This window comes from Ranitomeya variabilis, chromosome 1, assembly GCF_051348905.1.
Source record: "Ranitomeya variabilis isolate aRanVar5 chromosome 1, aRanVar5.hap1, whole genome shotgun sequence".
Classification (NCBI taxonomy): Eukaryota; Metazoa; Chordata; class Amphibia; order Anura; family Dendrobatidae; genus Ranitomeya; species Ranitomeya variabilis.
Window position 1 is genome coordinate 731,334,226 of NC_135232.1, and position 72,089 is coordinate 731,406,314.

General features: G+C 45.0%; 1 protein-coding gene across 3 annotated transcripts; it reads right to left on the bottom strand.

Annotated features, from left to right (window-relative positions):
• Positions 1–2,645: 2,645 nt before the first annotated feature.
• On the bottom strand, positions 2,646–39,075 carry LOC143764541 (tyrosinase-like). 3 transcript variants are annotated; one of them, XM_077250318.1, is made up of 5 exons: positions 38,718–39,075; positions 29,686–30,504; positions 16,387–16,600; positions 5,999–6,140; positions 2,646–4,789 (listed from the first exon to the last, which is right to left on the bottom strand). In XM_077250318.1, the coding sequence occupies exons 2-5, from the start codon at positions 30,478–30,480 to the stop codon at positions 4,609–4,611; spliced, it is 1,332 nt and encodes a 443-aa protein (XP_077106433.1). In that variant the 5' UTR covers positions 30,481–30,504; positions 38,718–39,075; the 3' UTR covers positions 2,646–4,608. The 3 variants fall into 3 exon arrangements, with proteins under 3 accessions (XP_077106433.1, XP_077106523.1, XP_077106351.1); XM_077250408.1 differs by lacking the exon at positions 38,718–39,075 and adding an exon at positions 32,093–32,122 and having other exon boundaries at positions 29,686–30,501; XM_077250236.1 differs by lacking the exon at positions 38,718–39,075 and adding an exon at positions 32,093–32,181 and having other exon boundaries at positions 2,647–4,789.
• Between the last annotated feature and the right edge of the window lie 33,014 nt (positions 39,076–72,089).

Here is a 72,089-nt window from a genome sequence, read left to right on the forward strand (position 1 = left end):
GTGCCAACTTCCGTGGCTTTGTCCGGAGCTAATGTCCGGAGATAATGTCTGGAGCTAATGTCCGGAGCTAATGTCCGGAGATAAGTGACGTCACCAGTGTCCTACACCCAGGCAGAGCACAGGGGCCCCAGGCAGCATATGGGGCCCCAGGCAGAGCACAGTGGCCCCAGGCAGAGCACAGGGGCCCCAGGCAGCATATGGGGCCCCAGGCAGCATATGGGGCCCCAGGCAGAGCACAGTGGTCCCAGGCAGAGCACAGGGGCCCCAGGCAGCCTATGGGGCCCCAGGCAGAGCACAGTGGCCCCAGGCAGAGCACAGGGGCCCCAGGCAGCATATGGGGCCCCAGGCAGAGCACAGGGGCCCCAGGCAGCATATGGGGCCCCAGGCAGAGCACAGTGGCCCCAGGCAGAGCACAGGGGCCCCAGGCAGAACATGGGGCCCCAGGCAGAGCACAGTGGTCCCAGGCAGAGCACAGGGGCCCCAGGCAGCTTATGGGGCCCCAGGCAGAGCACAGTGGCCCCAGGCAGAACATGGGGCCCCAGGCAGAGCACAGTGGCCCCAGGCAGAGCACAGGGGCCCCAGGCAGAACATGGGGCCCCAGGCAGAGCACAGGGGCCCCAGGCAGAGCACAGGGGCCCCAGGCAGCATATGGGGCCCCAGGCAGAGCACAGGGGCCCCAGGCAGCATATGGGGCCCCAGGCAGAGCACAGTGGCCCCAGGCAGAGCACACACCAAATCGGAGGCCGAGGGGCCCCGCCAACCAAATCGGAGGCCGAGGAGCCCTGCCCACCAAATCGAAGGCCGAGGGGCCCCGACCACCACATCGGAGGCCGAGGGTCCCCGCCCACCAAATCGGAGGCCGAGGGTCCCCGCCCACCAAATCGGAGGCCGAGGGGCCCCGCCCACCAAATCGGAGGCCGAGGGGCCCCGCCCACCAAATCGGAGGCCGAGGGGCCCCGCCCACCAAATCGGAGGCCGAGGGGCCCCGCCCACCAAATCGGAGGCCGAGGGTCCCCGCCCACCAAATCGGAGGCCGAGGGTCCCCGCCCACCAAATCGGAGGCCGAGGGTCCCCGCCCACCAAATCGGAGGCCGAGGGGCCCCACCAACCAAATTGGAGGCCGAGGGGTCCCGCCCACCAAATCGGAGGCCGAGGGTCCCCGCCCACCAAATCGGAGGATAAGGGGCCCCGCCTACCAAATCGGAGGCCGAGGGGCCCCACCAACCAAATCGGAGGCCGAGGAGCCCCGCCCACCAAATCGAAGGCCGAGCGGCCCCGCCCACCAAAGCGGAGGCAGAGGGACCCCGCCCACCAAATCGGAGGCCGTGGGGCCCCGCCAACCAAATCGGAGGCCGAGGGTCCCCGCCCACCAAATTATTCTTACATTTGAATAAATAAAGTATATATGGATTCTAGACTCCCGATTCTTTAGAATCGGGCTGCCATCTAGTAGTAGTTATATTCTTGTACATAGGGTCAGTATTATAGTAGTTATATTCTTGTACATAGGGGGCAGTATTATTCTAGTTATATTCTTATACATAGTAGCAGTATTATAGTAGTTATATTATTGTACATAGGGGCAGTATTATAGTAGTTATATTCTTGTACATGGGGCAGTATTATAGTAGTTATATTACTGTACATAGGAGCAGTATTATAGTAGTTATAGTCTTGTACATAGGGGACAGTATTATAGTAGTTATATTCTTGTGAATAGGAGCAGTATTAGCATAGTTATATTCTTGTACATAGGGGCAGTATTATAGTTGCTATACTCTTGTACTTATGGGCATTATTATAGTAGGCATATTGTACATAGGGAGCAGAATTATAGTAGTTATATTCTTGCAAATAGAGGTAGTATTATAGTTATACTCTTGTACATGGGAGCAGTATTATAGTAGTTATATTTTTGTACATAGGGACAGTATTATAGTAGTTATATTCTTATACATAGAGAGCAGTATTATAGTAGTTATTTTCTTGTACATGGGAGCAGTATTATAATACATATATTCTTGTACATAGGAGCAGTATTATAGTAGTTATATTCTTATATGTCGGGGCAGTATTATAGTAGCTATATTCTTATACATCGGGGCAGTATTATAGTTGATTGTACATAGGAGCAGTATTATGAGTTATAGTCTTGTCTTTAGGAGCCATATTATATTCCTATCCCCTAAGCCCTTATAGTGATGTAATATTTAATTCGTCCTGCACAGATTGCAGGTGATATTAGTTCAGGACTCGGTATAACATGAAGACATTAGAATGAAAAATGTATTTAATATAAAACTTGCTATGCAGATAGACATTGCAGTTAGCTGAGAACTAAACCTTTGTTACATTTGTTTTATTGGTAGTTTTAGATTTGTATTTGCACCATTATGACTTCTGTATGAACAGATTTATAACAGAGACATTTATGGACAGGTCACAATCTCACTAAACTTTGACCTTTCCCATTTATGTTTACCTTAGGAGTCTCTAATATGAAGGACACAAACTAACAAGGATCAATTAATAAATTACTCGTTGCTTTACTTGTTGGTGTAATTGCATCCATAGTGTGTTCTAGAGCATTTCAGGAGCAGAGTCGTCTGTCGGGTGGAGGGAGACAGTGACCAGTCCATTATTTGTCATGAACCGATGAAGACCGGTAGGACGTCACAGCGCAGGGTTTCTCCAGCAGCACAAAGTATTCCAGCAGACGAATGTACTGATATTGTGTGACAGCATTCACATTACACATCTTTAATTTTTTTTTAATATATTTTCTTTATTGGTGTTTTATTTACAGCACAATCCTTATAGCAAGATACCGTTTATTATAATTTACTTTAAATAATTGCATTAGTCCATTAATGACCAGATAAAGCTGTACACGAACCTGACAACACCGTGCCATGTGACTACCATTGAGAATTGTTACTTTGTTTGGGTTAGTTAGCCTAGGACTATAGGGCAGAATTAGTGAATGGATTATGCATACAAAGTTGGTAATGTGAATATATTGTTGATCAGGGTGCTCTGAGATATGAGCAATTGCAGACTCAATCAACATGAGCACCCCCTGCTTGTTCTGATTCTTCCTAATGAACCCACAATTATAGGTTTGTTAAATATGCTTATTTTGCACATTTATTTAATCAAGACTATTCACCAGGTGCATTACTCTTAAAGAAAAATGTCATGATATTCTCATGAAAAAGGTAGTGGTTTATTGAATTGTCCACAGAATAACCACATTGCAGTAAGACATAAAAATAGACGAAACAGTTACGAACAGATTGTCCATGTGTAGATATCAGCATTTGATACTCATCTTTCCCAAAGTTTGAATGGTAAAAGTCGTCTGTCTGTGTGAAGTCTGAAGGTTATCATGGCTGCCAGCTAACAGCTGGTCTTTCCTTGTCAAACATCCAAGGAGAATGAAGGTGAAGACGGGAGATGGCAGTCCCATGTGACAAAAGACCCCCACCCTCCTAAGAGCTGTGTTTATATATGTGTCCTCAGATCACGTGTTGCCCTTTATATGGAGTTGACTTATACTCTGAGATACATACACAAAAATAGTACTTTGGTAATGTCAGCAAGAAGCGATGTGCTTGGTGCTGAATTGAGATTAAGAATCATTCAATTAATTAATATTTAACAAGGTTTGGCGGATTGGATGCGTGTTTGATGCCTTTTTCCATTTCTTGAAGAAGGGACAATTATCTTTGTCAACGGCTCTTTCCCTTTCTTTAAGCAAAATCTCCAACAGGGTCCCACCTAGTTTTGATAGTATTGGTCTTCCCATATGGATCAAAGGCATCTCTAGGATCCAGGACCAGGCAGCGACTGCAACCCTTGCACCCCCTTTTTACACCCCCTGAATTTCACGTCCCTCTTCGGAGGAGTGATGGAACCATGGTCACATAGGGCACGCATTCTCCATAGCAGGGGCCAGAGACAATGTAACCATAGATAATTAGAATACATAGAGCCACAATGAAGATGATCATAGTGAGCGGAGAGGAGCGCTCCTCTATTATTTTTGGTAATGACAACCATTAATACTGCACAACCCTCCATGCACTTAATTCAAATGAGAAGGTAATGTCCATTATCAAAGCCATCTGTGAGCCAGTGGTAAGTGGCTCTAATAGGGCAGCTCGGCCTCATTAACCCTGGTGCATTCTTGTTATTTCAGAGATCTAGGCAACAACTAGAACTCTCATCAGACTGGGGGGGGGGATTTTGATGCAAGAGGACAACTTTTGGCATTGTAAACAGAAAATCAAGCGTTCGGCACATAACAGTGCACATAGAATGTGGTGTTCATGCTGGATACATTTTATTTATAATTATTGTTATATGATATTTACTAACAGTGACATTGCTCTTAAGTTCTTGATTTCTGGCTTTCCCAGGATCAGAATGTAAATTAATCTACAGATGAAAGAAGGATATGGGAACATTTGCAAGAAAACTGCAACAAGCTAAGGACTTGACTGATCTGAACTGTTAATCATCAGGAGCGCACCGCCCCCCACAAGAAGGAAGAAGCGAGGCGGAGAAGCAGTGTGCTCCTGAAGATTGATCTTCATGGGAAATCTTTCACATCCCTTGGTACTTGGAGAATTTATATCCCAGTATAGATGAGCTGATGAGAAAATCCTTGTTCCTGTAACAGGGAAAGTAGGGGGTGGAGCATTCATTGGGACCTTGTCCAAGGTGATCATTGTCGGGGTAGTGGTCGGGGGTCCCATTATACCTTTGCAGCCATTCTTCAAATATCCTGCAAGACAATTTTATTCAATTGATACAAATTTTATATGTGTGCGACCATTTCCCCTTAAGTGGCTCCTCAGTATCCTCACTACCTCTGCTTACTGTCCTTAGCTTAGTCCTGAATATCCCTGGCTTTGTCCTGATAGCCCACTTGCATTTTCTTACAGTGGGTAGGTGTAATTTCCAAGATAGGAGAAAAGATTTCTGCCGCTGCTGAGTTTAGCATTGACTGCAATTCTAATGAACTGTAACATTGGAACGAACTACAGCTGTGATAGCAGGACTAGTCACCAAAAATGGATTTTTTTTCTTTGCATCTACAATAGCCAAACAAATAGTGAACATTAAGGCTGCCTATGCAGCATCAATAGTAAAAGACAGAATGTTAAAAATAATAAAAAAATAAAAAATATTGTTATTCTCACCTTCAGACGGCCCCCGATCTCCTCAGCGGCGCTCCCAGTATGTTCCATTCCCAGGGATGCTTTGCGCGAAGGACCTTTGTGACGTCACGGTTGCGTGACCGAGACATCATCCCAGGTCCTTCGCGCAATGCATCCCTGGGAACGGAAGCCGCCGCGTGCACCGCTGAGAGGCGGGAGGACTCTGGGGGCCATCAGAAGGTAAGTATATCACTATTTTTTATTTTAATTCTATTTTTTTACAGGGATAGTGTACCCAGGACCTGGAGGAGAGTCTCCTCTCCTCCAGACCTGGGTACCCTCCGCACATGAAGCGCTCACTTTACATATGGTGGGCGTACCCACATGCGTAAAGTGAGCATTTCAATGCAATCCTATGGCGGCGGAATCGCCGCGATTCTGCAGAAATAATGAACATGCTGCGGATTTTACCACTATGCGATTCCACAGCGGGAAAATCCGCAGCATGGGCACAGCAACTGCGGAATCCCATAGAATTGCATGGGAATGCGGTTTTTAAGCGTTTTCATGCGTTTCCGCTGCGGCAAAAAACGCGGCAGAAACGCATAAAAAATGCAACGTGGGCACACAGCCTTACAGTATCCAAAAATGTAAGATGTTATCTCGTGAAAATAAATCATTGTTTTAATCCCCATCGCTGTATCTGATTCTGGGAAACCTGGGTGACAGCTGATATGTCTCGCCCAAAACAAGCTTTCAGTAGGATTTTTTTTCATTTCTTTGCGTCATAATTTAATAATTATCAATAGAATCTATAACAATAGAGAACTTACTTGTCAACAAAGCAGTGATGCAGCATGAAGATGGGGTCATTGCTGGAGATGGGGACTTGAGACATGGTTCCCCCCAGATAAACGTGAACCAAGTTGTGCATACTACGCCCCAGTGTGGTCCCATCTGAGGGTCTCAGGAAACCTAAAAAACAGATCAAACACAGAATCAGAAATGACATGTGATATCATTGGGCTAGAATGTGATGCAGAGTGCAGACCAGTGACTGAGCCATGGCTGCAGGGAAAGCCGTCACACATGGGCCCTATGGGTCAAGGTTGCCCTTGGCGGATCAGGTCTGCAAAAAAGTATCCAGGACCTTAAGGGTATGTGCACACGTTGCAGATTTGCCTGCGGATTTTTCTGCACTAAATCCGCAGCTCTTGGCAGAAAACGCAGGTGCATTTTTGATGCATTTTTTATGTGTTTTTGAAAGCTAAATAAAGATGTATTATTGAGCAAAAAAAAAATAAAAAATTGTGATGTAATTTCTAGTGTTGAGCATTCCGATACCGCAAGTATCGGGTATCGGCCGATATTTGCTGTATCGGAATTCCGATACCGAGATCCGATACTTTTGTGGTATCGGGAATCGGTATCGGGATCGATATTAATGTGTAAAATAAAGAATAAAAATAAAAAATATTGATATACTCACCCTCTGACGCGCCCTGGTTGTAACCGCCAGCCTCCGTTCATAAGAATGAGCGCTTGAAAGTCCTTAGATGACGTCGCAGCCTGTGATTGGTCGCGGAGCGGTCACGTGATATGGGATCCATGTTAATGTGTAAAATAAAGAATTAAAATAAAAAATATTGATATACTCACCCGTCCGGAGGCCCCTGGACATCACCGCTGGTAACCGGCAGCCTTCTTTGCTTAAAATTAGCGCGTTCAGGGCCTTCCATTACGTCACGGCTTCTGATTGGTCGCGTGCCGCTCATGTGACCGCCACGCGACCAATCACAAGCCATGACGTAATTCTCAGGTCCAAAATTCCTAATTCTAGGAATTTAGGACCTGAGAATTACATCACGGCTTGTGATTGGTCGCGTGGCGGTCACATGGGCGGCCGCGACCAATCACAAGCCGCAATATCATCTAAGGCCCTGAACGCGCTCATTCTTAGGAAGGAAGGCTGCCGGAAAGAAGCCGAGGGTGAGTATATTCCTATTAGGTATATACTCACCCTCGGACGCGCCCTGCTTCTTTCCGGCAGCCTTCCTTCTTAAGAATGAGCGCGTGAAGGGCCTTAGATGACGTCACGGCTTGTGATTGGTTGCGGCCGCCCATGTGACCGCTCACGCGACCAATCACAAGCCGTGACGTAATTCTCAGGTCCTAAATTCCTAGAATGAGGAATTTAGGACCTGAGAATTACGTCACGGCTTGTGATTGGTCGCGTGGCGGTCACATGAGCGGCACACGACCAATCAGAAGCCGTGACGTCATGGAAGGCCGTAAACGCGCTCATTTTAAGCAAAGAAGGCTGCCGGTTACCAGCGGAGATGTCCAGGGGCCTCCGGAGAGGTGAGTATATCAATATTTTTTATTTTAATTCTTTATTTTACACTTAAATGTGATTTCCGATATCGCAAACATATCGGAACTCGGTATCGGAATTCCGATACCAGATTCAGAAGATCGCCGACCTCATGGCCGACCCCACACAGGGGTCGGGTCGGGTTTCATGAAACCCGACTTTGCCAAAAGTCGGCGACTTCTGAAAATGGCCGACCCGTTTCGCTCAACCCTAGTGATCACGCTTCAAAAGTTTGGCAATTTCAAGACTGCTGCATCCCTCTGCCAGACATCTCACAATTTTGGACTTTTCAGAGCCCGTCAAATCTCTCTTCTGACCCATTTTGCCAAAGGAAAGGAAGTTGTCTAATAATTAAGCACACCTTATATAGGGTTTTGATGTCATTAGACAACACCCCTCCTCATTATAGAGATGCACATCACCTGATTTACTTAATTTGTAGTTGGCTCTCAAGCCTGAACAGCTTGGAGTAGGACAACATGTATAAAAAGTATCATGTGATCCAAAAACAACTTGCCTAATAATTCTGCACGCAGTGTATGTATAGATATATCTATAAATATATCTATAGATAGATATAGCTATAGTTATATCTATAGATATATCTCTAGATATATCCATAGATATCCATCTATAGATATACAGATTTATCCATAGATATATGCTAGCAAGGCCGATGTTGATTAATGAACATGTTTAATTAAAAAGGAAAAAAAGGTGTGGGCTCCCGTACAATTTTCTGCACCAGAGGGGGAAAGCCGACGGCCGGGGGCCAATATCTGTGGCCTGGGAAGGGGGTAATACCCATGGCCCCTTCCCAAGCTATGAATATCAGCCCGCAGCTGTCTGCGTAGCCTTTACTGGCTATTAAAATAGGGGGGCCCCCAAAAAAATGACGTGGGGTCCCCCTATATTTTATAGCCAGAAAGGCTATGCAGACAGCTGTGGGCTGATATTCATAGCCTAGAGAGGGGCCATGGATATTTGCCCCCCTGTCATGATTCTCAATGGCGAGAGAACATAGCCCAGCATATATGAGAACTAGCTCTTGGAAGATGGAAACTATACTGACCATGAACTAAACCTGCCGCACAACTAGAAGTGGCCGGGTAGCATGCCTACGTTTTTTAACCCTAGATGCCCAGCACCAGCCGGAGAACTACCTAATCCTAGCAGAGGAAAAGACAGTCCTGGCTCACCTCTAGAGAAATTTTCCCAAAAGGCAGACAGAGGCCCCCACATATATTGGCGGTGATTTAAGATGAAATGACAAACGTAGTATGAAAATAGGTTTAGCAAAATCGAGGTCCGCTTTCTAGATAGCAGGAAGACAGAAAGGACACTTTCATGGTCAGCAGAAAACCCTATCAAAACACCATCCAGAAATTCCTTTAAGACTCTAGCATTAACTCATAACACCAGAGTGGCAATTTCCGATCACAAGAGCTTTCCAGACACAGTAACGAAACAGCAGCTGTGAACAGGAACAAAATGCAAAAACACACAAGGACAAAAGTCCAACTTAGCTGGGAGTTGTCTAGTAGCAGGAACAAGCACAGAAGGCTTCTGATTACATTGTTGACCGGCAAGAAACTGACAGAGGAGCAAGGTTATATAGCGACTCCCACATCCTGATAGGAGCAGGTGAACAGAGGGGATGATGCACACAAGTTCAATTCCACAAGTGGCCACCGGGGGAGCCCAGAATCCAATTTCACAACAGTACCCCCCCCTCAAGGAGGGGGCACCGAACCCTCACCAGAACCACCAGGGCGATCAGGATGAGCCCTATGAAAGGCACGGACAAGATCGGAGGCATGAACATCAGAGGCAGTGACCCAAGAATTATCCTCCTGACCGTATCCCTTCCATTTGACCAGATACTGGAGTCTCCGTCTGGAAACACGAGAGTCTAAGATCTTTTCCACAACGTACTCCAACTCACCCTCAACCAACACCGGAGCAGGAGGCTCAACGGAAGGCACAACCGGTACCTCATACCTGCGCAACAATGACCGATGAAAAACATTATGAATCGAAAAGGATGCAGGGAGGTCCAAACGGAAGGACACAGGGTTAAGAATCTCCAATATCTTGTACGGGCCGATGAACCGAGGCTTAAACTTAGGAGAAGAAACCCTCATAGGGACAAAACGAGAAGACAACCACACCAAGTCCCCAACACAAAGCCGAGGACCAACACGACGACGGTGGTTGGCAAAAAGCTGAGTCTTCTCCTGGGACAACTTCAAATTGTCCACCACCTGCCCCCAAATCTGATGCAACCTCTCCACCACAGCATCCACTCCAGGACAGTCCGAAGATTCCACTTGACCGGAGGAAAATCGAGGATGAAACCCCAAATTACAGAAAAACGGGGACACCAAGGTGGCAGAGCTGGCCCGATTATTGAGGGCGAACTCCGCCAAAGGCAAAAAAGCAACCCAATCATCCTGATCCGCAGACACAAAACACCTCAAATATGTCTCCAAGGTCTGATTAGTCCGCTCGGTCTGGCCATTAGTCTGAGGATGGAAAGCAGACGAAAAAGACAAATCTATGCCCATCCTAGCACAGAATGCCCGCCAAAATCTAGACACGAATTGAGTCCCTCTGTCAGAAACGATATTCTCAGGAATACCATGCAAACGAACAACATTTTGAAAAAACAGAGGAACCAACTCGGAAGAAGAAGGCAACTTAGGCAAGGGAACCAGATGGACCATCTTAGAGAAACGGTCACACACCACCCAGATGACAGACATCTTCTGAGAAACAGGCAGATCCGAAATAAAATCCATCGAGATGTGCGTCCAAGGCCTCTTCGGGATAGGCAAGGGCAACAACAATCCACTAGCCCGAGAACAACAAGGCTTGGCCCGAGCACAAACGTCACAAGACTGCACAAAGCCTCGCACATCTCGTGACAGGGAAGGCCACCAGAAGGACCTTGCCACCAAATCCCTGGTACCAAAGATTCCAGGATGACCTGCCAACGCAGAAGAATGAACCTCAGAGATGACTCTACTGGTCCAATCATCAGGAACAAACAGTCTACCAGGTGGGCAACGAACAGGTCTATCCGCCTGAAACTCCTGCAAGGCCCGCCGCAGGTCTGGAGAAACGGCAGACAATATCACTCCATCTTTAAGGATACCTGTGGGCTCAGAATTACCAGGGGAGTCAGGCTCAAAACTCCTAGAAAGGGCATCCGCCTTAACATTCTTAGAACCCGGTAGGTACGACACCACAAAATTAAACCGAGAGAAAAACAACGACCAGCGCGCCTGTCTAGGATTCAGGCGCCTGGCAGACTCAAGGTAAATTAAATTTTTGTGGTCAGTCAATACCACCACCTGATGTCTGGCCCCCTCAAGCCAGTGACGCCACTCCTCAAAAGCCCACTTCATGGCCAAAAGCTCCCGATTCCCAATATCATAATTCCGCTCGGCGGGCGAAAATTTACGGGAAAAAAAAGCACAAGGTCTCATCACGGAGCAGTCGGAACTTCTCTGCGACAACACCGCCCCAGCTCCGATTTCAGAAGCGTCGACCTCAACCTGAAAAGGAAGAGCAACATCAGGCTGACGCAACACTGGGGCGGAAGAAAAGCGGCGCTTGAGCTCCCGAAAGGCCTCCACAGCATCAGGGGACCAATCAGCAACATCAGCACCCTTCTTAGTCAAATCAGTCAATGGTTTTACAACATCAGAAAAACTAGCAATAAATCGACGATAAAAGTTAGCAAAGCCCAAAAATTTCTGAAGACTCTTAAGAGAAGAGGGTTGCGTCCAATCACCAATAGCCTGAACCTTGACAGGATCCATCTCGATGGAAGAGGGGGAAAAAATGTATCCCAAGAAAGAAATCTTTTGAACCCCAAAAACACACTTAGAACCCTTCACACACAAGGAATTAGACCGCAAAACCTGAAAAACCCTCCTGACCTGCTGGACATGAGAGTCCCAGTCATCCGAAAAAATCAGAATATCATCCAGATACACAATCATAAATTTATCCAAATAATCGCGGAAAATGTCATGCATAAAGGACTGGAAGACTGAAGGGGCATTTGAAAGACCAAAAGGCATCACCAAATACTCAAAATGGCCCTCGGGCGTATTAAATGCGGTTTTCCACTCATCCCCCTGCTTGATTCGCACCAAATTATACGCCCCACGGAGATCAATCTTAGAGAACCACTTGGCCCCCTTTATACGAGCAAACAAATCAGTAAGCAGTGGTAACGGATATTGATATTTAACCGTGATTTTATTCAAAAGTCGATAATCAATACACGGCCTCAAAGAGCCGTCTTTCTTAGACACAAAGAAAAAACCGGCTCCTAAGGGAGATGACGAAGGACGAATATGTCCCTTTTCCAAGGACTCCTTTATATATTCTCGCATAGCAGCGTGTTCAGGCACAGACAGATTAAATAAACGACCCTTAGGGTATTTACTACCCGGAATCAAGTCTATGGCACAATCGCACTCCCGGTGCGGAGGTAGTGAACCAACCTTGGGTTCTTCAAAAACTTCACGAAAGTCAGACAAGAATTCAGGAATCTCAGAGGGAATAGATGATGAAATGGAAACCAAAGGTACGTCCCCATGAGTTCCTTTACATCCCCAGCTTAACACAGACATAGCTCTCCAGTCGAGGACTGGGTTATGAGATTGCAGCCATGGCAATCCCAGCACCAAAACATCATGTAGATTATACAGCACCAGAAAGCGAATAACCTCCTGGTGATCCGGATTAACACGCATAGTCACTTGTGTCCAGTATTGTGGTTTATTACTAGCCAATGGGGTGGAGTCAATCCCTTTCAGAGGTATCGGAGCCTCCAGTGGCTCCAAATCATACCCACAGCGTTTGGCAAAGGACCAATCCATAAGACTCAAAGCAGCGCCAGAGTCGACATAGGCGTCCGCGGTAATAGATGACAAAGAACAAATCAGGGTCACAGATAGAATAAACTTAGACTGTAAAATGCTAATTGAAACAGACTTGTCAGGCTTCTTAGTACGCTTAAAGCATGCTGATATAACATGAGTTGAATCACCACAATAGAAGCACAACCCATTTTTTCGTCTAAAATTCTGCCGCTCGCTTCTGGACAGAATTCTATCACATTGCATATTTTCTGGCGTTTTCTCAGTAGACACCGCCAAATGGTGCACAGGTTTGCGCTCCCGCAGACGCCTATCGATCTGAATAGCCATCGTCATGGACTCATTCAGACTCGCAGGCACAGGGAACCCCACCATAACATCCTTAATGGCATCAGAGAGACCTTCTCTGAAAATCGCCGCCAGGGCGCACTCATTCCACTGAGTAAGCACAGACCATTTGCGGAATTTTTGGCAGTATATTTCAGCTTCATCTTGCCCCTGAGACAAGGACATCAAGGCCTTTTCCGCCTGAAGCTCTAAATGAGGTTCCTCATAAAGCAACCCCAAGGCCAGAAAAAACGCATCCACATTGAGCAACGCAGGATCCCCTGGTGCCAATGCAAAAGCCCAGTCTTGAGGGTCGCCCCGGAGCAAGGAAATTACAATCCTGACCTGCTGTGCAGGGTCTCCGGCAGAGCGAGACTTCAGGGACAAAAACAATTTGCAATTATTTTTAAAATTTTGAAAGTGAGATCTATTCCCCGAGAAGAATTCAGGCAAAGGAATTCTAGGCTCAGACATAGGTGCATGAACAACAAAATCTTGCAAATTTTGTACCTTTGTGGCGAGATTATTCAAACCTGTAGCTACACTCTGAAGATCCATTTGAAACAGGTGAACACAGAGCCATTCAAGGATTAGAAGGAGAGAAAGAGAGGAAGGCTGCAGTATAGGCAGACTAGCAAGTGATTCAATTAAGAGCACACTCAGAACTAGAGGAAAAAAAAAAAAAAAAAAATTGTAGCAGACTTCTTTTTTCTCTCCTTTCTCAGCCAGTAATTTAACCCTTTTTTGGGCCGGTCAAACTGTCATGATTCTCAATGGCGAGAGAACATAGCCCAGCATATATGAGAACTAGCTCTTGGAAGATGGAAACTATACTGACCATGAACTAAACCTGCCGCACAACTAGAAGTGGCCGGGTAGCATGCCTACGTTTTTTAACCCTAGATGCCCAGCGCCAGCCGGAGAACTACCTAATCCTAGCAGAGGAAAAGACAGTCCTGGCTCACCTCTAGAGAAATTTTCCCAAAAGGCAGACAGAGGCCCCCACATATATTGGCGGTGATTTAAGATGAAATGACAAACGTAGTATGAAAATAGGTTTAGCAAAATCGAGGTCCTCTTTCTAGATAGCAGGAAGACAGAAAGGACACTTTCATGGTCAGCAGAAAACCCTATCAAAACACCATCCAGAAATTCCTTTAAGACTCTAGCATTAACTCATAACACCAGAGTGGCAATTTCCGATCACAAGAGCTTTCCAGACACAGTAACGAAACAGCAGCTGTGAACAGGAACAAAATGCAAAAACACACAAGGACAAAAGTCCAACTTAGCTGGGAGTTGTCTAGTAGCAGGAACAAGCACAGAAGGCTTCTGATTACATTGTTGACCGGCAAGAAACTGACAGAGGAGCAAGGTTATATAGCGACTCCCACATCCTGATAGGAGCAGGTGAACAGAGGGGATGATGCACACAAGTTCAATTCCACAAGTGGCCACCGGGGGAGCCCAGAATCCAATTTCACAACACCCCCCCCCCCCCCCCCGGCTACAAATACCAGCCCCCAGCCGCCCCAGAAATGGCGCAGATGAAAGTGCCAGAAAGATGCGCCAATTCTGGCACTTAGCCCCTCTCTTCCCACTCCCAAGTAGCAGTGTGATATGGGGTAATAAGGGGTTAATGTCACCTTGCAAATGTAAGGTGACATTAAGCCCGGTTAATAATGGAGAGGCGTCAATAAGACGCCTATCCATTATTAATCCTATAGTAGTGAAAGAGTTAAATAAAAGAAAAGACACAGCCAGAAAAAAGTATTTTAATATTCTTAATTTCACCATACTTACCATTCTCGATCGCCTGCAAAAAATTAAAAATAACAAACCAATCGTATACTCCCTTTCCGCCGTAGTCCAATTAATAATGAGTGTCCCACGATGATCTCCCCTATAGATCAGTGACATCGGGTGATGTCACCGCTCTATAGGCCTCCAGTGATACACTGACAGGGGACCATGGCTCCTGCAGTGCATCACTGGAGAGGTTACCTGAGTTCATTGATCTCACTTTATGGCAAAGCTGTGTGGAAATTTTCCCACACAGCAGTGCCACAAGTGAGAGTAGGGACTATTTCTCACAGAGGCGGAGGGATACAGTGCGGAGGGATATCTACCATCATTGTATCCTGGAGCCCCTGGAGAGCGGTCATATCAGCTGATGTGGCTGCTCTCCATGGGAGATCGTCATGGGACACTCGTATTAATTGGATATCTGCGGACACAGGGAGTATATTGTTTGTTTATTGTTTTAATATTTTTTAGAGGAGATCGATGGCTTTGGGGATCAAGGTGATAGCGAGTGTGTACTCTATGTTGTATGTACTGTATGTCTATATGTATGTGTTGTATGTACTGTTGTATGTTGTATGTACTGTATGTCATATGTTGTATGTACTGTTGTATGTTGTATGTGCTATATGTTGTATGTACTGTTGTATGCATGTACTGTATGTCATATGTTGTATGTACTGTTGTATGCTGTATGTGCTATATGTTGTATGTTCTGTTGTATGTTGTATGTACAGTATGTACTGTATGTTGTATGTACTGTTGTATGTTCTGTATGTCATATGTTGCATGTTGTATGTACTTGTTATATGTTGTATGTACTGTATGTGTTTTTTGTTTTTTTTTACATTCAACACATTAGCCGGGTGATGGGACTACTACTGTACCATCATTGGCTAATGTGTCAGTCACTGTCACTGTAGCAGGCATAGCCCGATGGGACTTGTAGTCCCATCGGACGATGCCTGCACGCGCACACACACACACCCATAGACCCCCCTCACAGCCCCGCACAGACCACTGACAGCCCTGGCAGCCCCGCACAGACCCCCGGCAGCCCCGCACAGACCCCCGACAGCCCCGCACAGACCCCCGACAGCCCGCACAAGCCCCCGAGAGCCCGCACAGACCCCAGGCAGCCCCGCACAGACCCCCGACAGCCCTGCACAGACCCCTGACAGCCCCGCACACGCACCAGCAGACCCACTGACAGCCCGCAGACCCCGCTCGCACACACATACACGCACACAGTCATCGCCCACACTCCGCCCACACACTTCCCTCCTCCCGATCTGTAGCGTTTCATCCGCAGCTAAACCGCAGCTCTTTTTTACATCTGCGGTTTTGCTGTGGATGTGCCCGACTCAATGCAAGTCAATGGTGCAGAAACGCTGCAGATCCGCACAAAGAATTGACATGCTGCGGAAAAAACAACGCTGCGTTTCTGAGTGTTTTGTTCCGCAGCATGTGCACAGCTGATTGGGTTTGCCATAGGTTTACATGGTACTGTAAACCACATGGGAAACTGCTGCAGATTCGCAGCGTCAAAAACGCTGTGGATCCGCGGTAAAATCTGCAACGTGTGAACATGGCCTAAACCACAATTCCTCACTTTCATTGTGCTTACAGTGGAGCAGGACGCTCAGCTCAAAGCTGCTGTTTATAGTGTGCTATAGAGATCTTGAAGTTATTCCTGCAGCAGTGTTGTGCAGGATGAAAAGCAAACAGCACAATAAATCTCAGCTTACAGAACACTTTATATCTCCAGATTCCTAACCGCATATACTGTATTAGCGACTGCTATCAGACGGTCACCTACCTTCTAAAGCATTCCGGAAGCTCCTCATGGAGTTTATGTTGTATGGGTCTGTATCAAAGTCTTTCCATTTGAGGGTGTCCTCTACATCCTGGAAGGAGGGGAAACTCCTGGCGCTGGGATCGGAGCCCGGCTTTCTGTGGATTTTTTCCATCTGGCATTCGTCACCCGCAGTTTGGCAATAGGCATCAACGTAATTAAACCCGCTGCAAATAGACTGATGTGGAGGATAGAGTGTTACTACAAAAAGGGGGGGTGTTTAGGTGATTTGTGCTCTGCCTGGAGGGGCTCTTTCCTTTTTTTGCTGTCTATGCTCATGTTGGAGGTTCCCTTTAAAGTGATCCTGTCAACTGTCCATACCGTGTGTGACAACACAGAATTTCTTCTTAATTATGCCAGACATAAAAGGCCAGAATCATAGACTATTGTGTCTGAATTATTGACTCTTCTTATAGGTTAAATTGATATTTGTAAATTGATGAATGGTTGGTATTTACTTCTAAAATCAGCTCCTACAGTTAATTCTACTGTTATCTTTGTTCAGTGACCTTGTGTCCATGTTTTGCAATGATGTTTGCTGATATGTTGATTACACATTTCACCAAGCCATGTAGTTTGTTAACTTGCAAACATTGAAGGATAAACTATGAATAATAAAACAATGCCTGTTAACTCATCACCCCTTCCCCAGTGAATGATAACTTGAAAGATAGTTGTGAACTATGTAAGGAGACTTTGCCTCTGTTACAAATGACTATAGAAGATGTCAGCTTAGGGGATCACGGTCCCATCTGGAAGAACACAGATCTGCTCCATTGACCATAGCTGAACTCTCAGAGACATCTTAAAGAATCCAGATTGGAACAAACCGGTCACCTAGCCACATACCTCACTGCTTTCAGTTAGCTTCCTAAGCTTCTTGTTATCTCCTCTCTGTTGGTGCCTGCCAAAAGCGAGGAGCCACTGGTGGAGGTACTCAGCCCTAAAAGCAGCTCTCATCCTGGTGAGTCAGTGGAAGGGTGAGACTCTGTAACTTTTGCTGAGACTGTTCTATGTGTTATTTGCCTGTTTTGTGGTTCATTAAAGCATTGCCACACTGTTTTACCCTCATCCTGTGTTGTCTGAGTAGTATTACGTGCAGCGCCCCAGAGACCTGGTCGTTGCAGTAACATCGCTCTGCCACTAAGGGGAGTGATGGTACATCTGATGGCACCAAAGGAGTTCACCTGACCAGGTATCACAGGCACCAATACACTTCACCGTCTGGCCTCCAGGGGGAGCTAAGGGTACTATGCATTAGGCCACTCCTCACAATCTGGTAAAACTGGGGGTTGGATAGAAAGTGAGGAGAGAAGCTGACTGGGTTTTACCCAGGCAACACCTAGTGAGAGAAGGGGTTGCTTGAGAATATTCAGGGGGGTCCCTGTCAGGGGTGAGATCCTGACAGAGGCCTAGCGAACAGAACGTTACAGAACCGCGCCTGCACTGATTTGCGGCGGTATCTTAAGAAAGGACAAGAAGCGAGGTTTATTGTGAAGCAGTGAGAAACGAGATCACAGCAAAAAGGAGATAATACCAGTAGGAGTCGTGCCCCGAGATTGGCAACATCCTACTGATGCGCGTCGCCGGTGGCCGGAACGCCGTGGAAGTATTGGGCTCCAAGCATTACTTCAAACAGCGGCAGGACAGTTAATTATAGGTTGGCTGTCTCACCTAAATCATCTAGGCAGACATAGGGGGCAATTGTGGGAGAGGGGCGACACTAGGGTCCCGGAAGAACTCCAGGCCTACCCGTCATACGGGTGCGTCCTAGCCATATCATCTGGGGGACGAAGAAGAACATCAGAATAGAAACGAGAGTTGTGAGGAAGAACATCAGAACAGACACAACAGTTGTGAGGACTATCCCGTGGTGCTCAGCAGGGAAGTACTACAACACACAGGCGCTAGAAGGTAGGCACTGATTTCCACCTGTGAAGGGAACTCTGGATGTGCCTTCGGACCGGCCGGTCTCAGCCAGCCCTGTTAGCAGTGCTCCGGATTGCGGATCCTGAAGCCTACAGTAAAGAGGTAAAGAGACTGCAACCCTGTGTCTTCGTTATTTCCTCGCACCACCACCTTTAATTGGACGCCCCTTAGCAGGGTCACGGACCGCGTCAGGCCACCGTGACAACCCCAAGACCGAGACTGAGAAACCCGGTACCGAGTGCCCCGCGGCCCTGCGTCTGGGGGCGCTCCAAACTTGGCGTCACGAACAGGATCTACTTAAGCCTGAAGAAACAGGTCATGTGTGCCTTGGAACTGTGATTGACTTGTGCCTAAACCGTGATTTATTGAAAGACTGTGCATTGCTGTTACCACCAAGAATTCCCGCCAAAATCGCCGCCATTACAGCGCTAAGAAGTGCGCAGGAGAAGAAGAAGGGCGTGAAGTGGGCGTGAACGAGCTGGAGAGCGTGCAAGACGATGGCCGCCCAGTCTAAATATTACTGCATCCTGAGGACGTGTCCGTCAGCAGCTGGGGTCCGCCTTCTCATCCTCTTTGGAGGGTGGAGACCATGGAGACGGGGCCACCCCCGGAAAAGTGAGCGGGAAGAAGACCCAGAGGAGGGGACAAAGATGGTGACATCCGAAGCACCGCATGGGGATGACCAGACCCAGCCCGAGGCTGCATCACCCGTAGCAGCCCCGGAGTCGCCGTCGCTGCAAGGACTGACCCTCACGGAGCTACCGATGGGGAGACCCAGCTGGCAGCCATCTGAGGAGTGGGTGGCTGCGGCCGAGGCCCGGCGGTTAGCACGCCGCCGGGAGGCCGATGACCGTGTGACCTCCCGGTTGGGCCAGCCGATGGAAATCCGCCTGTCCCCAGTGTCCCCCGCTCTATCCATCCTGACCGCGGCAGACCTCCGGGCCCCACCGGCAGAGCATGAGCAGCAGACGCCGGACCTGAGGATCCTGCCGACGGCGGAGCACCTACGGCGCCTGATGGCAGCCTGGAGGAACAGGCCCCAACCTGCGGCCCTGGTCGACCTGACGGGTGCTGTGGAAGTCCCACCGTCGCCGTGGGGTGTGTTGTGAATTCTGTTGTGGGTTCTGCTCTTAGGCTCCCTCCGGTGGTTATAAGTGGTAGTGCTGCTGTTTGTCCTTCACAACAGTCATCAGCTGCTTCCACTTTGGACGGGGCTATTTAGTCTGGCTTCACCCTTTAGTGAGTGCCAGTTGTCCATTGTTTTCTAGGGATCCACATCTCTGCTTGGTTTCTCCTTCTGGATTGTCCAAATCATCAAAGATAAGTCCTGGCTCTGTTTTTGCAGTCCACATGCGGTGGACTTAATAGTTCTGTGAATTGCTATGTTTTTTCTTGTCCAGCTTTGTCTGTGTTAAGATTTACTCAGCCAAGTTGGAAGCTCTGGAGTCACAGAGTTACCCTCCATGCCTTTAGTTAGGTGTGGAGATTTTTGTATTCTCTGTGGTGGATTTTGTAGTATTTTTTATACTGACCGCACAGTACTCTTTCCTGTCTTTTCTTTCTAGGTAGCGTGGCCTCCTTTGCTAAATTCTGTTTTCAGTCTGCGTTTGTAATTTCCCTCTCCTCTCACAGTCAATATTTGTGGGGGGCTGCCTTTCCTTGGGAATTTTCTCTGAGGCAAGATAGTATTCCTGTTTCTTTCTTTAGGTGTAATTAGTCCTCCGGCCGTGACGAGGTGTCTAGGGAGTGACAGGAACATCCCACGGCTACTTCTAGTTGATGTGTTAAGTTCAGGGTCTGCGGTCAGTATAGAGGCCACCTACTCCAGAGCTCGTCCATGCTGCTCCTAGGCCACCAGTTCATAACAGGGGTGTAGTGGTTTTCTTCAACTCCCGGGAAGGAAGGGGAGTTATCCAGGAGATCGGAGAGCCGCTGCAGGTCCGCGTCGACCGGGGGGAAGTGGAGCTTTGCGGTGGAAAGTATGATGTGGACCGCGACTTAGAACCCGGAGATGCCGTGACCTACACCCGGTGGCAGAGGGAGGTCGGCTGGACGGCCAGGGGCGTTCAGCGGTGCACCACTCTCCAGGTCGCTGCTGGGACTCCAGAGGTTGTACCCACTGCAGAAAATGTGGCAGAACCCTCCGCTGCGGACCCTCAGAATATCCCGACCCATCGTGAGCTTATGGGTCGCGCCCGTTCTCGGCTGAGAAGGGTGGCCCAAAGAGGAGAGCCGCTGTTGCCTGGACGAGGATCGGGCCTTCCCAGGTCACCGAGGGCCACTTGCCAGGTAAGGCCCGGGAGGAGGCCACCTCCTGATCAGTCAGAATGAAGCCTTAAAGTTCTACAAACTGTAAATAGTTCTTTTAATTGTTTGTCTCTTTGTTGCTGCTGAAACCCGACCAGGGTTACTTTTAAAGGGATCCCTTAGTTGACCCGGGATCCCTATTGTTTTACTTCTTTTTGTTTGTTCCTTTTACACCCCCTATTTTTGAAAAGACTGCCGAATCATGGACGGTGAATGGTTCACAAACTGCTTTGTAAATAGTTTGCACCTTATTAAGGGTGCCCCCTACTGGTTTTACAAGAAAAGGGACTCTTTTCGAAGAAACTGTTTCTGGAAACAGCACAGGAGTTCCTGCTGTAGACAGACTTGCAACTTAAGAAGTTGCACTACCTCAAAGAGACTTGGTTCCCTCTTAAAGGGGAAGTTCACTAGTTGCACCTACTGTGTAATGTTGCCTTAAAAGAAAGTGCACAGCAATAATGTTGTATGTGGCAAGTAATGTGTAGTTAGTTAGTTATCGCAAATGTTTAATAATGTTATTAAAAGACTGAGGACAGGAAAGAACTGAAAGCTGAATTTCAGGGAAAAACAAACATGTAGAGGTTAGGGAGTCCTCCTGAAAACCATAGAGAGATGGTTAACCAATCTTGTACTGTGAATTGAGAGCGAGGCAGTAGGCCTGGACAGATAGACAGGAGGTCCTGCATCAGACGAATCAGAGAGTCAATAGGAAAGTGTTGCACTTAGAAAGGAGAAGTGACAAAAAGTTAATTTATATTATAGAGTTTTATAGTAAGCCTTTATAAGCCTTTAGTGGGTTCAGCTTATACGCCCCTAAAGGAGAAGTTAAATTATTGTTCAGAATTTGCACTTAAGTAGAATACCCGGCTGGGTAAGAGAAGTTATTTATAATCTGTTATTTAAAAAATTTAACCATGTTCCTGTTTTGTAACGTTTAAGAATCCTCACCTCCCATAAAGGGAAGCACTGTTAAAAATTGTACTTGTTCAAAGCATTTCAAAAATTTGTATGTCTTTTTCTGATATGTATTGTTGTTTTCTTCCCAGTCCAGGAGTACTGGATTTAACCGGGGGGGGGGGGGGGGGAGTGCAGCGCCCCAGAGACCTGGTCATTGCAGTAACATCGCTCTGCCACTAAGGGGAGTGATGGTACGTCTGATGGCACCAAAGGAGTTCACCTGACCAGGTATCACAGGCACCAATACACTTCACCGTCTGGCCTCCAGGGGGAGCTAAGGGTACTATGCATTAGGCCACTCCTCACAATCTGGTAAAACTGGGGGTTGGATAGAAAGTGAGGAGAGAAGCTGACTGGGTTTTACCCAGGCAACACCTAGTGAGAGAAGGGGTTGCTTGAGAAGATTCAGGGGGGTCCCTGTCAGGGGTGGGATCCTGACAGAGGCCTAGCGAACAGAACGTTACAGAACCGCGCCTGCACTGATTTGTGGCGGTATCTTAAGAAAGGACAAGAAGCGAGGTTTATTGTGAAGCAGTGAGAAACGAGATCACAGCAAAAAGGAGCTAATACCAGTAGGAGTCGTGCCCCGAGATCGGCAACATCCTACTGAGGCGCGTCGCCGGTGGCCGGAACGCTGAAGAAGTATTGGGCTCCAAGCATTACTTCAAACAGCGGCAGGACAGTTAATTATAGGTTGGCTGTCTCACCTAAATCACCTAAGCAGACATAGGGGGCAATTGTGGGAGAGGGGCGACATTAGGGTCCCGGAAGAACTCCAGGCCTACCCGTCATACGGGTGCGTCCTAGCCATATCATCTGGGGGACGGAGAAGAACATCAAAATAGAAACGAGAGTTGTGAGGAAGAACATCAGAACAGACACAACAGTTGTGAGGACTATCCCGTGGTGCTCAGCAGGGAAGTACTACAACACACAGGCGCTAGAAGGTAGGCACTGATTTCCACCTGTGAAGGGAACTCTGGATGTGCCTTCGGACCGGCCGGTCTCAGCCAGCCCTGTTAGCAGTGCTCCGGATTGCGGATCCTGAAGCCTACAGTAAAGAGGTAAAGAGACTGCAACCCTGTGTCTTCGTTATTTCCTCGCACCACGCACCACCACCTTTAATTGGACGCCCCTTAGCAGGGTCACGGACCGGGTCAGGCCACCGTGACAACCCCAAGACCGAGACTGAGAGGCCCGGTACCGAGTGCCCCGCGGCCCTGCGTCTGGGGGCGCTCCATTACGCCCATGGTAAAAGGAGAGCGGTCATTCAGTGGGATGATCCCTGGTCTTGGGCCAGAGGACTAGAGAAGCCGCTGACTCCCGTGTCACACCATGCTATCCATGTTTAAGTAAAGGCATGACCCTGGTATTGTCGAAGTCTCTAGGGAAAGAGGGAGATACATCCCCCTGACACTCTTACAGTCCCTTACCTTTTTCCCCTAGCGCGACCACCCGAACCCATTCTCCCAATTAAGACAGAGACAAAGTTTCTTTGGAATTATGAAGGCCACAGCAGCCTGTTTATTAAACAAAATAACAGTTAACAATTAATGTAAAAGCATACATTTCAAAACTAGGGGAAGTCCTTGGAGCCCAAAAGAATCTGGTGATTTTTTAACCATACCGCGAACATAACTCAGACCATATTTTACTCCCAGCCGTTGTAAGCCTGGCTCGGGAGCACCAAAAACCCCACAAGAGGGTTCACTGTTCGCGGTAAAAACGTGAGATCCGACCACCCCTGCCGGAACTCCCCACCACCAATCACCAGATCCGAAACCTAATAAACTTCAAAACAGAGGAGCCATATACCTATGGACCCCCCAAACCAATTTCAACCAACTCCAAGGACTCCCCCCAACCGCCACAACGAAAGGCCTTTGAATACCTTAAAGGCCCGAGACCCCACCCGACCGAAGAGCTATGGCCTTCTCGATGCCCTCCTGCAACCCGAGAGCCCAAAAATCAATTCCGACAGCATTCAAATGAACGCCGTCCGCCAACCAATACTCCCCCCGTCCTGATTCTAGTTCAAAATGTCTGACCACCGCGCCCCCATTCCTAACCACAAAGGCAGACACCGCCCTGTTCACCTTTATGCGGGCTTTATCAATTTTTTGCAACGACCGCATGTGCTTCCACCGTTTCCGCGGCACAATTTCGGACCAGACAATAGTCAAACCCGAGTACAAAACCCACAGATGCAAACAGTCCTGTTTTATGTCTCTAATCAACTCCCGAAAAGGTCGGACCCCGAGATCGTTACCCCCCACGTGCAGAACCAAAACATCAGGGGCTCTGTCCAGTCTCGCGCTGTTCTGGATCTCCCGCAACACGCGATTCCAGGCCATACCCCGAAAACCGAGCCACCGGATGACTGCAACACTCCGATCAAAGCCCAGTTGCCTGCCCTCCGTCCGAACGTCGGCTCGCAGAGCTCCCCAGTGCACGTACGAGTGTCCAAGAATCCATACCAATAAACCTTGGTGACCTGGAAAACACAATACAAACTTAACAACTATCACCTACTGCAGCAAGAAAAAACTCCCTCAAGCCTATAAAACCCCATCTACCACCCCTTGTGGCCGCACGTAACTCCTAAAGCGGTTGGAGCGCCACCTACCGATCCTACGAATGGCGGAATCCCCCAATCCCCCAATCGCAGCTTCAGTTGCAGCTCCTATCCGGAAGGAGTGAGGGGCGAAGCAAGCCCCGTCCAAACCCACCGAGGAAATTGCCTTTTTGAAAACCGCCGTGAACTGGTATCGAGACAAACAGGAACCATCCTGGTGACATAACAAAACCCCATCCCGCCTAGGCCGCAGGCCCCAAAAGATGCTAAGGCAAGAGACAGGACACATAACGGACCCCACAACTGAGCCCACCACAATCCTGCTGCCCCACCCCTCCTGATCCGACTTTGACCGTCGCAACCATAACTCCACCTGGCCCTCCGCCAAGAATACGTCCCTGGCCAATAAACCCCCCGGCCCTTTTTTGTTTGGTGCCACCAACTCTCCTACTCTAAAGGCCCCAAAAAAGGCCAAAGAAAACGCCAGCCGAAATAAACAAAGCTCAAAAAACGAAGAACACAGCGAAGACAATGCTACGCCCAATTTTTCCAAAACATTAAAAGACACCGGCCGCCTTGAATCTGTTCCTCTGGGCCGCCACCTAAAACCTTTTACGGCCCTCTGCACCAAAAAGGACTTGGTGATATCTTCCTGACACCGCAATTTGCAACCAAAGGCCAGAGCCGCCATGACTCTTGACACTTTTGCAGGAGACCAACCCTCTAATGCCCCCCGGCTCAACCATGACAACAGGATCCCGATCTGATCCTGGTGGCTCCGCCCACCCGATGCCGCCGCCAGCAAAACCTCCCACTCCCGCCAAATTGCCTGATAGGCCTCCCAGGTTCTGGGAGCCAACGACGCCTTAATCAATGCCTGAGCGTCCCGGACACCGCTAGCCAAAGTTCTGGAGGGCACTCCAAACCGACCATCTCCGCCTCCGGGGCCAATGACCGAAAGCGATCGAACTGTAAACGAGAAAGAGAGTCAGCGATAGAGTTATGAACTCCAGGCACATGCGACGCTGTAACGTGCGCGTTCAAAGTCAAACACAACAGCACCAAACGCCGTAACACGCAAACCACTGGCGGCGATGATGCAGACAAACTATTAATCGCGCACACCACCCCCATGTTATCGCAGCGAAAACGAACACGCCTATTCCGAAAATTATCTTGCCACAAGTGCACAGATACCAAAATAGGGAAAATCTCCAGGAGAGCAATGTTACGAACTAGACCAGTAGAAATCCAACTCGCAGGCCACTTTGCCGCGCACCATTGCCCTTGAAAATAAGCTCCGAAACCCGAACCTCCAGCTGCGTCAGTGAATAACTCCAACGACTCGTTATCAATCACGCCCGACATAAACAACGACCTGCCGTTATATGACTCCAGGAACTCACTCCACACTGCCAAATCCTCCTTATGCTCAGCTGATAACCGCACGAAATGGTGAGGAGCCTTAACTCCAGCCGTAGCGCTAGCCATCCTTCTAGAAAAAACTCGCCCCATTGGCATGACTCGACAAGCGAAATTAAGTTTCCCGAGCAACGATTGCAGGTCCCGCAACGGCAACTTACGCAGACGACCAGTCCGCACAACATCTTCCCGCAGGCCCGTCAATTTGTCCTCAGGCAAACGAAACTCCCACCTCACGGTATCAATGACTATGCCTAAGAAACACAAGCACGTACTCGGGCCTTCCGTCTTGCCCGGGGCCAGCGGGACCCCGAACCGCAAAGCCACCCATTCAATCGCACTCAAAATCCTTGCACAGCAATCGGACCCCGCCGGGCCGATGCACAAAAAATCATCTAGGTAGTGTAGGACCGCATCGCAACCAGACACGTCCCGTACCACCCATTCCAAAAAAGAACTAAACGCCTCGAACAGTGCACAAGACAGCGAACAACCCATGGGTAAACATCTGTCAACAAAAAATTTATCCTCCCAAAAACATCCAAGAAGTCTAACGCTAGACGGATGAACCGGCAACAAACGAAAAGCGGATTCTATGTCCGTCTTTGCAAGCAGGGCGCCCTTTCCGCATCTCTGCACCCAAACAACCGCTTCGTCAAACGATGCGTAAACAACCGAGCACAACTCAGGATCGATGCCGTCATTTACCGACCTACCCTTAGGATACGACAGGTGTTGAATAAGGCGAAATTTACCCGCTTCCCTCTTAGGGACCACCCCCAGAGGGGAAACAACTAAGTCCTCAAACGGAGCGTGGTCAAAAGGGCCAGCCATGCGGCCTAAAGCCACCTCCTTACGTAACTTCTCTGAAACCACCCCAGAGTTTAACAAGGCTGAACGCAAATTTTTTCTAACAACGGGAACCGCAAAAGGAGGTGCCGGAATAACAAAACCTTCCGTAAAACCAGACAATAACAGTGCCGCCTTCTCCTTATCCGGGTACCTACTTAGATAAGGGACCATCCTTTCCACCCTCACCGGAGTCTCCCCCATGGGAATTACCTGAACCTGATTTTGCCTTGCCCTTCTTAAAGCATTTTGCGGCACCGTGGGAGGAACCACTACAGTGGGAACACAAATGTTTAAATCTACAATTGCTTCCAAATTTGCACTGTCCCTCATTAAATTGCCAGCAGACGCCCAACTTCTGTCCGCCTGCCTGACCGGCGTTGCCTGAGGAGCTCCCTGCACTGGACTGAGATCCATGGCCGGACCCACCGGCCCCCCCTTGAAAGGGATGGCCGAACTTGTACTGCGCCATCACGCGCAACCAGAGACCAATATCTTTCTGGTCCCACCTAATGGCCGGCCGAACAGCTTTTCTCTGCCTAAACTGCTCATCGTACCTCAGCCACGCCTGACCGCCATACACCCTATGAGCCTCGCCGATGGAGTCCATGTAGCAAAATAGCCCCGAGCAATTCTCCGGAGCCTTCTCGCCAATAACACTGGCCAAAATAGCAAACGCCTGAAGCCAATTAGCAAAAGTCTGGGGAATCAAACGCCAACGCCGTTTTTCTTCCTCCTCCTTTTTTAAATCCTCCTTCTTCCCCTTGTCAATGTTAAATTTCTCTAGGGGGAGCAGTGAAAAAATTTCAACGTACTCGTCCCTGCTAATCTTCTCCCTGACCTCTTTTTTAAGATGCGCCCCCAACAGGCCCTCAAAACACACGTAAACTTCACCGTGCGCCCTATCATCCAAATGAACCCTACACTCCTTCTCCTTCTCAGTCTGCACAGAAACTGAAACTGGCTCCGCAACCTCAGCCTGCACTGCTGCTGCACTAACCGGACTCCGTGATACACCAGACCACGCACCTAGAAAACCCTGCGAAGCCACATCACGATCCAATCTAGCTAGCAAGTTCTGCACATTAACCAAAAGCTCCCGAACCCCTGCCGTTTCACAGCCGCCTGCTACCCCCGCCGCAGCTACACCGCTAAGCGCTCCCTGACCCCCACTAAGCGCAGGCGCACTAGCATCAGAAGAACACACACGAGACACAGACGCATACTCACCGGGCTGCAAGGGATCTGTGGTCCCTCCAGCCGGAGTGCTGGTATCCGGACGTCCACGGACGGCCCAGTCCGCCACCGACCCGTCCAAAGGTGTGCCTTGTGGGTGTCCGTCAGACCCGCTGCTCCGGGACGCCGCTGGCCCGTGGGACCCCGGATTCGGACTCCACGCGATAGGGGGAGACGCCGCCTGGACCGGCGAGGGCACATCCAGCTGACCGGCGCCAGCTGCACTCCAGGCCGCTGCAGGAGGCTGTCCGCTCCAAAGCCCTGGAGCAGGGGGACCCCCTGCCGCTGCTGTAGGGGCCGACCCGGCGCCGTCCTGCCTCGGGCCGCCCGCCCCGGTTCCATCCACGGCTCCTCTAGGCCCCGCTCGCAACGCCGAGGCAGGCCGCGCGGCGGTACCGGCACCGCCGCGGCCTCCCGCTGCTCTAGGCCCCAAGCGCTGTCCGGCGCGTCTAGGCTCCGCCCCCACCGCACCACGAGGTGAGGGCCTTCCAACCGCCGCTGCGCCCCGCCTGGCAGTCGGATTCCTCCCAGGCCGGGGCCTGCTCGCCATCGCTCTTACCGGCGCCCGGCCTGGAGGGTCCCGGGAGGGGCTCCTACGCCTGCGGGGGGCGCTAGGCCCAGGATCCGGCGATAGGCGCTCGGGGGGCCGTGTCCGCCGAGCCCGCCGATCAAGGTGAGGGACCGCCGGCAGGGATCCGCTGCCGCCGGCGCCGCCATCCAGCAAGTGGGCCACCTGTGCCTCCAGCCATCCAGGAGGCCGGGAGGCTGCAGCCGCCCTCAGGCTCAGCAGCACCGCATCCACACCGGACATGCTGCTGCTTTCAGTGCTGGTGAGCGGGAACTGACCGGCCCCCGCCCCCTGACACTTCCCTAACCCTCTCTTCACCTAGCCCCCCGCCCCCTAATCTGTTAACCCTTTTGGCCCCCGCCCCCTCCTCTCCAACCCATTGTCATGCTGGCCTCCGCTTAGCCGTGGGGGGGAGGGGGCGGCTCGCTCCGGCCTGTCCTTGATAATAATGGTTATAGGATGTTTTGCCCCAGCAGTTCACCCCCAGCAGTTCGCCCCCAGCAATTCGCCCCCGGGTACATTTCATCCTCAGCAGTTCGCTCCCGATTGTCCTTGTGGTTCATGAATTCCGTCATCAGTCCATCATCAATCCACACGTCACAAAAGTACTGTACAGAGTGCTGCACTTTTGTGACATGTTAAATCAACTGTTTCCATCTGACGTCAAGGGGAACTGCACTCCGCGACCCAAGGAGCTGCAGCTGCGACAGGTAAGTATCATCCTGGGGGCCAAATGCTGGGGAAGAAATGTGAGGGGGCGAAATGTACCCGGGGCGAACTGCTGGGGGCGAACTGCTGGGGGCGAAACATCCAAATCCCGATAATAATTACGGGGCATTTTTTCTTATAACTCCGCATTGTGGCATCCTTCTGTTATTCATCCTGGAAATATATGAACTGTGATTTTCTCATTCTCCTCGGACAATATAAGTGTGTACAGGGATATGGACCCCGATTAGTATCACCTAGTTGTCAATTGATTAATCCCTTTCCAGGAGGAATAACAGAGGCAAAGCACAACATGAGTTCTAAGAAGAGATGCTACTAAATTGTTACAATATGATGAATTCAAGAATTAGCTAAAAAAGACACTTGAGCAACTGGGATCATATCTTTTACTCCAGTCACATCCAGAGCTGACATATTTCTACTTTTGTTGTACATCAACCATAAATCTGATGCTTTCTGGGAACTCAACTTCTCCAACAATACGATATAGCAATGTATTATTTGCAAGAAACAGAAACTGAACGTGCAGGGAGCAGCAGCAAGGTATGCACCTGAATTGTTTTTTAAGCTACCAGCAGAATTTTGAATGCAGCTCTGAATGTGACTAGAGGATAAGACATAATGGAACGAAGGTCAGCACATGAGGCACAGTGTAAAAATGAGTTCTCTGAAGTCATTTCTGGATACTTACTTTCCAGGATGCAAAGTACGAGTCTTCATCCAGGAAGCCTTGAGCGTTATTGGCTCCAAGGAATTGGTTGGTGCAGATGGAGCAGTTCTTCTCCCCTCTCCAGTCATAATAAGGAATGGCGAAGTCTTCATCTCCAGTCAAGAGCTGAATTTCCCTCTCAAGGAACATGAGACCCAGGCGATGCCAACCAGGGAAAGCCGGACCCTGATGGGCGTAGCTTGTGCTAGAATTAAATATGCCATTGACCAGAAGGGGCTTCATGGAATAATAATGGATCCAAGCAAAAACGTCATAGATGGTTGCGTCCACAAAGCGGTATGCGTCCCTGTGGTGTCTGTCCCCGGTGGACAGGATGACAAAATCTGCGCTTTTTGTGGTTTTGGCCAAAGCCAAGTAACTGAAGAACCTCTTTCTTTCCAAAAGTGAGAGCTGGCGGATTTCTTTCCGCACCACGGTCTTTTCGCGATCGCACTCGACTCCGGCGTGGCCGTACCTGCATCGGCCGCAGTTGTAGCCGCTGTAGTTTCCGAAACATGTACAAGTGCTCTTAAAATAAAAACGCGGCCAGTCTAGGCGATCATCTGAAAATTGGGGAACTAGTCTAGCCTCCAGTAGTGTAATGGCCACATCGTTAATACACTGGCCACGTCCAGATTGTGATCCGCAGGGGCTACCATCCTTCCAGAGTGGGCAACAAGTTTTTGAACTTTGGGCTAAACTTGTGGTACACGACCTGGGGAACTGACAATGGACGGCACCCAGGAACAGCACAAAGAATGTACACAATGTAAACATGGTCACTGGATAAAGACACCCCTTCTAGAGAAAAACAGAAATATTCAGAATATTACACCTACTGTACATTTATATAAGTACCACAGATACAATATGCCATAAAAAGAAGAGTTCTAGCAGTTACATCCTTGTACTGTACATAGGAGCAGTATTATAGAAGTTATCTTCTTGTACATAGGGGCAGTATTACTGTAGTTATATTCTTGTACATAGGGGCAGTAATATAGTTGTTATATTCTTGTACATAGGAGCAGTATTATAGTAGTTATATTCTTGTACATAGGGGCAGTATTACTGTAGTTATATTCTTGTACATAGGGGCAGTAATATAGTTGTTATATTCTTGTACATAGGAGCAGTATTATAGTAGTTATATACTTGTACATAGGAGCAGTATTATAGTAGTTATATTCTTGTATATAGAGGACAGCATTATAGTAGATATATTCTTGTGCATAGGCGGCAGTATTATATTATAGTCTTGTACATAGGGGGCAGTATTATAGTAGTTAAATTATTGTACATAGAGGACAGCATTATAGTAGATATATTCTTGTACATAGGGGGCAGTATTACAGTAGTTAAAGTCTTGTACATAGAGGACAGCATTGTAGTAGATATATTCTTGTACATAGGGGGCAGTATTATAGTAGTTAAATTCTTGTACATAGAGGATAGCATTATAGTAGATATATTCTTGTACATAGGGGCAGTATTATAGTAGTTAAATTCTTGTACATAGAGGACAGCATTATAGTAGTTATATTCTTGTACATAGGAGCAGTATTATGGTAGTTATATTCTTGTACATAGAGGACAGCATTATAGTAGATATATTCTTGTACATAGGGGGCAGTATTACAGTAGTTAAAGTCTTGTACATAGAGGACAGCATTGTAGTAGTTATATTCTTGTACATAGGAGCAGTATTATAGTAGTTATATTCTTGTACATAGAGGACAGCATTATAGTAGATATATTCTTGTACATAGGGGGCAGTATTATAGCAGTTATATTCTTGTACATAGGGGGCAGTATTATAGTAGTTAAATTCTTGTACATAGAGGATAGCATTATAGTAGATATATTCTTGTACATAGGGGCAGTATTATAGTAGTTAAATTCTTGTACATAGAGGACAGCATTATAGTAGTTATATTCTTGTACATAGGAGCAGTATTATGGTAGTTATATTCTTGTACATAGAGGACAGCATTATAGTAGATATATTCTTGTACATAGGGGGCAGTATTATAGTAGTTATATTCTTGTACATAGGGGGCAGTATTATAGTAGTTATATTCTTGTACATACAGTATAAGGCAGTATTATAGTAGTTATATTCTTGTACATAGGAGCAGTATTATAGTAGTTATATTCTTGTACATAGGGGCAGTATTATAGTAGTTATATTCTTGTACATAGGAGCAGTATTATAGTAGTTATATTCTTGTACATAGGGGCAGTATTATAGTAGTTATATTCTTGTACATAGGAGCAGTAGTATAGTAGTTATATTCTTGTACATAGGAGCAGTATTATAGTAGTTATATTCTTGTACATAGAGGACAGTATTATAGTAAATATATTTGTGACGCTAGTCAGTACTCACAGACAGACCGTGAAGGAGAAGAGTCAGATGTTCTGGGCTCAATAGCAAGAGAGTACATAGATAGCCAAGGGAAAAGACGAAGGCGTAAGTCTGGTCACAGACCAGAGTCAATAACATGAGATAGCAGATCAAAAGCCAAAGGACAACACAAATGGACAGTCAGGACACAGTCCAAAGGGTCAGGCAGCAGAAGATCAGAACTCAGAGCAACAGAATCAAGCTAACACTCACCAAGAAGCACAAACTACGTCTGGCAGGGATCAGGGGCAGACAACTCAGCTAAATAGCTATGGGATCAGCAGAACACTGAACACATGCAGAAAGTCCCGCATATCCCAGTCACAGTATTGTACAGCCAAGCTGTCAATCAAAACACAGCTCAGGAGGACAGTTTCCATAGAACTGCATAGCAATCATTTACCGAGTGGTGGTACCGTGACAATATTCTTTTACATAGGGGGCAGTATTATAGTAGTTATATTCTAGCACATAGGAGCAGTATTAAAGTAGTTATATTCTTGTACATAGGGGGCAGTATTATAGTAGTTATATTCTTGTACGTAGGGGCAGTATTATAGTAGTTATATTCTTATACATAGAGGCAGCATTGTAGTACTTATATTCTTGTACATAGGGAGCAGTATTATAGTAGTTATATTCTTGTACATAGGGAGCAGTATTATAGTAGTTATATTCTTGTACATAGGAGCAGTATTATAGTAGTTATATTCTTGTACATAGAGGCAGTATTATAGTAGTTATATTCTTGTATATAGGGGGCAGTATTATAATAGTTATATTCTTATACATAGAGGCAGTATTATAGTAGTTATATTCTTGTACATAGGGATCAGTATTATAGTAGTTATATTCTTGTACATAAGGGCAGTATTATAGTAGTTATACTCTTGCGCATATGGGGCAGTATTACAGTAGTTATATTCTTGTACATAGGAGCAGTATTATAGTTGTTATATTCTTGTACATAGGGGAAGTATTATAACAGTTATATTATTGTACATAGGGAGCAGTATTATAGCAGTTATATTCTTGTACATAGGAGCAGGATTATAGTAAATTCTTGTACATAGGAGCAGTATTATAGTAGTTATATTTTTGTACATAGGGGGCAGTATTAAAGTAGTTATATTCTGTTACATAGAGGCAGTATTATAGTAGTTATATTCTTGTACATAGGAGCAGTATTATAGTAGTTATATTCTTGTACATAGAGGCAGTATTATAGTAGTTATATTCTTGTATATAGGGGGCAGTATTATAATAGTTATATTCTTATACATAGAGGCAGTATTATAGTAGTTATATTCTTGTACATAGGGATCAGTATTATAGTAGTTATATTCTTGTACATAAGGGCAGTATTATAGTAGTTATACTCTTGCGCATATGGGGCAAGTATTACAGTAGTTATATTCTTGTACATAGGAGCAGTATTATAGTTGTTATATTCTTGTACATAGGGGAAGTATTATAACAGTTATATTATTGTACATAGGGAGCAGTATTATAGCAGTTATATTCTTGTACATAGGAGCAGGATTATAGTAAATTCTTGTACATAGGAGCAGTATTATAGTAGTTATATTTTTGTACATAGGGGGCAGTATTAAAGTAGTTATATTCTGTTACATAGAGGCAGTATTATAGTAGTTATATTCTTGTACATAGGAGCAGTATTATAGTAGTTATATTCTTGTACATAGGAGCAGTATTATAGTAGTTATATTCTAGTACATAGGAGCAGTATTAAAGTAGTTATATTCTTGTACATAGGGGGCAGTATTATAGTAGAAATATTCTTGTACGTAGGGGCAGTATTATAGTAGTTATATTTTTGTACATAGGGGCAGCATTATAGTACTTATATTCTTGTACAAAGGGAGCAGTATTATAGTAGTTATAGTCTTGTACATAGGGAGCAGTATTTTAGTAGTTATATTCTTGTACATAGGAGCAGTATTATAGTAGTTATATTCTTGTACATGTGGCAGTATTATAGTAGTTATATTCTTGTACATAGGGGCAGTATTATAATAGTTATATTCTTGTACATAGAGGCAGTATTATAGTAGGTATATTCTTGTACATGGGGAGCAGTATTATACTAGTTATATTCTTGTACATAAGGGCAATATTATAGTAGTTATACTCTTTCACATATGGGGCAGTATTACAGTAGTTATATTCTTGTACATAGGAGCAGTATTATAGTAGCTATATTCTTGTACATAGGGGAAGTATTATAATAGTTATATTCTTGTACATAGGGGGCAGTATTATAATAGTTATATTCTTGTACATAGGGAGCAGTTATACTAGTTATAATCTTGTAGATAGGAGCAGCATTATGGTAGTTAAATTCTTGTAAATAGGAGCAGTATTATAGTAGTTATATTTTTGTACATAGGGGGCAGTATTAAAATAGTTATATTCTGTTACATAGAGGCAGTATTATAGTAGTTATATTCTTGTACATAGGGTGCAGTATTATAGTAGTTATATTCTTGTACATAGGAGCAGTTTTATAGTAGTTAAATTCTTGTACATAGGAGCAGTATTATAGTAGTTATATTTTTGTACATAGGGGCAGTATTAAAGTAGTTATATTCTTGTACATAGAGGCAGTATTATAATAGTTATATTCTTGTACATAGGGGCAGTATTATAGTAGTTATATTCTTGTACATAGGAGCAGTAGTATAGTAGTTATATTCTTGTACATAGGAGCAGTATTATAGTAGTTATATTCTTGTACATAGAGGACAGTATTATAGTAAATATATTTGTGACGCTAGTCAGTACTCACAGACAGACCGTGAAGGAGAAGAGTCAGATGTTCTGGGCTCAATAGCAAGAGAGTACATAGATAGCCAAGGGAAAAGACGAAGGCGTAAGTCTGGTCACAGACCAGAGTCAATAACATGAGATAGCAGATCAAAAGCCAAAGGACAACACAAATGGACAGTCAGGACACAGTCCAAAGGGTCAGGCAGCAGAAGATCAGAACTCAGAGCAACAGAATCAAGCTAACACTCACCAAGAAGCACAAACTACGTCTGGCAGGGATCAGGGGCAGACAACTCAGCTAAATAGCTATGGGATCAGCAGAACACTGAACACATGCAGAAAGTCCCGCATATCCCAGTCACAGTATTGTACAGCCAAGCTGTCAATCAAAACACAGCTCAGGAGGACAGTTTCCATAGAACTGCATAGCAATCATTTACCGAGTGGTGGTACCGTGACAATATTCTTTTACATAGGGGGCAGTATTATAGTAGTTATATTCTAGCACATAGGAGCAGTATTAAAGTAGTTATATTCTTGTACATAGGGGGCAGTATTATAGTAGTTATATTCTTGTACGTAGGGGCAGTATTATAGTAGTTATATTCTTATACATAGAGGCAGCATTGTAGTACTTATATTCTTGTACATAGGGAGCAGTATTATAGTAGTTATATTCTTGTACATAGGGAGCAGTATTATAGTAGTTATATTCTTGTACATAGGAGCAGTATTATAGTAGTTATATTCTTGTACATAGAGGCAGTATTATAGTAGTTATATTCTTGTATATAGGGGGCAGTATTATAATAGTTATATTCTTATACATAGAGGCAGTATTATAGTAGTTATATTCTTGTACATAGGGATCAGTATTATAGTAGTTATATTCTTGTACATAAGGGCAGTATTATAGTAGTTATACTCTTGCGCATATGGGGCAGTATTACAGTAGTTATATTCTTGTACATAGGAGCAGTATTATAGTTGTTATATTCTTGTACATAGGGGAAGTATTATAACAGTTATATTATTGTACATAGGGAGCAGTATTATAGCAGTTATATTCTTGTACATAGGAGCAGGATTATAGTAAATTCTTGTACATAGGAGCAGTATTATAGTAGTTATATTTTTGTACATAGGGGCAGTATTAAAGTAGTTATATTCTGTTACATAGAGGCAGTATTATAGTAGTTATATTCTTGTACATAGGAGCAGTATTATAGTAGTTATATTCTTGTACATAGAGGCAGTATTATAGTAGTTATATTCTTGTATATAGGGGGCAGTATTATAATAGTTATATTCTTATACATAGAGGCAGTATTATAGTAGTTATATTCTTGTACATAGGGATCAGTATTATAGTAGTTATATTCTTGTACATAAGGGCAGTATTATAGTAGTTATACTCTTGCGCATATGGGGCAAGTATTACAGTAGTTATATTCTTGTACATAGGAGCAGTATTATAGTTGTTATATTCTTGTACATAGGGGAAGTATTATAACAGTTATATTATTGTACATAGGGAGCAGTATTATAGCAGTTATATTCTTGTATATAGGAGCAGGATTATAGTAAATTCTTGTACATAGGAGCAGTATTATAGTAGTTATATTTTTGTACATAGGGGGCAGTATTAAAGTAGTTATATTCTGTTACATAGAGGCAGTATTATAGTAGTTATATTCTTGTACATAGGAGCAGTATTATAGTAGTTATATTCTTGTACATAGGAGCAGTATTATAGTAGTTATATTCTAGTACATAGGAGCAGTATTAAAGTAGTTATATTCTTGTACATAGGGGGCAGTATTATAGTAGAAATATTCTTGTACGTAGGGGCAGTATTATAGTAGTTATATTTTTGTACATAGGGGCAGCATTATAGTACTTATATTCTTGTACAAAGGGAGCAGTATTATAGTAGTTATAGTCTTGTACATAGGGAGCAGTATTTTAGTAGTTATATTCTTGTACATAGGAGCAGTATTATAGTAGTTATATTCTTGTACATGTGGCAGTATTATAGTAGTTATATTCTTGTACATAGGGGCAGTATTATAATAGTTATATTCTTGTACATAGAGGCAGTATTATAGTAGGTATATTCTTGTACATGGGGAGCAGTATTATACTAGTTATATTCTTGTACATAAGGGCAATATTATAGTAGTTATACTCTTTCACATATGGGGCAGTATTACAGTAGTTATATTCTTGTACATAGGAGCAGTATTATAGTAGCTATATTCTTGTACATAGGGGAAGTATTATAATAGTTATATTCTTGTACATAGGGGGCAGTATTATAATAGTTATATTCTTGTACATAGGGAGCAGTTATACTAGTTATAATCTTGTAGATAGGAGCAGCATTATGGTAGTTAAATTCTTGTAAATAGGAGCAGTATTATAGTAGTTATTTTTTTGTACATAGGGGGCAGTATTAAAGTAGTTATATTCTGTTACATAGAGGCAGTATTATAGTAGTTATATTCTTGTACATAGGGTGCAGTATTATAGTAGTTATATTCTTGTACATAGGAGCAGTTTTATAGTAGTTAAATTCTTGTACATAGGAGCAGTATTATAGTAGTTATATTTTTGTACATAGGGGCAGTATTAAAGTAGTTATATTCTTGTACATAGAGGCAGTATTATAGTAGTTATATTCTTGTACATAAGGGGAAGTATTATAGTAGTTATTTTCTTGTACATAGGGTGCAGTATTATAGTAGTTATATTCTTTTAAATAGGAGCAGTATTATAGTAGTTATATTCTTGTACATAGGAGCAGTATTATAGTAGTTAAATTCTTGTACATAGGAGCAGTATTATAGTAGTTATATTCTTGCACATAGGAGCAGTATTATAGCAGTTATATTCTTGCACATAGAGGCAGTATGATATCAGTTATATTCTTGTGCATAGAGGCAGTATTATAGTAGCTATATTCTTGTACATATAGTAGGAGCAGTATTATAACAGTTGTATTCTTGTACATGGATGCAGTATTATATTAGTTATATTTTTGTACATAGAGGGCAGTATTATAGTAGTTATATTCTTGTACATAGAGGCAGTATTATAGTAGTTATAATCTTGTAAATTGGAGCAGTTTTATTCACATAGACGCAATATTATAATGGCTATATTCATGTACATAAGGGCAGTATTATAGTCATTATACTTTTGTTAAGATTAGGACTCTGGAGTTTTTTTTATTGTGCAGGTATTTAGGATTCCAGATCATCTCCTATATTATCTTATTTTTTCTTTCTAGTAGACATTAATACTGCTGTAACTTTTACCCCAGTTCTTAATGGTTTCTGGGATCCGGAGCCCATGTTAGGGTATGTGCACACATATATTTGAGCTCTGCGGATTTTTCCTCAGCGGATTTGAGAAATCCGCAGGTAAAGGGCACTGCGTTTTACCTGCGGATTTACTGCGGATTTCCCGCTGATTTTGTGCGGATTCACACCTGCGGATTCCTATTATAAAGCAGGTGTAAACAGCTGCGTAATCCGCACAAAAAATAACATGCTGCGGAATGTAACCCACAGCGTTTCCACACGTTTTTTTCCGCAGCATGGGCACTGCGGATTGTGGTTTCCATAGGTTTACATTGCACTGTAAACGCATGGAAAGCTGCTGCTGACCCGCAGCTGTAGATCCGCTGCGGATCCGTAGTAAAATCCGCAATGTGTGCACATAGCCATACACAGAACAGAGCAATGCTTATATAGCTGACCTGTATATTTGGCCCTGGAGTCTTCTTTTTAATGTACCAGAATGGAATTATTACCTGTGAGTTGTGGCGTCTTCTGCTCTTCTTGGTGTCCAGGTGAGATGTATTGATGTTTGGCTGCCGCTGTTCTCTTTGCCCTATGACTGGCACCTATACATATATATACTGGCCTGAGTTGTGTCACCTGAGTAGGGCGGCTGTTACCACAGACCAGGCGGCATCTTCCTTAATGATATTCCTGATATGACCTCAGTGACTTCCTAGTGATGCACTATTCTGTACTGTTCCTGATGTCAGTCTTTGCCATGGTTGACGCATGAAGAATGTCCTCACGGAGCAGAAGTAGAGGAGGAAGTCTGCAAATCCTCGCAAAAGCAACTGAAGCATCACAGTTGGCACAAGAGCTCATGCTCTAGTACTTTTTCATAGAAAACAACTTTACAATTAGTGCAGTTGATTAAGGATTTATGCATTTTGCATCTCATCCTGTGTTGGACCAATAACATGGCGTTGCTGGCCTGCAGTGGTCCGTAGTCCGGACTATGTGATTTACTCAGACTCCATTGTGACTTTCCATACATAGAGCAAGATGAGTGATCCAGAGTCTGTGGAAAGGTGGGGACGTGTCCGGATGTTTCAACACAACCAGACCAAGAAAAGGGTCCTATTGCTGTGGGATGAACCAGTAAAATGTTTCCTTTTTAGAGTGCCCCCTGCAGGAGAAATAGGATATTACCTTACAGACCCTGAACTGATTAATACATAAAATAATGGACACAAATTGTAACTCATGAGTCTGTGCACGCTGTTGTAATGGCTGTAGAGATTCTCTTATTATTTATGTTTGATTATATCCTTACAACATATTCCACAGCGTTTTGCAGCCACCAACGTCACTATCCCCATTGGGGCTCACAATCTACATTCCCTATCAGTATGTCTTTGGAATGTGGGAGGAAACCGGAGGACCCGGAGGAAACCCACGCAAGCACGGAGAGAACATACAAACTCCTTGCAGATGTTGTCCTTGGTGGGATTAGAACTGAGGACCTCAGCGCTGCAAAGCAACAGTGCTAAGGTATGAGGAGGGCCAAAGGGACCAATAAGACACCTCCACTATTTGCAGACCTTTTGGTGGCCATTTTAGGGTATTTTAACCCCATTTTCTCCTATATGCACCGTACACTTTGCCGTTATTGAGCTTTCCCAGGAGTTTGCATAGACAGGTCGCTCAGGTGAGCAGATTACTTGGCTTTAATAAAGCATCACCCTATGGTCGGGTACCCTCTGTTTCCCTACAGTGTCTATCTGCTATTATTAACAGCACATTTCACACAGGTTTAGCATTGTGGGAGATTACTTAAAGGGGTTGGTAAGGATGCGAAAAATTGGCTGCTTTCTTTTAGAAACAGCGCCATCCCTGACCTTGGGTTGTGTGCGTTATTGCTGCTCATCTCCATCCACTTCAATAGGGCTGGGTTACAGTACTAGTAGTCTGTACCCTATGGATAATGGATGGGGGAAATCCTATTACATGAAATGGAACCTGTAATGTCTTTCTATCCTAGCTGTCCACTAACATCTGTTTTAGCTGTAGGAGAGACAAAGAGAAGCCACTATTTCTGCAGGAAGGGTTTTATTTCCAGGTTCTTACTTTATTTCAGTAAGAGATTATTGTATTATCATAATTCCGTATACTTCTTCCCCTTCTTTTCTTTCTTTTTTTCTTCTTCTTCCTTGTTCTTTTTTTCTTATTATTATTATTCTTCTTTCTTTTTCATCTTTTTTATCTGCTGCTTTGTCTTCTTTTTCTTTATTCTTTCTTGATATTTCTTCCTGCTTCATTTTTCTTCTTCTTACTCTTCTCCTTTCCATTTCTTCTTCCCCTTCTCCTTTATCTTCTTTTTCTATATTTTTTATTTTTCTTCTTCTAAAATTACTTTTATTTTAAATGTAAGCATTTTAACAATGATCTACCCTTTATACTTCATACATTGAACAAAACCCATCAGCAGTAGTTGTCCTGGTAATTTGATACAATGTATCCACTGCAGATAAAATGTGTCAGTTTAGTTTAGACTGAATACAGTTAAAAAAAAGTAAAAAACCTTGTGAAAAGTATCACATCTGTGCAGGTTTTTTTCTCCATATTTGATCTTGCAAAGAGAGAAATGGTTTTAAAAATGTATATTAGAAGGTTACAGAGAATTTTATTTTAAAGCAATTGCCACAAAGGACATTTATGTAATTTGCACAAGTCACATCCAGGCAATGATTGAATGGTGCGGTGTCCATCTAGTTCCACTATTTCTACAGAAGTAGAAGGAGCCCATTCACATGCTGCCTGGATGGCCAATTCATCTGCTGGATTTAACCCCTTCATGACCCAGCCTATTATGACCTTAATGACCTGGCCATTTTTTGCAATTCTGACCAGTGTCCCTTTATGAGGTAATAACTCAGGAACGCTTCAGCGGAGCCTAGCGATTCTGAGACTATTTTTTCGTGACATATTGGGCTTCATTATAGTTGTAACTTTAGGTCGATAATTTTTGCGTTTATTTGGGAATAAATTGGAAATTTGGCAAAAATTTTGAAAATGTCGCAATTTTCAAATTTTGAATTTTTATTCTGTTAAACCAGAGAGAGTTATATGACATGAAATAGTTAATAAATAACATCTCCTACATGTCTACTTTACATCAGCACAATTTTGGAAACAAACTTTTTTCTGTTAGGAAGTTATAAGGGTTAAAAGTTGACCAGCGATTTCTCATTTTTACAACAAAATTTACAAAACCATTTTTTTAGGGACCACCTCACATTTGAAGTCAGTTTGAGGGGTCTGTATGGCTGAAAATACCCAAAAGTGACACCATTCTAAAAACTGCACCCTGCAAGGTGCTCAAAACCACATTCAAAAAGTTTATTAACCCTTCAGGTGTTTCACAGCAGTAGAAGCAACATGGAAGGAAAAAATTAACATTTAACGCTTTAGTCACAAAAGTGATCTTTTAGCAACAATTTTTTTATTTTCCCAAGTGTAAAAGGAGAAACTGGACCCCAAAAGATGTTGTCCAATTTGTCCTGAATATGATGAATCCTCAAATGTGGGGGTAAACCACTGTTTGGGTGCACGGCAGGGCTCGGAAGGGAAGAAGCCATTTGACTTTTTGAATGAAAAATTAGCTCCAATTGTTAGCGGAAACCATGTTGCATATGGAGAGACCCTGTGTGCCTAAACATTGGAGCTCCCACACAAGTGACCCCATTTTGGAAACTAGTCCCCCCAAAAAACTTATCTAGATGCATAGTGAGCACTTTGAACCCCCAGGTGCTTCACAAATTGATCCGCGAAAATGAAAAAGTACTTTTTTTTTCAAAACAATTTTATTTTAGCTTCACTTTTTTCATTTTCATATGGGCAACAGGATAAAATGGATCACAAAATTTGTTGGGCAATTTCTCCCGAGTACAGCAAAACCTCATATGTGGGGGAAAACCACTGTTTGGGTGCACGGCAAGGCTCGGAAGGGAAGGAGCGCCATTTGACATTTTGAATGGAAAATTAGCTCCAATCGTTAGCGGACACCATGTCTCGTTTGAAGAGCCCCTGTGTGCCTAAACATTGGAGCTCCCCCACAAGTGACCCAATTTTGGAAACTAGACCTCCCAAGGAACTTATCTAGATGCATAGTGAGCACTTTGAACTCCCAGGTGCTTCACAAATTGATCCATAAAAATGAAAAAGTACTTTTTTTTCACAAATATTTTATTTTAGCCTCACTTTTTTCATTTTCACATGGGCAACAGGATAAAATAGCGGACACCATGTCGTGTTTGGAGATACGCTGTGTGCCTAAACATTGGAGCTCTCCAAGTGACCCCATTTTGGAAACTAGACCTCCCAAGGAACTAATCTAGATGTGTGGTGACCACTTTGAACCACCAAGTGCTTCACAGAAGTTTATAATGCAGAGCCATAAAAAAAAAATTTTTTTTCCTCCAAAATTATTTTTTAGCCCGCAATTTTTATGTTTACAAAGGTAACAGGAGAAATTGGACCCCAAAAGTTGTTGTCCAGTTTGTACTGAGTACGTTGGTACCCCATATGTGGGGGGGAATCACTGTTTGGGCGCACGGCAGAGCTCAGAAGGGAAGTAGTGATGTTTTGAAATGCAGGCTTTGATGGAATGGTCTGCGGGCGTCATGTTACATTTGCAGAGCCCTTGATGTGCCTAAACAGTAGGAAACCCCCACAAGAGACCCCATTTTGGAAACTAGACCCCCCAAGGAACTTATCTAGATGTGTGGTGAGTACTTTTTACCCCAAAGTGCTTCACAGAAGTTTATAACGCAGAGCTGTGAAAATAAAAATCATTGTTTTTCCTCAAAAATGATTTTTTAGACCACAATTTTTTATGTTCACAAGAGTAACAGGAGAAATTGGACCCCAAAAGTTGTTGTCTAGTTTGTCCTGAGTACGCTGATACCCCATGTATGTGGGGTAAACCACTGTTTGGGCAAACGTCAGAGCTCGGAAGAGAAGTAGTGAAGTTTTGGAATGCAGATTTTAATGGAATGGTCTGTGGGCATCATGTCGCGTTTGGAGAGCCCCCGATGTGCCTAAACAGTGGAAACCCCCCAATTCTAACTCCAACCCTAACCCCAGCGCACCCCTACCCCTAATCCTAACCCTACCCCTAATTCCAACTCTACCCCTAATCCCATCCCTAACCCTACCCCTAATCCCAACCCTACCCCTAGTAGTTATATTCTTGTACATAGGGGCAGTATTATAGAAGATATATTCTTGTACATGGGGTGCAGTATTATAGTAGTTATATTTTTGTACATAGAGAGCAGTATTATAGTAGTTAGATTTTTGTACATAGAGGCAGTATTATAGTAGTTATATTCTTGTACATAGAGGCAGTATTATAGTAGTTATATTCCTGTACATAGGGTGCAGTATTATAGTAGTTATATTTTTGTACATAGAGGGCAGTATTATAGTAGTTATATTCTTGTACATAGAGGCAGTATTATAGTAGTTATATTCTTGTACATAGGGTGCAGTATTATAGTAGTTATATTCTTGTACATAGGAGCAGTGTTATAGTAGTTATATTCTTGTACATAGGGGCAGTATTATAGTAGTTATATTCTTGTACATAGAAGCAGTATTATAGTAGTTATATTCTTGTACATAGGGGCAGTATTATAGTAGTTATATTCTTGTACGTAGGAGCAGTATTATAGTAGTTATATTCTTGTACATAGGGAGCAGTATTATAGTAGTTATATTCTTGTACTTAGGAGCAGTATTATAGTAGTTATATTCTTGTACATAGGGAGCATTATTATAGTAGTCAATGCTTGATGCACACATGTTGAACGCACCTAGAAAAAATAAGCATGCAGCATACAGCCCAGCATTTATGGGGCACCAATAAGTAACTGCGTCCTTTGTATGACAGCCAAAGGTGCGTTCAACATGTGTGCATCAAGCATTGATGTTCATCTCAGGGGGCTATGAGTCAGGGAGTTATTTTGCATTGAGCATTTCAACATTACTGCTTTGCCTTCATTGTTAATGAAATACTGACTGCATATCAATATTCATTTACCTGTTCCAGCCAGGCCTATGTCAAGAGATTTTTTCCCTTTTATTTGAGGTTACTGATTCATTTTGAGCCTCCTTATTGGGAAATTAGGGTGTTTACCTTTTTAAGCTACTTGTTGGCAGCCTGCCTGTTGAATGGGGCAATCTGATAGTGACCATCTTTTACAATGAGTACGGTAATTATTCTTGGTGTTTTTAATATCACTGGCACATTTGCACTTTATGTGTTGTTTTATTTATTTGTGGTATATTTTTATTTTTAATATCCAATAAAAGTAATATTTTATATTTTTCCCAAGTGGCTTTTTCATTGGATATTTTTTCTTAGGTCTAGTTTTGCCGCTGCTTTTTGAATGGGAGTATGATAGTAGTTATATTCTTGTACATAGGAGCAGTATGATAGAAGTTATATTCTTGTACAAAGGAACAGTATTATAGTAGTTATATTCTTGTACATAGGAGCAGTATTATAGTAGTTATATTCTTGTACATAGGAGCAGTATTATAGTAGTTATATTCTTGTACAAAGGAACAGTATTATAGTAGTTATATTCCTGTACATAGGAGCAGTATTATAGTAGTTATATTCTTGTACATAGGGGGCAGTATTATAGCAGTTATATTCTTGTACATAGGGGCAGTATTATAGTAGTTATATTCTTGTACATAGGGGGAGTATTATAGTAGTTATATTCTTGTACATAGAGGCAGTATTATAGTAGTTATGTTCTTGTACATAGGAGCAGTATTATAGTAGTTATATTCTTGTACATAGGAGCAATATTATAGTAGTTTTATTCTTGTACTTAGGGGACATTATTATAGTAGATACATTCTTGTACATAGTAGCAGTATTATAGTAGTTATATTCTTGTACATAGTAGCAGTATTATAGCTGATGTATTATTGTACATAGAGGCAGTATTATAGTCGCTATATTCTTGTACATAGAAGCAGTATTATAGCAGTTATATTCTTGTACATAGGGGCAGTATGATAGCAGTTATATTCTTGTACATAGAGGCAGCATTATAGTAGTTATATTCTTGTACATATGGGTAGTATTATAGCAGTTATATTCTTGTACATAGGGAGCAGTATTATAGTAGTTATATTCTTGTGCATAGGGGCAGCATGATAGCACTTATATTCTGGTACATAGAGGCAGTATGATAGCAGTTATATTCTTGTACATAGGGGTAGTATTATAGCAGTTATATTCTTGAACATAGAGGCAGTATGACAGCAGTTATATTCTTGTACATAGGGGCAGTATGATAGCAGTTATATTCTTGCATATATAGGGGCAGTATTATAGCAGTTATATTCTTGTACCTAGAGGCAGTATTATAGTAGCTATATTCTTGTACATACAGTAGGAGCAGTATTATAACAGTTGTATTCTTGCACATGGATGCAGTATTATATTAGTTATATTTGTGTACATAGGGGCAGTATTATAGTAGTTATAATCTTGTACATTGGAGCAGTTTTATTCACATAGAGGAAATATTATAATGGCTATATTCTTGTACATAAGGACAGTATTATAGTCATTATACTTTTGTTAAGATTAGGACTCTGGTGTTTTTTTATTGTGCAGGTATTTAGGATTCCAGATCATCTCCTATATCATCTTATTTTTTCTTTCTAGTAGACATTAATACTGCGGTAACTTTTGTCCCAGTTCTTAATGGTTTCTGGGATCTGGAGCCCATGTTAGGGAATGTGAACACATATATTTGAGCTCTGCGGATTTTACCTCAGCGGATTTGAGAACTGCGTTTTACCTGTGGATTTAATGCGGATTTACCGCGGATTTTGTGCGGATTCCACCTGCGGTTTTACACCTGCGGATTCCTATTATGGAGCAGGTGTAAACCGCAGCGGAATCCGCACAAAGAATTGACATGCTGCAGAATGTAACCCGCAGCGTTTCCACACTTTTTTTCCGCAGCATGGGCACTGCGGATTGCGGTTTCCATAGGTTTACATTGCACTGTAAACGCATGGAAAGTTGCTGCTGACCCGCAGCTGTAGATCCGCTGCGGGTCCGCAGCAAAATCCACAACGTGTGCACATAGCCATACACAGAACAGAGCAATGCTTATATAGCTGACCTGTATATTTGGCACTGGTGCCCTGGAGTCTTCTTTTTAATGTACCAGAATGGAATTATTACCTGTGAGTTGTGGCGTCTTCTGCTCTTCTTGGTGTCCAGGTGAGATGTATTGATGTTTGGCTGCCGCTGTTCTCTTTGCCCTATGACTGGCACCTATACATATATATACTGGCCTGAGTTGTGTCACCTGAGTAGGGCGGCTGTTACCACAGACCAGGCGGCATCTTCCTTAATGATATTCCTGATATGACCTCAGTGACTTCCTAGTGATGCACTATTCTGTACTGTTCCTGATGTCAGTCTTTGCCATGGTTGACGCATGAAGAATGTCCTCACGGAGCAGAAGTAGAGGAGGAAGTCTGCAAATCCTCGCAAAAGCAACTGAAGCATCACAGTTGGCACAAGAGCTCATGCTCTAGTACTTTTTCATAGAAAACAACTTTACAATTAGTGCAGTTGATTAAGGATTTATGCATTTTGCATCTCATCCTGTGTTGGACCAATAACATGGCGTTGCTGGCCTGCAGTGGTCCGTAGTCCGGACTATGTGATTTACTCAGACTCCATTGTGACTTTCCATACATAGAGCAAGATGAGTGATCCAGAGTCTGTAGAAAGGTGGGGACGTGTCCGGATGTTTCAACACAACCAGTCCAAGAAAAGGGTCCTATTGCTGTGGGATGAACCAGTAAAATGTTTCCTTTTTAGAGTGCCCCCTGCAGGAGAAATGGGATATTACCTTACAGACCCTGAACTGATTAATACATAAAATAATGTACACAAATTGTAACTCATGAGTCTGTGCACGCTGTTGTAATGGCTGTAGAGATTGTCTTATTATTTATGTTTGATTATATCCTTACAACATATTCCACAGCGTTTTGCAGCCACCAACATCACTATCCCCATTGGGGCTCACAATCTACATTCCTTATCAGTATGTCTTTGGAATGTGGGAGGAAACCGGAGGACCCGGAGGAAACCCACGCAAGCACGGAGAGAACATACAAACTCCTTGCAGATGTTGTCCTTGGTGGGATTAGAACTGAGGACCTCAGCGCTGCAAAGCAACAGTGCTAAGGTATGAGGAGGGCCAAAGGGACCAATAAGACACCTCCACTATTTGCAGACCTTTTGGTGCCCATTTTAGGGTATTTTAACCCCATTTTCTCCTATATGCACCGTACACTTGGCTGTTGTGAACTCTGTTTCCGGGCTCCCTCCTGTGGTCATGAGTGCTACTGTGTGAGTTCTCTCTTTGGGCTCCTCCTGGTGGCTCTTTTTGTTATTTTGCAGGTTTCTGGCAGGATCAGCTGTCTCGTCATCTGCTAGTTAGGTTTCCTATTTAATCCACCTGGTCCTTCATTCCTTGCCTGTTGCCGTTGTATTCAGTGCTATTCTGATTGCTCCTGTCTACATCCGTTATCAGTCTCTCCAAGAGAAGCTAAGTTCTGTTTGCTTATTTTTGCTCATCTGTGTTCAAGATGTTTCCTAGTATATAATGAGTTTTTGTCCAGCTTGCTAATATGTGATTTCCCTGCTTGCTGGTTCTCTGGGGTGCTGAGTTGCTCCCCCCACATCGTTAGTTGGTGTGGGGGTTCTCGCATTCTCTGCGTGGATATTTTTGCATAGGGTTTTTTACTGACCGCACAGATCCCTTGCTATTTTCTGCTATCTAGCGTTAGCGGGCCTTATTTGCTTAACCTGTTATATCTCTGCGTTTGTCTTTTCCTCTTAACTCACCGTTATTATTTGTGGGGGGCTTCTATATCTCTGGGGGATTTCTCTGAGGCAAGTGAGGTCTTTACTTTCTCTTTAGGGGTAGTCAGTTTCTCAGGCCGTGAAGAGACGTCTAGGATTTCAGGAAACGTTCCACGGCTGCCTATAGTGTGTGCGGTTAGGATCAGGTTTGCGGTTAGTCCAGTTACCACATCCCCAGAGCTCGTCCTATTATTTTCTACTTAGCTGGTTAGATTTGTGATCCTAAGCCACTAGGATCATAACAGTGCAACAGGCCAAAAGTGTTAAATGCATCGCAAAAGTGGGATAAGAGAAATCCTGAGTTCAATTTTTTTTTTTCTGCTCTGCAGTCTGTCCAGCTTCTCTCCTCCCCTTAATCTCTGGGTGGCTTTGAGTTCTGCTGCAGACATGGATATTCAGAGTCTGACTTCTAGTGTGGATCATCTTGCTGCAAGGGGGCAAAGCATTCAGGATTTTGTTGTTCACAGTCCTATGTCTGAGCCAAAAGTACCTATTCCTGAGTTTTTTTCTGGAGATAGATCTAGGTTTCTGAATTTTAAGAATAATTGTAAATTATTTCTTTCTTTGAGACCTCGTTCCTCTGGTGATTCCGCTCAGCAAGTTAGAATTGTTATCTCTCTGTTACGCGGCGACCCTCAAGATTGGGCCTTCTCCCTGGCGCCAGGAGATCCTGCATTGCTGAATGTGGATGCGTTTTTTCTGGCGCTTGGATTGCTTTATGAGGAACCTAATCTGGAGAACCAGGCAGAAAAGGCCTTGCTGGCACTCTCTCAGGGTCAGGATGAAGCTGAGGTGTATTGTCAAAAATTTCGGAAATGGTCGGTGCTTACTCAATGGAATGAGTGTGCCCTGGCTGCAAATTTCAGAGAATGTCTTTCTGAAGCCATTAAGAATGTTATGGTGGGGTTCCCCACGCCTGCGAGTCTGAATGAGTCAATGGCTTTGGCCATTCAGATTGATCGGCGTTTGCGGGAGCGCAAACCTGCGCACCATCTGGCGGTGTTTTCTGAACAGAAACCTGAGTCTATGCAATGTGATAGGATTCTGACCAGAATTGAACGGCAAAATCATAGACGTCAGAATGGGTTGTGCTTTTACTGTGGTGATTCAGCTCATGTTATCTCAGCATGCTCTAAGCGCACAAAAAACTTTGCTAGATCTGTCACCATTGGTACTGTACAGCCTAAATTCATTTTGTCTGTTACTTTGATTTGCTCTCTGTCATCCTACTCAGTTATGGCTTTTGTAGATTCAGGTGCCGCCCTGAATCTGATGGATTTGTCATTTGCCAAGGGCTGTGGTTTTATCCTTGAACCATTACAGTTCTGTCATGATCTCAATGGCAAGAGATCATAGCATAAGCATATATAGGAACTAGCTCTTGGAAGATGGGAACTGAGCTGACCATGAACTAAACCTAACACACAACTAGCAGTGGCCGGGTAGCATGCCTACGTTGATTCTAGATGCCCAGCACCAGCCGGAGGACTAAATAATGCTAGCAGAGGAAAATATTAGTCCTAGCTCACCTCTAGAGAAATACCCCAAAAGGAGACAGAGGCCCCCCACATGTATTGGCGGTGAATTAAGATGAAATAACAAACGTAGTATGAAAATAGGTTTAGCAAATTTGAGGTCCACTTACTACATAGCAGAAGACAGAAAGGACACTTTCATGGTCAGCTGAAAACCCTAATCAAAAACACCATCCAGAAATTACTTTAAAACTCTGGCATTAACTCATAACACCAGAGTGGCAATTCCTGTTCACAAGAGCTTTCCAGACACAGTAACGAAACTACAGCTGTGAACTGGAACCAAAATGCAAAAACAAACATGGACAAGAGTCCAACTTATCTAGTAGTTGTCTAGGAGCAGGAACAAGCACAGAGAGGCTTCTGATAACATTGTTGACCGGCAAGCAACTAACAGAGCAGCAAGGTTATATAGCGACTCCCACATCTTGATGGGAACAGGTGAACAGAGAAGATGAAGACACCAGTTCAATTCCACCAGTAGCCACCGGGGGAGCCCAGAATCCAAATTCACAACAGTACCCCCCCCTCAAGGAGGGGGCACCGAACCCTCACCAGAACCACCAGGGCGATCAGGATGGGCCCTATGAAAGGCACGAACCAGATCAGAGGCATGAACATCAGATGCATTCACCCAAGAATTATCCTCCTGGCCGTATCCCTTCCACTTGACCAGATACTGGAGTCTCCGTCTGGAAACACGAGAGTCTAAGATTTTCTCCACAACGTACTCCAACTCACCCTCAACCAACACCGGAGCAGGAGGCTCAACGGAAGGCACAACCGGTACCTCATACCTGCGCAATAATGACCGATGAAAAACGTTATGAATAGAAAAGGATGCAGGGAGGTCCAAACGGAAGGAAACAGGGTTAAGAATCTCCAATATCTTATACGGACCAATGAACCGAGGCTTAAACTTAGGAGAAGAGACCCTCATAGGGACAAAACGAGAAGACAACCACACCAAATCCCCAACACAAAGCCGAGGACCAACACGACGGTGGCGGTTGGCAAAAAGCTGAGTCTTCTCCTGGGACAACCTCAAATTGTCCACCACCTGCCCCCAGATCTGATGCAATCTCTCCACCACAGCATCCACTCCAGGACAATCCGAAGATTCCACCTGACCAGAGGAAAATCGAGGATGAAACCCCGAATTACAGAAAAACGGGGACACCAAAGTGGCAGAGCTGGCCCGATTATTGAGAGCGAACTCCGCCAATGGCAAAAAAGCAACCCAATCATCCTGGTCAGCAGACACAAAACACCTCAGATATGTCTCCAGGGTCTGATTAATCCGCTCGGTCTGGCCATTCGTCTGAGGATGGAAAGCGGACGAAAAAGATAAATCTATGCCCATCCTAGCACAGAATGCCCGCCAAAATCTAGACACGAATTGGGTCCCTGTCAGAAACGATATTCTCAGGAATACCATGCAAACGAACAACATTTTGAAAAAACAGAGGAACCAACTCGGAAGAAGAAGGCAACTTGGGCAGAGGAACCAAATGGACCATCTTAGAGAAACGGTCACACACCACCCAGATGACAGACATCTTCTGAGAAACAGGCAGATCTGAAATAAAATCCATCGAGATGTGCGTCCAAGGCCTCTTAGGAATAGGCAAGGGCAACAACAATCCACTAGCCCGAGAACAACAAGGCTTGGCCCGAGCACAAACGTCACAAGACTGCACAAAGCCTCGCACATCTCGTGACAGGGAAGGCCACCAGAAGGACCTTGCCACCAAATCCCTGGTACCAAAAATGCCAGGATGACCTGCCAACGCAGAAGAATGAACCTCAGAGATGACTCTACTGGTCCAATCATCAGGAACAAACAGTTTATCAGGTGGGCAACGATCAGGTCTATCCGCCTGAAACTCCTGCAAGGCCCGCCGCAGGTCTGGAGAAACGGCTGACAATACCACTCCATCCTTAAGGATACCTGTGGGCTCAGAGTTACCAGGTGAGTCAGGCTCAAAACTCCTAGAAAGGGCATCCGCCTTAACATTCTTAGAACCCGGTAGGTATGACACCACAAAATTAAACCGAGAGAAAAATAATGACCAGCGCGCCTGTCTAGGATTCAGGCGCCTGGCGGTCTCAAGATAAATCAAATTTTTGTGGTCAGTCAATACCACCACCTGATGTCTGGCCCCCTCAAGCCAATGGCGCCACTCCTCAAAAGCCCACTTCATGGCCAAAAGCTCCCGATTCCCAACATCATAATTCCGCTCAGCGGGCGAAAATTTACGGGAAAAGAAGGCACAAGGCCTCATAACGGAGCAGTCAGAACTTTTCTGCGACAACACTGCCCCAGCTCCGATCTCAGAAGCGTCGACCTCAACCTGAAAAGGTAGAGCAACATCAGGCTGACGCAACACAGGGGCAGAGGAAAAACGGCGCTTAAGCTCCCGAAAGGCCTCCACAGCATCAGGGGACCAATCAGCAACATCAGCACCCTTCTTAGTCAAATCGGTCAATGGCTTAGCAATATCCGAAAAACCAGCAATAAATCGACGATAAAAGTTAGCAAAGCCCAAAAATTTCTGAAGACTCTTAAGAGAAGAGGGCTGCGTCCAATCACAAATAGCTTGAACCTTGACAGGATCCATTTCAATGGAAGAGGGGGAAAAAATATATCCCAAAAAGGAAATCCTCTGTACCCCAAAAACACACTTAGAACCCTTCACACACAAAGAATTAGACCGCAAAACCTGAAAAACCCTCCTGACTTGTTGGACATGAGAGTCCCAGTCATCCGAAAAAATCAGAATATCATCCAGATACACAATCATAAATTTATCCAAATAATCGCGGAAAATGTCATGCATAAAGGACTGGAAGACTGAAGGGGCATTTGAAAGACCAAAAGGCATCACTAAATACTCAAAGTGGCCCTCGGGCGTATTAAATGCGGTTTTCCACTCATCCCCCTGCCTGATTCGCACCAAATTATACGCCCCACGAAGGTCAATCTTAGAGAACCACTTGGCCCCCTTTATGCGAGCAAACAAATCAGTCAGCAACGGCAATGGGTATTGATATTTAACAGTGATTTTATTCAAAAGCCGATAATCAATACATGGTCTCAAAGAGCCGTCTTTTTTTGACACAAAGAAAAAACCGGCTCCTAAGGGAGATGACGATGGACGAATATGTCCCTTTTCCAAGGACTCCTTTATATATTCTCGCATAGCAGCATGTTCAGGCACAGACAGATTAAATAAACGACCCTTTAGTGGGCCGGTCAAACTGTCATGATCTCAATGGCAAGAGATCATAGCATAAGCATATATAGGAACTAGCTCTTGGAAGATGGGAACTGAGCTGACCATGAACTAAACCTAACACACAACTAGCAGTGGCCGGGTAGCATGCCTACGTTGATTCTAGATGCCCAGCACCAGCCGGAGGACTAAATAATGCTAGCAGAGGAAAATATTAGTCCTAGCTCACCTCTAGAGAAATACCCCAAAAGGAGACAGAGGCCCCCCACATGTATTGGCGGTGAATTAAGATGAAATAACAAACGTAGTATGAAAATAGGTTTAGCAAATTTGAGGTCCACTTACTACATAGCAGAAGACAGAAAGGACACTTTCATGGTCAGCTGAAAACCCTAATCAAAAACACCATCCAGAAATTACTTTAAAACTCTGGCATTAACTCATAACACCAGAGTGGCAATTCCTGTTCACAAGAGCTTTCCAGACACAGTAACGAAACTACAGCTGTGAACTGGAACCAAAATGCAAAAACAAACATGGACAAGAGTCCAACTTATCTAGTAGTTGTCTAGGAGCAGGAACAAGCACAGAGAGGCTTCTGATAACATTGTTGACCGGCAAGCAACTAACAGAGCAGCAAGGTTATATAGCGACTCCCACATCTTGATGGGAACAGGTGAACAGAGAAGATGAAGACACCAGTTCAATTCCACCAGTAGCCACCGGGGGAGCCCAGAATCCAAATTCACAACACAGTTCCCTATTCCATTGAAGGGAATTGGTGCTACACCATTGGCCGAGAATAAACCTCAATACTGGACTCAAGTGACCATGTGTATGACTCCTGCACATCAGGAGGTGATTCGCTTTCTTGTGTTATATAATTTGCATGACGTTGTCGTGTTGGGTCTGCCATGGTTGCAGGCTCATAATCCAGTCCTGGATTGGAAAGCTATGTCTGTGTTGAGTTGGGGTGCCAGGGAATTCATGGCGATGCTCCCTTGGTATCAATTGCTTCCTCTACTCCTTCTGAAGTCCCTGAGTTTTTGTCGGACTACCAGGATGTATTTGATGAGCCCAAATCCAGTGCCCTACCTCCTTTATAGGGATTGTGATTGTGCTATAAATTTGATTCCTGGTAGTAAGTTCCCTAAGGGACGACTGTTTAATTTGTCTGTACCAGAGCATGCCGCTATGCGGAGCTATGTAAAGGAGTCTTTGGAGAAGGGACATATTCGCCCCTCCTCGTCCCCTCTTGGTGCGGGATTCTTTTTTGTGGCCAAGAAGGATGGTTCGTTGAGACCCTGTATAGATTATCGCCTTCTAAATAAAATCACGGTCAAATTCCAGTATCCCTTGCCATTGTTGTCTGAACTGTTTGCTCGGATTAGGGGGTCTAGTTGGTTCACCAAGATAGATCTTCGCGGTGCGTATAATCTTGTGCGTACAAAACAGGGCGATGAATGGAAAACAGCATTTAATACACCCGAAGGCCATTTTGAGTACTTGGTGATGCCTTTTGGACTTTCTAATGCCCCTTCTGTGTTTCAGTCCTTCATGCACGATATCTTCCGAGAATATCTGGATAAATTTATGATTGTGTATCTGGATGATATTTTGGTATTTTCAGATGATTGGGAATCCCATGTGAAGCAGGTCAGGATGGTATTTCAGGTCCTGCGTGCCAATGCCTTGTTTGTGAAGGGTTCCAAATGTCTCTTCGGAGTCCAGAAGGTTTCCTTTTTGGGCTTTATTTTTTCTCCTTCTTCTATTGAGATGGACCCAGTCAAGGTCCAGGCTATTCATGATTGGACTCAACCTACATCGGTTAAGAGTCTTCAGAAGTTCTTGGGTTTTGCTAATTTTTACCGTCGCTTCATTGCTAATTTTTCTGGTGTGGTTAAACCTTTGACGGATTTGACCAAGAAGGGTTCTGATGTGACTAACTGGTCTCCTGCGGCCGTTGAGGCCTTTCAGGAGCTGAAGCGCCAGTTTTCTTCGGCTCTAGTTTTATGTCAGCCAGATGTCTCTCTTCCCTTCCAGGTCGAGGTTGATGCTTCTGAAATTGGAGCAGGGGCTGTTTTGTCACAGAGAAGCTCTGATTGCTCTGTGATGAAGCCATGTGCCTTCTTTTCAAGAAATTTTTCGCCGGCTGAACGAAATTATGATGTTGGTAATCGGGAGTTGTTGGCAATGAAGTGGGCATTTGAGGAGTGGCGACACTGGCTAGAGGGAGCTAAGCATCGTGTGGTGGTCTTGACTGATCATAAAAATTTGATTTATCTTGAGTCGGCCAGGCGGTTGAATCCTAGACAGGCTCGTTGGTCGTTGTTTTTCTCACGTTTCGATTTCGTGGTCTCGTACATTCCTGGTTCGAAGAACGTGAAGGCTGATGCTCTTTCTAGGAGTTTTGTGCCTGACTCCCCTGGAGTTTCTGAGCCGGTTGGTATCCTCAAAGAGGGGGTAATTTTGTCTGCCATTTCCCCAGATTTGCGACGGGTGTTACAGGAATTTCAGGCGGATAGACCTGACCGTTGTCCATCAGAGAGACTGTTTGTCCCAGATAGATGGACCAGCAGAGTTATTTCCCAGGTCCATTCTTCAGTGTTGGCGGGTCATCCTGGGATTTTTGGTACCAGAGATTTGGTGGCTAGATCCTTCTGGTGGCCTTCCTTTTCGCGGGATGTGCGTTCCTTTGTGCAGTCCTGTGGGATTTGTGCTCGGGCTAAGCCTTGCTGTTCTCGTGCCAGTGGTTTGCTTTTGCTTTTGCCGGTTCCTAAGAGGCCTTGGACGCATATTTCCATGGATTTTATTTCGGATCTTCCGGTCTCTCAGAGAATGTCTGTCATCTGGGTGGTTTGTGATCGTTTTTCTAAAATGGTCCATTTGGTGCCCTTGCCTAAGTTGCCTTCTTCCTCCGATTTGGTTCCGTTATTTTTTCAGAATGTGGTTCGTCTGCACGGCATCCCTGAAAACATTGTGTCTGACAGAGGATCCCAGTTTGTGTCCAGATTTTGGCGGTCCTTTTGTGCTAAGATGGGCATTGATTTGTCTTTTTCGTCGGCCTTCCATCCTCAGACAAATGGCCAAACCGAGCGAACTAACCAGACCTTGGAAACTTATTTGAGATGTTTTGTTTCTGCTGACCAGGATGATTGGGTGACTTTTTTGCCATTGGCCGAGTTTGCCCTTAATAATCGGGCTAGTTCGGCTACTTTGGTTTCGCCTTTTTTTGTAATTCTGGTTTTCATCCTCGTTTTTCCTCGGGTCAGGTTGAGTCTTCTGACTGTCCTGGGGTGGATTCTGTGGTGGATAGGTTGCAGCAGATTTGGAACCATGTGGTGGACAATTTGATGTTGTCACAAGAGAAGGCTCAGCGCTTTGCTAACCGTCGTCGCTGTGTGGGTCACCGACTTCGTGTGGGGGATTTGGTGTGGTTGTCTTCTCGTTATGTTCCTATGAAGGTTTCTTCTCCTAAGTTTAAACCTCGTTTTATCGGTCCTTATAAAATTTTGGAAATCCTCAACCCTGTGTCATTTCGCTTGGACCTCCCGGCATCGTTTACCATCCATAATGTGTTCCATAGGTCTTTGTTGCGGAGGTATGTGGTGCCTGTGGTTCCTTCTGTTGAGCCTCCTGCTCCGGTGCTGGTTGAGGGAGAATTGGAATACGTGGTGGAGAAGATCTTGGATTCTCGTATTTCAAGACGGAGGCTTCAGTATTTGGTTAAGTGGAAGGGCTATGGTCAGGAGGATAATTCCTGGGTTGTCGCCTCTGATGTTCATGCGGCCGATTTGGTTCGTGCCTTCCATGTGGCTCACCCTGATCGCCCTGGGGGTTCTGGTGAGGGTTCGGTGACCCCTCCTCAAGGGGGGGTACTGTTGTGAACTCTGTTTCCGGGCTCCCTCCTGTGGTCATGAGTGGTACTGTGTGAGTTCTCTCTTTGGGCTCCTCCTGGTGGCTCTTTTTGTTATTTTGCAGGTTTCTGGCAGGATCAGCTGTCTCGTCATCTGCTAGTTAGGTTTCCTATTTAATCCACCTGGTCCTTCATTCCTTGCCTGTTGCCGTTGTATTCAGTGCTATTCTGATCTGATTGCTCCTGTCTACATCAGTCTCTCCAAGAGAAGCTAAGTTCTGTTTGCTTATTTTTGCTCATCTGTGTTCAAGATGTTTCCTAGTATATGATGAGTTTTTGTCCAGCTTGCTAATATGTGATTTCCCTGCTTGCTGGTGCTCTGGGGTGCTGAGTTGCTCCCCCCACATCGTTAGTTGGTGTGGGGGTTCTCGCATTCTCTGCGTGGATATTTTTGCATAGGGTTTTTTACTGACCGCACAGATCCCTTGCTATTTTCTGCTATCTAGCGTTAGCGGGCCTCATTTGCTTAACCTGTTTCATCTCTGCGTTTGTCTTTTCCTCTTAACTCACCGTTATTATTTGTGGGGGGCTTCTATATCTTTGGGGGATTTCTCTGAGGCAAGTGAGGTCTTTACTTTCTCTTTAGGGGTAGTCAGTTTCTCAGGCCGTGAAGAGACGTCTAGGATTTCAGGAAACGTTCCACGGCTGCCTATAGTGTGTGCGGTTAGGATCAGGTTTGCGGTTAGTCCAGTTACCACATCCCCAGAGCTCGTCCTATTATTTTCTACTTAGCTGGTTAGATTTGTGATCCTAAGCCACTAGGATCATAACACTTGGCTGTTATTGAGCTTTCCCAGGAGTTTGCATAGACAGGTCGCTCAGGTAAGCAGATTACTTGGCTTTAATAAAGCATCACCCTATGGTCGGGTACCCTCTGTTTCCCTACAGTGTCTATCTGCTATTATTAACAGCACATTTCACACAGGTTTAGCATTGTGGGAGATTACTTAAAGGGGTTGGTAAGGATGCGAAAAATTGGCTGCTTTCTTTTAGAAACAGCGCCATCCCTGACCTTGGGTTGTGTGCGTTATTGCTGCTCAGCTCCATCCACTTCAATAGGGCTGGGTTACAGTACTAGTAGTCTGTACCCTATGGATAATGGATGGGGGAAATCCTATTACATGAAATGGAACCTGTAATGTCTTTCTATCCTAGCTGTCCACTAACATCTGTTTTAGCTGTAGGAGAGACAAAGAGAAGCCACTATTTCTGCAGGAAGGGTTTTATTTCCAGGTTCTTACTTTATTTAAGAGATTATTGTATTATCATAATTCCGTATACTTCTTCCCCTTGTTTTCTTTCTTTTTTTCTTCTTCTTCCTTGTTCTTTTTTTCTTATTATTATTCATCCCCTTTTTCTTCTTTCTTTTTCTTCTTCCGTTTTTTTCTACTTATTCTTCTTTATCTTCTTTCTTTTTCATCTTTTTTATCTGCTGCTTTGTCTTCTTTTTCTTTATTCTTTCTTGATATTTCTTCCTGCTTCATTTTTCTTCTTCTTACTCTTCTCCTTTCCATTTCTTCTTCCCCTTCTCCTTTATCTTCTTTTTCTATATTTTTTATTTTTCTTCTTCTAAAATTACTTTTATTTTAAATGTAAGCATTTTAACAATGATCTACCCTTTATACTTCATACATTGAACAAAACCCATCAGCAGTAGTTGTCCTGGTAATTTGATACAATGTATCCACTGCAGATAAAATGTGTCAGTTTAGTTTAGACTGAATACAGTTAAAAAAAAAAAAAAAAAGTAAAAAACCTTGTGAAAAGTATCACATCTGTGCAGGTTTTTTTCTCCATATTTGATCTTGCAAAGAGAGAAATGGTTGTAAAAATGTATATTAGAAGGTTACAGAGAATTTTATTTTAAAGCAATTGCCACAAAGGACATTTATGGAATGTGCACAAGTCACATCCAGGCAATGATTGAATGGTGCGGTGTCCATCTGGTTCCACTATTTCTACAGAAATAGATGGAGCCCATTCACATGCTGCCTGGATGTGATGGCCAAATCACCTGCTGGATTTACCCCCTTCATGACACAGCCTATTTTGACCTTAATGACCTGGCCATTTTTTGCAATTCTGACCAGTGTCCCTTTATAATAGGTAAATAAGGTAATAACTCAGGAATGCTTCAGCGGAGCCTAGTGATTCTGAGACTATTTTTTCTTGACATATTGGGCTTCATGATAGTAGTAACTTTAGGTCGATAATTTTTGCGTTTATTTGTGAATAAATTGGAAATTTGGCAAAAAGTTTGAAAATTTCGCAATTTTCAAATTTTGAATTTTTATTCTGTTAAACCAGAGAGTTATATGACATAAAATAGTTAATAAATAACATTTCCCACATGTCTACTTTACATCAGCACAATTTTGGAAACAAAATTTTTTTTTGTTAGGAAGTTATAAGGGTTAAAGTTTGACCAGCGATTTCTCATTTTTACAACAAAATTTACAAAACCATTTTTTTTAGGGACCACCTCACATTTGAAGTCAGTTTGAGGGGTCTATATGGCTGAAAATACCCAAAAGTGACACCATTCTAAAAACTGCACCCCTCAATGTGCTCAAAACCACATTCAAGAAGTTTATTAACCCTTCAGGTGTTTCACAGCAGCAGAAGCAACATGGAAGGAAAAGGACGCTTTAGTCACAAAAATGATCTTTTAGCAACTATGTTTTTTATTTTCCCAAGGGTAAAAAGAGAAACTGGACCCCAAAAGTTGTTGTCTAATTTGTCCTGAGTACGATGAAACCTCATATGTGGGGGTAAACCACTGTTTGGGTGCACGGCAGGGCTCGGAAGGGAAGGAGCGCCATTTGACTTTTTGAATGGAAAATTAGATCCAATCATTAGCGGACAGCATGTCGCATATGGAGAGACCCTGTGTGCCTAAACATTGGAGCTCCAGCACAAATGACCCCATTTTGGAAACTAGACCCCCCAAGAAACTTATCTAGATGCATAGTGAGCACTTTGAACCCCCAGGTGCTTCACAAATTGATCCGTAAAAATGAAAAAGTACTTTTAAAAAAACCCAAAATGTTATTTTAGCCTCACTTTTTTCATTTTCACATGGGCAACAGGATAAAATGGATCTTAAAATTTGTTGGGCAATTTCTCCTGAGTACAAGGATACCTCATATGTGGGGGAAAACCACTGTTTTGGCGTACGGCAAGGCTCGGAAGGGAAGGAGCGCCATTTGACTTTTTGAATGGAAAATTAACTCCAATCGTTAGTGGACACCATGTCGCATATGGAGAGCCCCTGTGTGCCTAAACATTGGAGCTCCCTCACATGTGACCCCATTTTGGAAACTAGAGCCCCCAAGGAACTTATCTAGATGCACAGTGAGCACTTTGAACTCCCAGGTGCTTCACAAATTGATCCGTAAAAATGAAAAAGTATTTTTTTTTTCACAAATATTTTATTTTAGCCTCACTTTTTTCATTTTCACATGGGCAACAGGATAAATGGATACTAAAATTTGTTGGGCAATTACTACTAAGTACACCGATACCTCATATGTGGGGGTAAACCACTGTTTGGGTGCACGGCAGGGCTCGGAAGGGAAGGAGCGCCACTTGACTTTTTGAATGGAAAATTAGCTCCAATTGTTAGCGGACACCATGTCGTGTTTGGAGAGACCCTGTGTGCCTAAACATTGGAGCTCTCCAAGCGACCCCATTTTGGAAACTAGACCTCCCAAGGAACTAATCTAGATGTGTGGTGACCACTTTGAACCCCCAAGTGCTGCACAGAAGTTTATAATGCAGAGCCATAAAAAAAATCTTTTTTTTTCCTCAAAAATCATTTTTTAGCCCACAATTTTTTATTTTCTCAAGGGTAACAGGAGAAATTGGACCTCAAAAGTTGTTGTGTAGTTTGTCCTGAGTACGCTGATACCCCATATGTGGGGGTAAACCACTGTTTGGGCACACGTCAGGGCTCGGAAGAGAAGTAGTGATGTTTTGGAATGCAGACTTGGATGGAATGGTCTGTGGGCATCATGTCGTGTTTGGAGAGCCCCTGATGTGCCTAAACAGTGGAAACCCCCCAATTCTTTCTCCAACCCTAACCCCAGCACATCCCTACCCCTAATTCTAACCCTACCCCTAATTCCAACTCTACCCCTAATCCCAACCCTAACCCTACCCCTAATCCCAACCCTAACCCTACCCCTAATCCCAACCCTAACCCTACCCCTAATCCTAACTCTAATCCTATCCCTACCCCTTATCCCAGCCCGAATCCCAACCCTACCACTAATCCCAACCCTAATCCTAACCCTACAACTAATCCCAACCCTAACCCTACCCCTAATCCCAACCCTAACCCTACCACTAATCCCAACCCTACATCTAACCCTACCCCTAACCCTACCCCTAATCCCAACCCTATCGTTAGACCCAACCCTAACCCTAATTGTAGCCCCAACCCTAACCCTAACTTTAGCCCAATTCACTTTAGCACAACTCTAACCCTAATGGGAAAACTGGGGAAGGGGGGGAGATCAGCAGGGCAGAGGGAGATCCGCGGGGCAGGGGAGAGATCAGCGGGTCAGGGGGGAGATCAGTGGGGCGGGGGGAGATCAGCAGGGCAAGGGGAGATCGGCCGGGGGAGATCAGCAGGGCAGGGGGCGATTCACAGGGCAGTTGGAGATCAGCGGGGAAGGGGGGCGATCAGGGGGCAGGGGGTGATCACTGGGGAAGGGGGGTGATCACCGGGGGCAGGAGGGGGCTGTCAGGCACGTGGGGGCAGAGGAGTTGCAGAAGCAGATGAAGGAGATGGAGCCGGCTGAGGCAGCAGCAAAGGGGTGATGAGGGGGTGATCACCGGGGCAGGGGGGAGGGAGTGGAGGTCGGGGGTGTGGACTCAGACGGTGGGGGGAGTGGAGGGCAGCAGAAGGGAGTACCTGGCGGTGGCGGTAATGGTGGCAGCGGCGATCACGGTATGTGGCAGGGCAGCAAGCAGGCACCTCGCTGTTCAGCTTCCACGGACGGCATGAAGCTGGACAGCGGGGCAGCCATGGTTTACTCTGCCCCTCCACATCTGAATGGACGCTAGCTCCAATCAGATCTGAGGGGTGGTGACAAAGTGGTCACCAGAGCGATCGTTGCCAAGGGGGGGCAAAGCCACCCTCCCCGGGCTAAAGTACAAGCCCCCCTGTTCCTGCAGGTCAGGTGAAATTTCAGTTAACCCTTTCACCTGACCTGCAGGAACGCGATCCAACCATGACACATACGCTGCCTCACAGGTCGGATTGGCACCGAATTTCATGATGCATATGCTGCGTCATAGGTCGGGAAGGGGTTAAGGGTGGGAATCCCACAAATGTCTGTGGTAAGAAAAAATTGGCTTCATTAACATAAAACCACTGTAAGGCCATGTGCACACGTTCAGGATTTTTCGCGTTTTTTTTCGTGTTTTTTCGCTATAAAAACGTGATAAAAACGCGAAAAAAACGCTTACATATGCCTCCTATTATTTACAGGGTATTCCGCATTTTTTGTGCAAATGTTGCATTTTTTTCCGCGGGCTATGCCCACCATGCGGGAAGTAAGCAGATTATGTGCGGTGGGTACCCAGGGTGGAGGAGAGGAGACTCTCCTCCATGGACTGGGCACCATATAATTGGTAAAAAAAAAAGAATTAAAATAAAAAATAGTGATATACTCACCCTCTAATGGCCCCCGAAGTGTTCCCGCCTCTCCGGTGCATGCTTTCTCTTCCGTTCCTATAGATGGTGTGGTTCAGGACCTGTGATGAGGTCGCTGTCTTGTGATTGGTCGCGTGACCGCTCATGTGACTCACGCGACCAATCACAAGCCACGACGTCATCGAAGGTCCTGAACCACACCGGCATTCATAGGAACGGACGCCGCTGAGGAGATTGGCTGTCTGCAGAGGGTGAGTATAACCATTTCAAGCGCTTGAAAGACCTTAGATGACGTCACGGCTTGTGATTGGTCGCGTGGCGGCCACGTGACCGCTCACGCGACCAATCACAAGCCACGATGTCATCTAAGGTCTTTCAAGCGCTCATTCTTAGGAACGGAAGCTGCCGGTTACATCGGTAAGGTCCAGGCTGCGTCGGAGAGGTGAGTATATCAATATTTTTTATTTTTATTCTTTATTTTACACATTAATATGGATCCCAGGGCCTGAAGGAGAGTGTCCTCTCCTTCAGACCCTGGGAACCATACAGGATACCTTCCGATACTTGGTGTCCCATTGACTTGTATTGGTATCGGGTATCGGTATCGGCGATATCCGATACTTTTTGGGTATCGGCCGATACTATCCGATACCGATACTTTCAAGTATCGGACGGTATCGCTCAACACTATTCATTACCTTGATGTTAGGAGATGCCTCCTATGCTACTTAGAGGTAACAGAGCCCTGGAGAAAACAGAGGGCCCTGTTTGTCTCTTTTCAAGGGTCGAGGAAAGGCCTTAGGGTGTCCAAACAGACTATAGCTAGATCGGTGAGAGAGGCAATTAAACTAGCCTATGTCAGTGCAAGCAGGGCTATTCCTAAAGGTCTGAAGGCCCATTCCACGAGAGCCATGGCGACGTCCTGGGCGGAGAGAGCAGATTCTTCCATCGACCAAATTTGTAAGGTGGCCACTTGTCCTCTCCTTCTACTATCTTCAGACGCTATAGGTTAGATATGTCTGCTTCCTCTGACCTCACATTCGGGAGAAAGGTGTTACAAGCCGTGATCCCTCCCTAAGTAACTGCAAGTCTCTGTAATTCTCTCTTGGTGCCGTCATGGGTGACTGAAAAACACGGGTATTACTTACCTGGTAATGTGTTTTTTCATAACCCATGAAGGCACCCTTATATTCCCTTCCTATTTATCACGTTTTTTATTTCGGTGCATCATTATAGTTAGACACTCCCTTGGGTGTTGGTAGCTAGAAATGTAAAGTATAAATGGATGTATGATTTTGAATGTACACTAATCAGCGGAGTTCCTCTCATGCTCTGGAAAACAACTGATGCGGAGAGAGGAGCTGCCCTTTTTATCTTGAAGGTTTCCTGTCCTTGAAGGGCGGATCCCCTCTCTCGTGGTGCTGTCATGGGTCACGAAAAAACACATTACCAGGTAAGTAATACCCGTGTTTCTGGAACAAATTCAAAGATGCCAACACTTTTGGCCATGACTGTCTAAACAGCTTTACCACACAAGACCACAGGGTAAAAATGTAAACCCCTCCACTACACCAAACCAGCAGATCAAGGAAACTCCATTATACCGCACCATTAACCTCCTCTACTAACTTACACCATCGAGGGAACAAATTATAAACTATAATAAATTCCCTCCTCACATCAGAGCACAAAGAAGAAAAGAACTAACCTTATATACTAATGCAGAGCACCAATATAAACCCCTACAGTACACTCAACCGCCAGGACATAAATATAAAACCCTCCTCTATGTTAGACCACCAAGGCAAAGAATTAAACCCTCCACAATACTATACCAACAAGTATGGGGTCATTAATCTTCTCTGCTTAGAACCCAGAGGAACAAGTATGAACCCCTCCATTACACCAGACATCCTGGTCAAAAGTACACATCCTCTGTTACTCTAGACCACCTGGGCTACTAAATAAACTCCTACATTATACCACACCACCAAGTATGGGATCATTAAGGCCATGTGCACACGTTCAGTATTTTTCGCGTTTTTTTCGCGTTTTTTCGCTATAAAAACGTGATAAAAACGCGAAAAAAACGCTTACATATGCCTCCCATTATTTTCAGTGTATTCCGCATTTTTTGTGCAAATGTAGCCTTTTTTTCCGCGAAAAAATCGCATCGCGGAAAAAAAAGCAACATGTTCATTAAAATGCGGAATTGCAGGGGATTCCGCACACCTAGGGGTCCATTGATCTGCTTACTTCCCGCACGGGGCTGTGCACACCATGCGGGAAGTAAGCAGATTATGTGCGGTTGGTACCCAGGGTGGAGGAGAGGAGACTCTCCTCCACGGACTGGGCACCATATAATTGGTAAAAAAATAAGAATTAAAATAAAAAATAGTCCTATACTCACCCTCTGATGGCCCCCGAAGTGTTCCCACCTCTGTGCTGCACGCTGGCTTCGGTTCCTGTAGCTGGTGTGCGGTGAAGGACCTTGCCGAATGACGTCACTGTCCTGTGATTGGCCGAGACCGCTCACGTGACCGTGACGTCATGGAAGGCCCTGCGCGCACAGACCAGCTATAGGAACGGACGCCGGTGAGGAGATCTGATGTCTGCGGGTGAGTATAAGCATTTTTTTTATTTTTTTTATTATTTTTAAACGTTCTATCTTTTACTATAGATGCTGCAAAAGCAGCATCTATAGTAACAAGTTGGTCACACTTGTCAAACGCTATGTTTGACAAGTGTGACCAACTTGTCAGTCAGTTTTCCAAGCGATGCTACAGATCGCTTGGAAAACTTTAGCATTCTGCAAGCTAATTACGCTTGCAGAATGCTAAAAAAACGCAAAAAAAACGGAAAAAAAACGCAAAAAAAAAAATGCAGATTTCTTGCAGAAAATTTCCGGTTTTCTTCAGGAAATTTCTGCAAGAAATCCGCAACGTGTGCACATACCCTAACAGTCTCTACTAACTTTGAACACTAGGGAAACAAATGTAAATCCCTCCATTACAACAGACCACCTGGGTAACAATATAGACAGTTGGTTGTTGTTAGTAGAGATGAGGGAATATGTTCGGAAAATGATCACCAAACATAAATTTGGCACGAATATGGCACAATCAGATTTGTGATCGGTAACAAGAGCATTTTTCTTAAAATTGGAAAAAGTCGGTAACATTAGGTAAAAGATAGAATAAAAGCCGCATTTAGTAAAATCACAGCATGACAGATTAGAATAGAATAGATATATACACATAGAATACATAGATATATAGATGTCAGTGACACAAATATATATACAGTGGGTACGAAAAGTATTCAGACCCCTTTAAATTTTTCACTCTTTGCAGCCATTTGGTAAATTCATAAAAGTTCATTTTTTCTCATTAATGTACACTCTGCAGCCCATCTTGACTGAAAAAAACAGAAATGTAGAATTTTTTGCATCCATCTTTCTGAACGGGGGGTGACCAGGCTTTTGCTGCCATTTCCAGTATCTGCCTTTCCTTAGTTGAATGACCCCTGGATATCAGGTAATTCTGCTATTATTTGCTCGTCGTGTCACCGTCCTCTCTGTTTGGGATCTTGTCCAGTGATGTGGATCACATGCTCCACTAGTATCCAGCATTTCGCAAGAGGAGTTGGTTCTGACAAAATACTTATTTCTCCCACTGTAGATAGATAGATTCTAGATAGATAGAAAGATAATAGATGGATCCATGGGCGTACCCACCTTGGGGCAGGGGGGAGCAGCAGCACCCCCCTAGAAGCAGGGGCGCGCCACGCACCTATCATGATGAGGCTTGGCCACCTGTTTTTCCTGCCGCTGGCCCTTTAATTGTTCGGGCACCGTGGCTTTACAGGTGCGCGCATCAGTGAGTCAGTGGCCCGGGTGCCCTGCACAGAGGGGTTAAGAACGCCTGACGATGAACGTCAGGATGTTCTTTATGGGCGGAGAGAGAGCGCTCTGCTCTCCTCGTCTCCCACCCCTGGCTGCAGCGCGCCTCTGAACATATCAGGATCAGGTCTCAGTCATCCGGAGGAGCTCCTAGTACCCGCGCGCTCCTAAGGCAATCGCTACAGGTGCTGAGCTGGGGCCTGGGGCTGGGCTGATGTATATACAGGGGCTGGGGGCTGACTGTGGCTGGGCTGATGTATATTCAGGAGCTGCCTGGGCTGATGTATATACAGTTCTCGTGCTGGGGGCTGGCTGTGGCTGGGCTGATGTATATACAGGGGCTGGGGGCTGGCTGTGGCTGGACTGATGTATATACAGGGGCTCGCTGGTCTGATGTATATACAGGTGCTGGGGGCTTGAGCAGATGTATACACTGGGGCTGGGCTGATGTATATACAGGTGTTGGGGGCTTGGGCTGATGTATATGGAGCGCTCCCAGACGCAGGGCCGCGGGGTACTCAGTACCGGGCCTCCCTGTCTCAGTTCTGGGGTTGTCACGGTGGCTAGACCCGGTCCTTGACCCTGCTAAGGGGCGTCCAATGAAAGATGTGATGATGGTGCGTGGTGCAGGTCGCGATGAATAACGAGGACACAGGGTTTCAGTCTCTTTACCTCTTTACTGAAGGCTTCAGGATCCTCAATCCAGAGTACTGCTAACAGGGCTGGCTGAGACCGGCCGGTCCAAAGGTACATCCAGAGTTCCCTTTGCAGGTGGAAATCAGTGCCTACCTTCTAGCGCCTGTGTGTTGTAGTACCTCCCTGCTGAGCACCACGGGATAGTCCTCACAACTATTGTGTCTGTTTCTGATGTTCTTCTTTCTCACAACTCGTATCTATTCTGATGTTCTTTCTCCGTCCCCCAGATGATATGGATAGGACGCACCCGTATGACGGGTAGGCCTGGAGTTCTTCCGGGACCCTAGCGTCGCCCCTCTCCCACAATTGCCCCCTATGTCTGCTTAGGTAATTTAGGTGAGACAGCCAACCTAAAATTAACTGTCCTGCCGCTGTTTGAAGTATTGCTTGGAGCCTAATACTTCCTCGGCGTTCCGGCCACCGGCTACGCACCTCAGTAGGATGTTGCCTCGATCTTACGGCACGACTCCTACTGGCTTTATCTCCTTTTGGCTGCTATCTCGTTTCTCACTTCTCCACGATAAACCTTGCTTCTTTTCCTTTCTTAGGATGCCAGCGCATTCGAGTGCAGGCGCGGCTCCGTAACGTTCTGTTCGCTAGGCCACTGTCAGGATCCCACCCCTGACAGAGACCCCCCCTGAATCTTCCCCCGCAACACCCTCTGCCACAGGATGTTGCCTGGTTCCAACCCAGTCAGCTTCTGACTAACTTCCTATCCAGCCCCCAGTTTTACCAGATTGTGAGGAGTGGCCTAATACATAGAACCCTTTGCTCCCCCTGGTGGCCAGAATGTGAAGTGTAAAGTGTGACTGTGATACCTGGTCAGGTGAACTCCTTAAGTGCCATCAGACGTACCATCACTCCCTTTAGCGGCGGAGCGTCAGTACTGCAACGACCAGGACTCTGGGGCGCTGCATATACACAGGGAATGGGGGTTGGCTGTGGGTGGGCTGATGTATACACAGTACAGGGGCTGGCTATGGCTGGGCTGATGTATATACAGGGGCTGGGGGCTGGCTGGTCTGATGTATATACAGGTGCTGGGGGCTTGGGCTGATGTATACACAGTTGCTGGGGGCTGGCTGTGGCTGGGCTGATGTATATACAGGGGCTGGGGGCTGGCTGGTCTGATGTATATACAGGTGCTGGGGGCTGGATGTGGCTGGGCTGATGTATATACAGGTGGTGCTGGGCTCAGTGGGCTGGGACTGGTGATGATATATATAAGTGGTGCTGGGTTCAGTGGGTTGGGGCTGGTGATGATGTATCTACAGGTGCTGGGGTCAGTGGGCTGGGGCTATTGATGCTATATATACAGGTATGTGGCTCATTATACTGTATTGAGTATTATATGGGACACATACTGCAAGGAGCAATATATGGGAATCATTATTCTGTATGGAGCAATATATGGGGCATGTTATTCTGTATGGAGCGCTATGTGGTGCCCATAATACTGTATGGAGCAATATATGTGGCTTATTATTCCGTATGGAGCAATATATGGGGCTCATTATTCTGTATGGAGTAATATATGGGGCTCATTATACTGTATGGAGCACTATATGGTACCCAAAATACTGTGTGGAGCAATATATGGGACTCATTATATTGTATGGAGCAATATATGGGGCATGTTATTCTGTATGGAGTGCTATGCGGTGCCTACATTACTGTATGGAGGACTATGTGGTGCCCATAATACTGTATGGAGCAATATATGGGGCTCATTATACTGTATGGAGTAATATATGGGGCTCATTATTCTTTATGGAGCACTATGTGGTGCCCAGAATAGTTTATGGAGGAATATACTGTCTGATTTATGATGTATTGAAGAATGTACAATAGTTATTATCACTCATGTAATGTAAGGGGGGACTGTATATGAGATGTGAGCCCTATGGGGAGGCTGTATATGTGTTTGTGGGGGGGCGCCATTTTGAAGTTCGCCTCAGGCAGCAGTGTGGCTAGGTTCACCCCTGCCTATAAGCAAAAAAAAATATTATCATTCCTCCTGCGCTTTTTTCTTACCTCGCAGTGCTCCCCCGATGACCACCGGTGTCTTCTGATGTCTCGCCTGGGCCACAGCAAGTGTGAGCTCTAGGACCCAGAAGCTCCATGTGGCCAGTGACGTCACCCAGTCACATGGTGCTATTTAAGGTCCTGTGCCAGGTCCTACGGTGCCGGGATGAGGAGCGATCACCGTAGGAACCCGGCGAGCGAGGTGAGTAAAAAGCACGACCATGGCTTGCCCCCCCCTAGTTTTGATCCTGGGTACACCCATGGATAGATCTATAGATAATAAGAAAGATATATAATATATACAGGTCCTTCTCAAAAAATTAGCATATAGTGTTAAATTTCATTATTTACCATAATGTAATGATTACAATTAAACTTTCATATATTATAGATTCATTATCCACCAACTGAAATTTGTCAGGTCTTTTATTGTTTTAATACTGATGATTTTGGCATACAACTCCTGAAATCCCAAAAAACCTGTCTCAATAAATTAGCATATCAAGAAAAGGTTCTCTAAATGACCTATTACCCTAATCTTCTGAATCAACTAATTAACTCTAAACACATGCAAAAGATACCTGAGGCTTTTAAAAACTCCCTGCCTGGTTCATTACTCAAAACCCCCATCATGGGTAAGACTAGCGACCTGACAGATGTCAAGAAGGCCATCATTGACACCCTCAAGCAAGAGGGTAAGACCCAGAAAGAAATTTCTCAACAAATAGGCTGTTCCCAGAGTGCTGTATCAAGGCACCTCAATGGTAAGTCTGTTGGAAGGAAACAATGTGGCAGAAAACGCTGTACAACGAGAAGAGGTGACCGGACCCTGAGGAAGATTGTGGAGAAGGACTGATTCCAGACCTTGGGGAACCTGAGGAAGCAGTGGACTGAGTCTGGTGTGGAAACATCCAGAGCCACCGTGCACAGGCGTGTGCAGGAAATGGGCTACAGGTGCCGCATTCCCCAGGTAAAGCCACTTTTGAACCATAAACAGCGGCAGAAGCGCCTGACCTGGGCTACAGAGAAGCAGCACTGGACTGTTGCTAAGTGGTCCCAAGTACTTTTTTCTGATGAAAGCAAATTTTGCATGTCATTCGGAAATCAAGGTGCCAGAGTCTGGAGAAAGACTGGGGAGAAGGAAATGCCAAAATGCCTGAAGTCCAGTGTCAAGTACCCACAGTCAGTGATGGTGTGGGGTGCCATGTCAGCTGCTGGTGTTGGTCCACTGTGTTTCATCAAGGGCAGGGTCAATGCAGCTAGCTATCAGGAGATTTTGGAGCACTTCATGCTTCCATCGGCTGAAATGCTTTATGGAGATGAAGATTTCATTTTTCAGCACGACCTGGCACCTGCTCACAGTGCCAAAACCACTGGTAAATGGTTTACTGACCATGGTATTACTGTGCTCAATTGGCCTGCCAACTCTCCTGACCTGAACCCCATAGAGAATCTGTGGGATATTGTGAAGAGAAAGTTGAGAGACGCAAGACCCAACACTCTGGATGAGCTTAAGGCCGCTATTGAAGCATCCTGGGCCTCCATAACATCTCAGCAGTGTCACAGGCTGATTGCCTCCATGCCACGCCGCATTGAAGCAGTCATTTCTGCCAAAGGATTCCCGACCAAGTATTGAGTGCATAACTGAACATTATTATTTGATGTTTTTTTTGTTTGTTATTAAAAAACACTTTTATTTGATTGGACGGGTGAAATATGCTAATTTATTGAGACAGGTTTTTTGGGTTTTCAGGAGTTGTATGCCAAAATCATCAGTATTAAAACAATAAAAGACCTGACAAATTTCAGTTGGTGGATAATGAATCCATAATATATGAAAGTTTAATTGTAATCATTACATTATGGTAAATAATGAAATTTAACACTATATGCTAATTTTTTGAGAAGGACCTGTAGATGATAGACAGATGATAGATAATAGATGAGGCGGTGACCTCGGGACCATGGGAAAATGCCAGTGATGAGGTCACCGCAGTTCAGCCCGGCCTTGATGATGTCACCACTAGTCAATCATGCTGCGCTCGCAGCAGCTCATTCGCCAGTGGTTCTTAGCCTGGACGGTCACATCTTCGCACTGTCCAGGTTGAAAACTATTTAGCCCCAAGACATGGATTATGGTGTGGGACACGACGGACAGGTATGGTATATTTATATACATATTAGTCCTTGAACATACTAGAATAACACTCCAAAATCACAATCTTATAACCAACCCTCCAAAATGACGGAAGAAAAAGGAATGTATAAAATAATCATTACTTACATACAATTTTCCAAAAATTGCAAAAACATGAGACAAAGATAACAAAATTATATAGGATGCCTCATGTCATGGAGATGCAGCGCCCCAGAGTCCTGGTCGTTGCAGTACTGTGGCTCCGCCACTAAGGGGAGCTATGGTACGTCTGATGGCACTGAAGGAGTTCATCTGAGCAGGTATCACAGACACCAATACATTTCACCGCCGGGCCTCCAGGGGGAGCTAAGGGTTCTATTCATTAGGCCACTCCTCACACACTGGTAAAACTGGGGGTCAGGCAGGAAGTTAGAGAGAAAGCTGACTGGGTTGGAGCCAGGCAACACCTTGTGGCAGAGGGTGTTGCAGGAGAAGATTCGGTAGGGTCTCTGTCAGGAGTGGGATCCTGACAGAGACTTGGCAATTTAAGAGAACGTAACGGGACTGTGCCTGCCCAGTATAGCTCCGGTGCCCAAGGAAGGATCGGAAGCGAGATAGATTGTGCTGAGTGAGAAACGAGATCAAAGCAAGAGGAGAATACCAGTAGGGGTCGTGCTGTAAGACCGAGGCAACATCCTACTGAGGCGCACAACCGGCGGCCGGAACGCCGAGGGAGTATTACAATATTCAGCTTCAAGCAATACTCTAAACAGCGGCAGGACAGTCAGTCTAAGGCGGGCTGTCTCACCTAA

Bases quoted from the DNA above. Each gene is read 5' to 3' on its own strand.
- LOC143764541 (XM_077250318.1), bottom strand. From the start codon at position 30,480: ATGTTTACATTGTGTACATTCTTTGTGCTGTTCCTGGGTGCCGTCCAT. The intron at 16,601-29,685 runs GTAAGTATCCAG...CCTCCACATCAG, and splicing joins CGTACTTTGCATCCTGGAAA to TCTATTTGCAGCGGGTTTAA. The intron at 4,790-5,998 runs GTAAGTTCTCTA...ATTGTCTTGCAG, and splicing joins CATCACTGCTTTGTTGACAA to GATATTTGAAGAATGGCTGC.